The sequence below is a fragment of the Papilio xuthus genome, unplaced genomic scaffold (genome assembly GCF_000836235.2).
Source record: "Papilio xuthus unplaced genomic scaffold, Pxut_1.1 DF827461.1, whole genome shotgun sequence".
NCBI lineage: Eukaryota > Metazoa > Arthropoda > Insecta > Lepidoptera > Papilionidae > Papilio > Papilio xuthus.
Window position 1 is genome coordinate 1,173,920 of NW_013531188.1, and position 72,089 is coordinate 1,246,008.

At 33.6% G+C, this 72,089-nt stretch overlaps 5 protein-coding genes across 8 annotated transcripts in view; 1 reads left to right on the top strand and 4 right to left on the bottom strand.

Annotated features, from left to right (window-relative positions):
• Positions 1–10,374: 10,374 nt before the first annotated feature.
• nAChRbeta2 (nicotinic acetylcholine receptor beta2) lies at positions 10,375–24,117 on the bottom strand. Its single transcript, XM_013314549.1, has 11 exons — positions 24,066–24,117; positions 23,588–23,781; positions 22,794–22,922; positions 21,861–22,022; positions 21,362–21,518; positions 20,671–20,798; positions 18,570–18,745; positions 13,487–13,639; positions 11,579–11,694; positions 11,265–11,377; positions 10,375–10,651 (listed from the first exon to the last, which is right to left on the bottom strand). The coding sequence occupies exons 1-11, from the start codon at positions 24,115–24,117 to the stop codon at positions 10,433–10,435; spliced, it is 1,599 nt and encodes a 532-aa protein (XP_013170003.1). The 3' UTR covers positions 10,375–10,432.
• An 8,245-nt stretch (positions 24,118–32,362) lies between these two features.
• On the bottom strand, positions 32,363–34,820 carry RpL17 (ribosomal protein L17). Its single transcript, NM_001312220.1, is given in 4 exon segments — positions 32,363–32,604; positions 33,751–34,023; positions 34,486–34,574; positions 34,777–34,820. Coding segments are annotated over 3 exon segments (564 nt in total). The 5' UTR covers positions 34,567–34,574; positions 34,777–34,820; the 3' UTR covers positions 32,363–32,394.
• Positions 34,821–44,286: 9,466 nt separating this feature from the next.
• fuss (SKI family transcriptional corepressor fussel) lies at positions 44,287–47,362 on the bottom strand. Its single transcript, XM_013314181.1, has 8 exons — positions 47,270–47,362; positions 46,805–47,030; positions 45,995–46,136; positions 45,593–45,847; positions 45,221–45,381; positions 45,013–45,136; positions 44,617–44,791; positions 44,287–44,334 (listed from the first exon to the last, which is right to left on the bottom strand). Exons 1-8 carry the CDS (start codon positions 47,360–47,362, stop codon positions 44,287–44,289), a joined length of 1,224 nt encoding a protein of 407 aa, XP_013169635.1.
• A 15,770-nt stretch (positions 47,363–63,132) lies between these two features.
• LOC106119353 (uncharacterized) lies at positions 63,133–65,004 on the top strand. 2 transcript variants are annotated; one of them, XM_013314279.1, is made up of 3 exons: positions 63,133–63,326; positions 63,545–63,773; positions 64,337–65,004. In XM_013314279.1, the coding sequence occupies exons 2-3, from the start codon at positions 63,553–63,555 to the stop codon at positions 64,812–64,814; spliced, it is 699 nt and encodes a 232-aa protein (XP_013169733.1). In that variant the 5' UTR covers positions 63,133–63,326; positions 63,545–63,552; the 3' UTR covers positions 64,815–65,004. The 2 variants fall into 2 exon arrangements, with proteins under 2 accessions (XP_013169733.1, XP_013169732.1); XM_013314278.1 differs by having other exon boundaries at positions 63,133–63,282.
• A 751-nt stretch (positions 65,005–65,755) lies between these two features.
• Positions 65,756–72,089, bottom strand: part of LOC106119436 (protein fem-1 homolog CG6966) — a 56,367-nt gene continuing 50,033 nt past the window's right edge. For 2 of the 3 annotated variants that reach the window (XM_013314411.1, XM_013314412.1), the window contains exons 3-10: positions 72,079–72,089; positions 71,389–71,607; positions 71,088–71,280; positions 70,387–70,553; positions 69,825–70,043; positions 68,975–69,240; positions 68,347–68,547; positions 65,757–68,096 (exon numbers count right to left, since the gene is read on the bottom strand). The exon at positions 72,079–72,089 is cut by the window's right edge and continues 190 nt beyond it. In XM_013314411.1, coding sequence (XP_013169865.1) covers positions 67,848–68,096; positions 68,347–68,547; positions 68,975–69,240; positions 69,825–70,043; positions 70,387–70,553; positions 71,088–71,280; positions 71,389–71,607; positions 72,079–72,089 — 1,525 coding nt within the window. In that variant the 3' untranslated portion in view covers positions 65,757–67,847. Of the gene's footprint in view, positions 68,097–68,346; positions 68,548–68,974; positions 69,241–69,824; positions 70,044–70,386; positions 70,554–71,087; positions 71,281–71,388; positions 71,608–72,078 lie in introns of all 3 variants that reach the window. The other variant, XM_013314410.1, reaches the window with a different exon arrangement.

Consider the following 72,089-nt stretch of genomic DNA (forward strand, 5'->3'; position numbering starts at 1 on the left):
AAACATTCTATATTTACGAAGCTAGATTTAAACAACTATTATAAATAAAACTTACAATCAATTTAATCTTAATAATATTATAAATGCGAATGTTTAGATGGATGAATGTTTGTTTCAAGGTATCTCCAGAACGGCTGAACATATCTCGATTAAATTTGACATGTATGTAGAAAATACTCTAGAAGAACACATAGGCTACTGAGTTTTATTAATTCTGCGCTCGGAGTCGCGAGCGACAGCTAGTGGTATATATTCAAATAAATTCAAGCTTGATCCCTTCCCGCGTTTTTGAGAAAAAGGGTCTTGACAGACAGATGGACGGACAACAAAGTGATCCTATAAGGGTTCCGTGTTTTTCCTATGAGGTACAGAACCCTAAAAAATATCAAGAAGAAGACTAACAATATGATTTATGTAAATACAAACGTAAACTTTACATAACAAATATAAATATATTTTATTACAAAACAACCTTTAAAATGCATTTGAAATATCATTGTGGTTATTGCACGGCTGGTAGCGTTACATTTAGAGGCATTACAAACTTGCAAACGCGACGCGATCCATTCCGATATTGAATCTCGACGAATAAAAGCACAAAGCTCGTAAAGTGCGAAGGAATGCTTGGAAAACCCACTTCAAAATGTGTGCATCTTTTTAAAAGGAAAAATTTCAATAAATTGTTAATACGGTTTTATTACGTCTTAAAATATTACATTTATACATTTTATACGATTTTTCGAGCGCCAGTAGTGCAGGGGTTAAGCACTAGGCCTATAACCTACAGATACTGATTCGATTCTCGGCGCATATCAATGTTTTATTTGTCGAATTTTCATATATACCTTTACTCGTTCTTCATAATCATCAGCTCACTATACCTCTCCACTGAAGGACTCAAAGCCTACCCTAAGTTAGGGGTAACTAGGCTATCAACCACGCTGGCCCAGTGCGGGTTGGTTGACTTCACACATATCTTTGAATTTCTTCTCAGATATGTGCAGGTTGCATCACAACGTTTTCCTTCACCGTTAGATTGTATAAAATATATCCGTCCTTACAGTATAGGAATAAAATCTAAGATGTGAGTGAACTTACCTAATCTGTACTAGCCAGTGTTTCACTATAGACTAGACTATTCATTTGTACATACTTAATGTATCGTACAGAAAATACTTATCAAAAAGTTTTTAATAACCAACCTCTTTGGTAGAAGATATCATAGACAATAAGAAACAAACAGCTTCTAAGACTGCATCGGAATACTTTTATATAAATTTTGACCATTCGTACACCCTTTAAATAGAATTAAAAAAAAATTGAGAAAAATAAAGAAGGCTCTAAGACCTTTCTTGTGAGACAACGTTCGGATATTGAATTTCAATCTCGTCTTCGCCGCCTGTGTAGTACTCAGTACAAGAAACCCTTTGAATCGAAGAAATGAAAAAGTAAAATATGCAATAAATTCCATCAAATTCCACTTTCATATATCGCTTTACAAGTTTAATAAAACACGTTTCAAATATTTTAAGTATTACTATTGAATTTGAAAAGATTGAACTTTGAAAATCTTACGTCAGTTTTTCCTATAATTTATGAGATACTGTTACCAACTATCAAAAAATAATATCAATAAGTTCCTTTTGATAAAATATTAAATGTACGAAACCTTATATCTTTTATATTCACACATATCTTATATTCAAAGATATGTGTAAAGTCAAACAACCCGCACTTGGCCAGCGTGGTTGACTATAGCCTAATCACCCTTAACTTAGGGTAGGCTCCGAGCTCCTCGGTGGAGAGGTATAGTGAGCTGATGATGATATCTCAGTGTTTGTCCCCTAATATTACAAACCCAAATAAAATCATATTTAATAACCTAAAATTATATAATATTTTAAACATATATAATAACATAACATAAGTAGGATTCCGAAATACCATCTTGACAAATAAATAACAAAGTACTTATACCGAAAGCCTATTTATACATATTTAAGGGTAAAACATACTTTTATAACCCCGTTGACGCCCCTAATCTATCAACGGCTGTCAAAGGGTTAAAACACGTGTTACCTAAACAGTGTAACTATATTTTAGGAGTAAATAAAGCTAGAAGCATTTCTTCGATTCATTAAGTAATATATTTAAGTTGCAAATTCCAAGAATAAGTTACATTCAACTGAGATCCTGTGCACGTGACTTGAATTCTAATACTCGCCTCGCAAACTACCTTAAGGGACGGTACATTCGAATAATTACGAATTAGCTTAAATATATACCCCTTTTATAATATTCCGCTATGAAAGTCTTTAACTTTGATTAAATTTATGTCATTTTCAGTACAGTTTTAACGAGTTTAATTGGCCGTTTGTGATAAAATTATCAAACGCCTAATAATACCACTTATAGAGTTTTAAAATATTGTAAGAACAAAATATATTAACTCATTTTATTAAACTTAATGTTAAGTATGATTAAATAAAATATTACTTCTTAATAAAGGCCTTATCGCCTTGCTTTGGCTTGTTAGTTATACAACGGACGTCCGTCCTCACTGCCGGTTCGAATGCTACTGACTCATGACTGATAATGATGAGTCCGTTCTCCCCACCATTCCTCATGCGCATCCAATGAAGTGTGGCCAATATAAGCTACATTTTTACAGGCCTTTATAAAGTGTAGACATAAATATTATACCTTTTTTTTTAATTTATTCAATCTATACATATAAATAAAATTGGAGTGTCTGTTAGTGTTAAAATAACCGTTTTTTAATACATGTATATGAATATATATACGGTACTGTCTGTTTGTTTCGGCTAATCTCTAAAATGGCTGTATCGATTTTGACGAGACTTTTATTAGCAGGTAGCTGATGTAATAAGAGCGTCGGTGGCTCAGTGGTCAAGAACTTGACTTGCAATCTGCAGGTCCTGGGTTCGAATCCCGACATGTACCAATGTGTTTTTCGATTTCTTGTTTACATATGTAAATTTATCCGACGTTCTTACGGTGAAGGTAAACATCGTGATGCAACCTGCACATATCTGAGAAGTAATTCAAAGATATGTGTGAAGTCAACCAACCCGCCTTGGCCAGCGTGGTTGACAATGGCCTAATCACCCTTTACTTAGGGTAGGCTCCGAGCCCCTCGGTGGGGAAGTATAGTGAGCTGATGATGATGATGATGTAATAAGGAATAACGTAGGCTACATTTATTTAAAAACATTTAATTTTATAGAAAAATTAGACAAACAAACAAAGCATTTTAAGTAAACTAAGTCGCTGGCAAAGTCAGTTTGAATTACGTAACATATATATTTTAAAAAATATCTCTACAAATGTAAAAACTTTTAAACAAACTAAAACCTACACGATGCAACTCTATGCGAGTTAGTTAAAAAAAATCCAATACAGCCCGGCAAAAGTTACAACTCAAACACTGTTTCGCATCAAAACTACTCAGTACTAAAACATTCCAGGATGCGCTTTGGTAGCCTTTTATTAAATCATTTACGTCCTATAGTCTAAAGACTTGATAGTATTAAAATTTAGCTTAATAAGTAAGATTAGTTTTAAAAAATACCTAATACTTCCTACGTTCCACAGCAAATTTTTGATAATTACTAGCTAAGACCCGCGACTCCGTCTGCGCGGGATTAATTGATGTTGGCCGATTCTCGGACCTACTCAATATGCTCACAAAATTTCATGAGAATCGGTGAAGCCGTTTCGGAGGAGTATCGGAACGAAAATTGTGACACGAGAATTTGATATATAAGATAATCAGAGGCTTATCAAGAATATTTGTTAGAAGATTTTCGTAACTTCATCGACAAAATTTGTATTAGACTTGTATAGACATCGACCGTAAAGTACATACATTACGAATACATATCTCATGCTTTGACGTATTTTGTTAACGACGAAAACGTAAATGGAAAATATTACTTATAGACCCTTAAAACAGTACATTGAAATAGTTAAATTGAATTCTAGCAAACCTTTCGATACGTAAATTCCCAAATAAGTAATAACCCATTCAAATTCGAAGTATCTGGACCGTATCCAAAAGTTCCCGAGGGAACTAAGATCGATGGGCAATGCGCACGACTTGCTGACTCTAACGTTTCTATCATGTTCATTTTATATAGAAGTGTGAACTTAATTCGATGGTATTTATAAATTTAAATGAAATTTAATCAACATTTGAGAACAGTATCGTTAAACACATTACAAAATACTGGGTTATGTAAACTATAGGATGTTAAATTATTCAAAGTTTCGTAAGACGTTATTATAAACTAATACATAAACGGCTAACCGTAGCTTTCTGTGACGAAAATCTCCGTTTAAATCATATCGTCATCCCTGTCATTATCTTTGACAAAACAGAGATAACAATATGTTTTTAAACGGAGATTTTGGTCTAATAGTAATTAATTTTAATTGAAAAATAAGAAATGCGTAATTATAAAAGAATGATATTTTTTATTATTTTTTCAAATACTTAAATCATAATAAAATAATAAACTTATCATAAAGTGAAACGTTTAGAACTTATACATTTTTAATTCAATCAGGAAAATCATGTCTATGGCTCTTTTAACATTAAAAGTGTTTCTGTATTCAAAGCGTTGTTGTTGACCAGAGACAAGACGGTATTAACCTATCACTTGGCGAAAGCTCAGTGGATTGGGGACTAATCTAATTACTTTCACTCGTTAGTTGTAACAAGATCAGCACATTTAAATTGATGCTGTTGGATCTAAGTCCCCGGGGTATTGTTTCATTAATGTAACGTCTTTAAGGATGTAAATCTTTGATTGTAAACTGCTTTGCTGTCAAACGTCTTAGTTTGTTCGTGTAACACAGTGGTTCCCAAACTTATTTTGTCTACTGCCCACTTTGAGAATAAATATTTTTTTTAGCGCCCCCATATTTTCACTCTTCTCCATCTCACACTTTCTAATTGTGATTAATTATTGTGACCTATATATGTATATTAACGGAGAATTCTAAACGAAACTTTTACTATAACCCGCAAGTTGAGACCTGCAACGCCCACAGGGGTGCGTTTTCGCCCACTTTGGGAAAGACTGGTTTAGATGGATGTGATGTGGATGGATGGATGTGTGGGCTACACTAATACACACACTAAGTTTTTTATATATCCACGCGGACGGAGTCTCAAGCGACTGCTAGTATGTTATAAAAATTGCTGTAAGGTTGTGCTTTATGGGTAACAAACTATGAGTAAATGTTTAGTTTATCACGTCCCGTCTGTTGGTACATAATATGGTGAATGTCTTTCAAATTTTTGTAACCATTGTCCGAAGGCGTGTCGTAATCATAGTACATTACTGTTAAAACAAGTATCCTTTACATTAGCACCTAAACTAACAGAGTTAAGACCAGATGTAATTATCTCTGATCGTCGTAGGGTCGGCTCGAATCAGCACAATTTAATTGATGGCATTCGATTCTCTATCCCACAGGAATTACTTTTATCCAACATGTTGAGTCACATTTATTGTAAAACTAGCTATCGCCCGCGACTCTATTAAAAAAAGAAATTAGTAGCTAATGTGGCCTTTCAGACTATGTTCTACATGTCTGCTAAATTTTAGAAATCCATGCAGATGTTTTGGAGAAACTTTCTTACAAACATCCATTCGTCTATCCATCCATTCATCTATCCAACCTTACGTCCATACATTCATATTTATAGTATACTAGGTGTCGCCCGCGACTCCGTCCGCGCGGGATTAAAAATAGATGTTGTCCGATACTCAGACCTACTTAATATGCTCACAAAATTTCATGAGAATCGGTCAAGCCGTTTCGGAGGAGTAAGGGAACGAAAATTGTGACACGAGAATTTTTTATATAAGATTAGTAAGATTTGTATTGCCGTAGAAGAATGATTTACTGATAAATGTGAGTGGTATAATGTATCTTACACATTATGTAAAGAAAGAATGAATAAATTTAACCCTTATGTTCATTTTGTATATACCATACATACGACTTTATAAAAATATACAATCACGATAAAATAATTTTTAACTTTGTTTTTGCTTTTTTTTTTAAAGAAATCTTGCCACAATAAGGGTTGATAAACAAATGCAGAATAGTTTCGTATAGTTTATTTGTTTCTCTTGAAAGTGTACACTGTAAGCTTTCTTAAGCGTAACATAGAAGTTTTAAACTAGAATTGAAAGGCTTTAGAAATTTGGATGGTATTATCAAGTGGTTAATAATTTGTTTCTCTTTAAGAAGCTGAAATTCAGGTGAGGCTTCATGAACTATTCACTATTATTCAGGACAAAAGATGTCATTGTTAACCAGAGCAAGTACAAAGTTTGTAAAACTCAAAGTTCGCTTTTCGCTAACAAGGCGCCCTTACTTTTCAAACTAAGGCGGAATATTATTTATTCACTTTAAGCTTGTGGAATGACTTTTAATATTATTCATTGAGTTTTTGTTTGTTATTTACTTTGCATTGTTTTATTTTAATTGAATTTATTGCAAACTAGCTGTCGCCCGCGACTCCGTCCTCGTGAATATATAAAAAAACTTAATTAGTGTAGCCCACCCATCCATCCATTCACATCACATCCATCTAAACATTCGCATTAATAATATTAGTAAGTTAAATAAAAAGCAGGTGTACAAGGCATAAATTCGAAAAAAAATGAATAAACAGTATCCTATGTTCGTCTCCTGGCTCTAAGCTACCTCCTTCACCAATTTTCAGCCATATCAGTTAAGCCGTTCTTGAGTTATAAATAGTATAACTAATACGACTTTCTTTTATATATATAGATTTATATATATAGATTAGAAATACACGAAATATACACAAGTAAGTGGATTCGGATCTATGTCAGTTTGTAATCTGACTGTAAACTACCGTTGGTTTCTATGACCAAAATCTCTGTATAAAACATGTGGACATCCCTCTCATTTTCTTTGATGGAACAGAGATAATGTAATTTAAATATAGACTAGTCTCAGAAACCCACGGTAAATGAATTATTGACAGGTGGTTAGGCCTAAATAAAATTTACTCATCCTGTATATACATTATTTATTAAATAACCACTCAAACAGACCGTAGGTATGGTTATGTGTTGTCAAAGATAATGAGAGAGATGACGATATGCTTTATACAGATATTTTGATCTCGGAAACCGACGGTAAGTCTGGCATTCAGAGAGGTATAGGTGTCTATCGATAAACTAAATCGTATTATTGAGTTCTACAAATTTCCTTATGAGAACGCTTGTGTTAAGTATCAATACGGTATTACAACTACTCTACAAATGTTATTTCAAAGCTTACAAAGGGTGGGAACAAATCGAAAGGTCCCGGGGCGATCGCCTCTTTCATACGTAAATAGAGATTTCCACTTGAAGTCCTTTGGGATAGTATTATAGTGTTACATTTGCGGTAGATTTCTCGCGCTTCTCGTATATTAACCACACCCGCCTGGGATTGCATGAAATATTATTTAGGGTCTATGTAAAAAGTAATCAACGTAAAAAATAATTTAAGCATTTCATTTATTCGGAGGGGATTTCGGAGCGTCGGTGGCTCAGTGGTCAAGCTATTGACTTGCAATCTGCAGGTCCTGGGTTCGAATCCCGCCATGTACCAATGTTTTTAAATTTCAGATTTACATATGTACATTTATCGGTTACGGTAAAGGAAAACATCGTGATGAAACCTGCATATATCTGAGAAGAAATTCAAAGATATGTGTGAAGTCAACTAACCGCACTTGGCCAGCGTGGTTCACTATGGTCTAATCACCCTTAACTTAGGGGAGGCTCCGAGCCCCTCGGTGGGGACGTACAGTGAGCTGATGATGATGATGATGATGATGATTTTATTTATAGATCATGTTTTCAGTGTTGACATACCTGTGTTAAACATTTGTGTCATCTCATTGTGCCGATATATCGGGAGGTCAAACAGCTTAGTCGTCTTAAGGTTAATTTCCACTAACGTAACTAAAACTTAACAAAAAGAACCTCTCATTTTCTTCGTAAAGTTTCGGCATTTATGACAATACGTATAAGAGAAGAGAGAATACGTTGGCTTTTTCCTGGTAATGTTTTGCTAAGATTTTTCCCTGTACTTTGATACTACGGATGCCTTGGCCAATATTTCACGTATTCAATTCTTTATCTGCCGTATTTTAAAATTCGTATGAGTCCATTTTTTCAACCTACTTTATTTAAAAACTTTGTCGAATCCTTTTGAATTTCATCAATCATAGACAAGGAGCATGCATGTCACCGAAAAAAAATATAAAAAGATTTAAACATTATTTTTTATCTGCTGTAGATCTTTGTTGTCTGCGGGTAAAAAGACGTACTTCTCTTTTACATTAACTTTTTATTACAAAGTACTAGAATCTTCCGTAAAAGCTACGTGTGCACTCAAAGTAAATTCTGACTAGTGCGGTCTTAAACTACAAATTTTAAACAATGTTCTCTTTGCTATTTATTAACTCTACTGGAGATAGGAAAAAGCATAGACGTTATTAGTACGAAAAGTCAGTGTTTCATTTGTTTAAATATAAAAAATAATTTAATAATACTTTTTATTTCACAAATAAAATAAAAGAACAATTTTCTTCTACAAAACTCTTATGAAATTATTTTTCTCCTTTAAATACTATAAAGAAATTAATCATATTTTTCCTCATATTATTTTAAATTCATAAACCGAACTCCTAAAACACAAGACTTTAGTCCTAAGATCATATATCAGTTAAGTATACTTACTTAAAACAAACCTGAGGAGTCTGTACTCAACACACATTCAGGATTCCCTCCGCGCATGCCTTCAAATACCTTAAATAGCTTAGAGCTTCACGACACAAAATTAGCATAGACTTAATGCGATCTTAACAATAATTTAGAGGCTTTAGTGAGCGACGTAAAATATCGCAACGTCATCTGAAGCCTCTTGAATATTTAATAAGGAATTTTCCTTGAGAAACATATTTATGACTTGCTTATCACATGATATAATCATCACTTAATGATACACTTAATGTTCTTACAGTGAAGGAAAACATCGTGAGGCAATCTGCAAATATCTGCGAAGAAATTAAAAGATATGTGTGAAGTCAACCAACCCGCACTTGGCCAGCGTAATTGATTATGGCTTAGTCACCCTTAAAACGTAGGTTAGGCTCCAAGCCCCTCCGTGGGGACGTATAGCTGATGATGATGATACTTAGTGCCTTTAATATCATCTATAATTATATAAGTAACAATGGAAGAGACCCTGGCATTATTGACTACTGCAAAGAAGTTGGCAAGAAGTTGAAATATGTTCGTTTCGTCTTATGATTGTATGCCGGTGTCCATTCTAGTCCCCCTCGTCTTTCCGCTCTTTTCTAAATACAGGATGGGAATAGGAAGTGTATATGGCAGGGAAGGAGACGTATGCGAAAAGAAAATTTCTTTTTCTTTAACATGCCTCGTCCTTGAAAATAATCGTGAGGGTTTCGACAGTGAAATCTTACTGTTAGGAAGCGTAAAATACATAAAAACATATTAATTTTAAGGCATTTTTTTTATTAATTATTAATATTTATTTAACATAGGATAATCAATACGCTAAGATTATTTAAAGTTTTAAATGATTTTTCACAGCCGTTTTAATATTATAAGAAGAATCTTTAACATTATCTAATTTATCGTAAATATTTTTAACATACACATAAACAAACAATGTAAAAACATAACAAACCTTAATTACAACAAATTATTGCTAAACAAAAACCTATTTGCAAAAACAACATAATTAAATTTTTCGTGTTTTTATAACTTTTAAGAAGAAAATTATCTATGTATCTAACTTACATCTAACGTGAAATCTGGAAATATCTTTTACTGCTGACTTAAATCGATTTAATAATCGATTACTTAATACCTTAATAAACTATCGTGTATGATAAAATCGATGATTTTCAACTTCTTTCTGTATTTTAATTATGTTCAAGCCTAATTTATCATAAGAAACATATTCGTTTGCTCCTACGTAAATAATTGCGTCTTACATTTACATTTGTGCAATTTTAAAATATTAAATATATATAATAAATAACTAGTTGTCGCCCGCGACTCCGTCCGCGCGGAATGAAACAAAAAATAGTAGACTACATGTCCTTATTTATAAACATCCATCCATCCAGCTAATCAATCGCATTTATATTAGTAAGAAAGTAAGATTAAGTGACAACTGAATTGATATATAAATAGGTTTATATTTTTTCAAAAAAAAATAAATGAATATGACAAAATGTACCAATTATCTCATGCCTATTGAATTTACCGTAGTAATATTAAAAGTGCTGTCTTCTGCATACGATTATTTATGTAGGAAACAATAAATGTCTAATTTAACTTATAATTCCGATAGTTTCAACATCTGCGGGATAGTAAAAGTTATTTTTCTTCATTGGTATAGAAGATAATTGTTGATCGACCGGCATTCGAGTATCATATAGCGATGGAGACTGGAAGATGATACCAAAAGTACCCACGAAGCAAGCGATGGTAAACAACCAGAGGAAAAACCGATCCAGGACCATAGACATGAATTTCCAATCTTCAACGACCTGCGAAATAAAATATATTAGCACACTTTTTCACTAGCACAGCTGGCTAGGATGTTTTTGAAGTTACAGAATTGTTTTTACTTTTTTTTCTTCTACTACGCGGCGTCGCTTTACCAGCCAGTACAGTTACAACCTCTGCCGTGCTACCAAGAAGGTTTAATGACTATTTATACGCGTTCTACAGATACAAAATTTGTATGTTTATAAGTAATAATAAAAACATACAGTACGAAAAATGTGCTATGATTTCCAGAGTCATTCGCACTCTGTAGAAAATACTACGTCACGCGCTCATCATTACCTTCACATAAGGATCATGACACCGGCAATATTGTACAAATAAGTGTGCGTGAATAAGCAGATATGATGTTTTTATTAATAGATTAATAGAGGAAGGTATTAATTATACGACACATTAGCATCATATAAAAGTATAATTGCATTTGTTAAGTTAATAAGCTTTACTTCCATCTATATTTCAGTGTTGAATGATGAAGGAGCGACTACTAAAATGAATAAAAGCAAATTCAAATTGTTGGCTTTAATAGTTGTCTCCAGGCAGAGCTTCGACGTTTACCACGTATTTGCATAGAGTGGAATCAGTTGTTCTCACCTCGTTATCCTTATCAGCGTCTTTGATGTGTTGAGCAATGAAGCGTACGCTCTGCAACGCTGCGGCCACCTCAGGAGACAGGTGACGAGGTAGCATGTTCTCTGATTCTGTTACTATAAAAAACAAACATATCTAGGTGATGGTGCATATTGAAATGATGGCTACGGCCACACTGTCTAGTATATCAATGCTATTTGAGCCACCGACAAGAGTAGACATCTCTGCGAATAGCACGTGTGGTTCGAACAGTATACCAACAACATAAACTTTAATGGGCATAATGTTAAAGATACAGTCTGATAATTATCACTTACCAGAAGGCCGCTGGTGAGCGCTCGCGCCCAAAATATCGTCTTCTGGTCCAGGAGACTTGCGGTAATCACCGTTGTCAATCTTACTATCTCCAAACGCATCCGTCAGGCTGTCCCTGCTGAAGAAAAGAATTAGTTTGATTTCAGTTATTACATAAGTTCAAAATGGAAAGTCCTTATTTCGAAATTTAAAAAACAACGGGTTTGCGGTTCTATCATAAGGTGCAATAGACTCACATGCAATCTGAATTATTAGAGGTTGAGATCTTATATCTGTTCACCTTATTATAGTTCAAATGATAGAATTTTGTTATCACGAAACTTTAGAGTTTCTTTAACCCTTTCCACTTACCTATAAGGTAGTCAAAAAGCAATCGAATAGTTGAAAACACGACTACCAGCTCATTTTAATTCTTTTTAAAAATGTTAAATGCCGTAACATTCCTTTTTTGACATCTACATGGTCCGATGCACGCCGTTCACTGAGTACACACGGAAAACTCATTTCAACATTCGATTTCGTTTATTCTTTCCAATTGGATAATCTCTTTATTCCATTTTTATTTCGTGCTTCGTTTTTTTACATTTATAACATGTCTATGATTATCGATACAATATTGTTTTTATTCTTTCTCCATTATTTTCTATTATTATGTGTTCTTTCGTCGTTATCATGTCGTTAATGTACACCTTGCCTATCAACCTACTAATTTTACTCAGTCTTTTTTTGCACCTGTATTCTCACTCTTATTTTCTTCTCAAATCACCGAAGCAGGCCATTCTCAATGATGTAAAACTCATAAAAATATTTACAAAAGACCCGTAACTTATAAAAATGGTCCATAAAAACGGCATCATTTAATAGCTTTTATACAAACGCTACAATAATAAATAGCTTCACATCCATTCGAGTCAATTTAATTTATGTGCCGTAACGTAGTACGGGGGACATAATTTTATTTATCGTAAAGCGTGTTTTAGGGCCCGATATGAACGCAAAATATTTTACGAGCCAACTGAAAAGTTATTTGTAAAACAGTTAACAATTACCACTCTAAAGATAATTGGCAAACGATCAATATTAGATCTTTTAAATCTTTATGTTTCTTTTATCTATACTAACATTATAAAGAAGACTTAGTTGTACGTTTGCATCAACAAAGCTCCCAAACTACTGAATCGATTTGAAAAATTCTTACACTGTTGGCAAGCTAAACTATCCTTTAATTCGCGCAGATGAAGTCACGTTAATTGCTAGTGGATAATAACCTTTATAGTAAGTATCGGGGATAAAAAAATATTATTACTGAATTTTCGAATAAACTTTTCTATTGAGAACTTATGACTGTTTTATCCTGGGTGTCATAAAAGCATCTTCCAAGTAGAGCGTTTGCATTTCCAAGAATGAGTCAGCTGTTAAGACACTCCGAGTATCTTATATTTTCCTATATTTCGTATCCTAAACCGCTGTATACACTAAAATCAACCTTACTCAAAGATAATAAGATTGATTCTCCGAAGACGTGTACACGAGAATTTTCGGCAACAGACTTTTGAAGACTCATACATGATTCAACAGATTTTATCGTCTTAAGATCACTCGCTTGTGGTATTTAGTAACAAGGATATGAGGTTAGGAACTTTCCGCATATTTAGAATGGATTAAAATCTCTGAACAGCGACTTTATGATGTACACAATTTATTTTAATAATTCAACGAGGAAAGCTGTCGCCATTACTTAGTCGCATAATTACAAAAACAAACAAGAAAAGCTTAACCAGAAAATACAAAAAAAAAAGAAGTCAACCATCAAAATTAATCAAGATGAGGTTACAAGACTTCGTAATAGAACTCTCAAAGGTATCTTACAGTTGGGGAAAATGTAAAGATATATAGTGCAGCTTCCTTACCTCATCTCCAACTCATTGGTGTATCCATTAGAAACAAAGGTGTCATCGTAGTCAGGCAATGAGTACTTGGTACGCCTCATCATCAGCAGCTTCGGCATCAGCTGGAGGAAAAGCTTCTTCATCCATGGTGACATCGTGTGCGTTGATGGAGACCTGTTTAATTTACACTAGTTACTATAGTTACCATTGTTATTATGGTTACCATATTCACTGTAGTTACTAAAGTAACGATGATTACCACAGTAGTCATAGTTACGACTGTAACCGTAGTTATCATAGTTAGCACGATTGTCGTAATTACCATGGTTACCAGGGTTACCATTCATTTTATATAAATGGGAAAACCTATCTCTGTTGAAGAACACACATGATAGGGGTTAGACAACGTGCATTCGCTCCGAAGCTATTCCATAGCGAACTTCAAAAATTAGTGGAACTGAGATAAGTTACGTGATTGTCGTGCGTCAGTTTCATACAATTTTGGAGTTCGCTACGGAATCGCTTCGAAGCGAATGCACTTTGTCTAACCCCGCTGTCGTTTCAAAATCTTTAGTTACATTGCAATAGAACATATATTTAGCAATAATTATTTTCCTTCTTAAAATATAATAACACTCTTTTAAACTATACCTTCCTTTTATCCTTAGACCTAATTAACTACTACGTAAATCGAAAATATTTATATTATAAATAACAATAGTACGCAAACAAATACGCTATTATAATTAAATTGAATACACTGTAATATTTAATTGGAATTGCGATTAATTTTCCCATTTCAATACTTTAGGATTTGCATAATCAATGTATTTAATTTCGCGTATTTATGTATAAATTCACATCAGAAAATACAATCGACCTAAATAAGCTAGAGTTCAGTCGTAAACGATCTTTGTAAACGCAAAACTCGGGTACGAGAGAAACCTTTACAAGCGAGAAAAATGTCGTGGTACCTTAGACTCTCGCTTATCCAGCCAGTAATTTCAAACACAGTTTAAACTAAAATGATCTTAATTTTTATGTTTTCGTTTTTTTTTCATTAAAATGTAATTGTTTTTCATTTTAATAATATAAGTGTCTTCATTTTCTCACTTCAACATTGTAGAGATGAAGATAAAAATAATTATCTTACTAATATTATAAATGTGAAAGTTTAGATGGATGACTGGAAGTTTTTTAGAAGATATCTTACGAACGGCTGAATGGATCTTGATGATATTCGCCACAGATGTAGAACATAGTCTGGAAGAACACATATGCTAATAACTTTTTAATTCCGCGGGGACGTAGTCGCGGCTACAGCTAGTAAGATCATATGAATTAAAGTTTCAACAGAAATAAACGTCACATTAATAACTAAACGCGAGTAGCATATTCAAATAGCAGTTTTGAATAGCGTTTGTGAATTTTAAGCGACATAACAGCAGTGCTAATTGCTATTATGGCAATAATTCAGGCCGCAACGTTCTATTACAATAATAACGTTTTAACAATGAAACTGTGTAATTTATGTCGCAGATATTTGTGCGGCGAATGCTCGTAAATGATCATATGTGAAAACAATTTAATTAAGATTATAGATGATTTTCAGTTTAAACTAGCTGTAGCCCGAGACTCCGTCCGCGTGGATATATAAAAAAAAATAATCAGTTTAGCCCACCCATTTATCTATCCACATCACATTCATCTAAACATTCGCATTTATAATATTAGTAAGTTAAATAAAAAGAAGCTCTTCAAGGCATAAATTCGAAAAAAATGAATAAATAGTATCCTATGTCCGTCTCCTGGCTCTAAGCTACCTCCTCACCAATTTTCAACCATATCGGTAAAGCCGTTCTTGAATTATAAATAGTGCAACTAACACGACTTTCTTTTATATATTATATATAGATTATGCAATATATTTACCTTTTAAGTCGATATTTCCCTAATATCAACGTGTCTAGATCATATGAAAGAAAACAAGTTAAAGCGTAGGCACTTATGTTTTTAAATAACAATGTCGCGGGAGAAATCTAATTTGGCTGTAAAATTCTCGCACTGATATTTTCAATAAGTATAATATAAAGTTTGCTACACATTTTCGAATAAGGAATTACAAAACGTCATAACATTTAAGCACCGAAAGGTCTGTGCAAAGATCAATTACATTAGTGTAATTTTTTAAACAGAAGGCGAAGAGAAGGGTGTGTGGAAACCCTTAATTCACGATAAAGTTGTATCAAAAATTCTGGAATATCTTCATAAAATAACATATTATTTTATTTCCCTAAATACCATTATATTGTTCTTTTAATTAAATCAATTGGAATATGCACACTATTATAATTAATTGATTTAATGAAATTCGATTGTACTTAATCACAGTTCTGTTAATTAATGTTCAGTTTGGCTTAAGTCAATTAGTGAACGCACACACGGTCATAATAGGGAATTATTCTGTTATAACAATGTCTGCCGTGTTAAATAAATAAAAAAAAACATTTTGTATGTATATTTAGACATACAATAGAAACCATAAAAAATAACCTAAAGAAACACTCTTGACAGACCTATACGGATCGGCCTACTGACCAATCGGCCTACTGAACAATCGGCCCAGTGAGATACTTTTTCTCATCGGCCGATTGGATCAAACGGACCAATCGAAATTTTTTATTCCTATATTGACCCAATAGGATAATTGATCCGTTAGTCAGAAACTATTTTTTTTCTAATTACAGTACTATTTGAAATACCGATAACGGCTGACAGATGTAAAAGAGCCGATTAACGTAGAAACAGCAAACGCTAAACAGACTGCCAATATGTCTTGAGCAAAAATTCTATTTTGCTTAAAATGTTATTTTTAAATAAAATTCATTGTCGCTTTTTGAATTATTTTAACTTCTATTTTAAAACATTTATTCTATCAATATTACACGATTTTAATATGAAAAAAATTACCGATCAAAAAGTCATTTCCAGTTAGTTAATGATGACGTAAAGGCTTTCACGGGACCAATTAACGAATAAGGTTCGTTAAATTTAATAGTCCTACTATAAAAAGGTACTTAATTTTTAAATAAAATATATACTTTTGTAACGTAATCATTTGTAACATTTCTCTTACTAATTTGGTCTTTATAGTTATAAAATTTCTGTATATTTTCTCTACTTGTATTCATTTTAATACTCCAGGTCAGGAACATTCTATTTTTTTCCTATCATAATTAGTTTCATAAATTTCATTTATGCACATTGGACTAAAGGAAATAGACATTAGTAGTTGATTTTTCTATTGCTTTTGACTTAGTCGACAATCATATTTTCCAGTCAATCATTTCCTAATTCAAATTTAACATAAGACTTGGGGAAGGGTTAACATTGTACGTCTAAGAACGTCAGCAGCCCCGTTTTTACCACAAATTATCAAATTTAAATAATATTAATTTAGGCGTCCCACAGGGTAGCATGCTATGCCCTCAACATGTCTTGACGTGAAGTTTATGTTATATCTAAAAATCCCAATGACGTTGTTATGAAATGTTCGTTTAATTTATATATGCTGACCGTACCTGATTTTAGTGGAATCGGAATATCTCATCTAGTGATTAAACTGGAGAATCAATTTATAGCGTACTCACGTCGTATTAGAAGCAGGACCTCACTCTCAATGACTTTACTTATCTCAGACGATGCATAATCAATTTCTTTCATGAGCCTGATCAATCATAAACATATCTTTGATGTTTTACGCACTTCGTGCAAGACTCAACAGTAGAGTGGAAAATGCTCTTCGATTTCCTTATTATAAATTCACTGCAAACACATTGGTTATAGAATTGTATTACTTTTGCTTCAGCCTCTTTCAGTCTCTTTTGGCTTGATAATTTCTGATCCAAAGATCTTTCTTCTTAATCGTCATTTGGATTTTAATCGTGCTTGACATTTTATTCTTACTTTGAAATTTATATACAGCTGTATTTCTTAAGTACAAATCGCATGTGTATTTAATTTTTATACAGATTAAATAAAAGAATAGAAAGTTAATAATGCTCTTACAAATAATCTACTTTTGCATTTCGTCATATACCGTTATGACTCAAAAAAGAGTCACTTTTCATGCAGTTTATAAAATAGGGGCATCAATTGAGTGCGTTGTAATATTCATCTTTATCTAAATTGTGCGTGGAGTTGCTCAACAGAAGTGTACTTAATCATTTTAACTTGTAACCTAAGTTATGGTACAAATTAGTATCATCCCCTAAACTACAGTACTGCAGTACTACTTATATTAAAATATGAATTTATCCCTTAATACCTGTGTAAACACTTTTTGAAACGTGCTGTGTAAACCATGCTTAATCTACTTAAATATTATACATGTTTTCGGAAAAATTTAGATAAATTTGTATTTTGACGGTCCGTAGGGTTTTCGAATAGATTATTCTTGTGTTACTTATCGTAATTTTTTTTCCTACTTTAATTAATCTTAGCCAATATCAATCTAAGAGACATAATCCCTTAAGTAATAAAATTTAGTAATTAATATTAAGAGTCCTTAAATTTAAACCAATGTTCCAATTCGTTTTTATTTGCGTTCTCATAGATCCTGCCGTTATTCGTATACTAAGCTTTTTTTTTACACTACAGAAGCAAAACGTAAACAAAAATCACTCAGGATCATGTGTTGACTAATCCCAATCCTGGATTTGGTGTTGAAAAAAGTTCCTTGAAAATCATACCTTTCCATGCACGAGCAATAATTTAAAATTAACTTTTAACATACGTGATTGAACACTAAAATATTCTGATATTATTCAAACTATTAACTCAAGTCATAAAAATACGCAAGAGAAAGTAAAAGAACGCAAACTAATTAATCCTCACTCACCTAAAATGCACGTTTAGTACCAACACGGTCATCCACACGCTTAACGATACCAATATCATTGTGAAGAGTAAATATTTCCCTAACAAGGGTATCGCCAGTGATGTGGGCGGTATTATCTCAGCCATCAACAGGAAGAACACAGTCAGTGATACCAGTATCGAGATGCTTAATGATATCTACGAAAGAGAAAAAGATAATGATTACCTGAAATGGACGTTTACTATGCAAACAGTGACCCATACGCTGAGCGACACGAGTATCATGGTGAACAGTAGATACTTCCCAAGCAAAGGGATCGCCAGGGACGTTGGCGGGATTATCTCCGCCAGACCAAGGAAGAACACAGTGAGGGACACCAGGATGGAGATGCAGAGCGAAATCTAAGGGAGAGAAGTCCTTTTTGAGTTACACGCTACTCACAAATCGCCAGTTGTCTTTCCACGCTTTATTATTAATATCAACAAAATGGCGACTGTTATTTATTTTGACTTCTAGATACTAGGTACTAGAATACTTCTAGATACTAGAATTTAGGCACTAGAATTTTACGTATTTGTAACTATTCATCAATTATGTTTACCTTTATTGCAAAACAAAAATTTACGTTAATAGCATTAAAATCTGTAGCTAAATTACACATTGAGTTTGATTTTAAACAAAGATTTACATACGATTAAAATATGTTGCCAAACTATACAGTAGTTTGATGACTGAGTTTAAAAGTCGCCAATTTGTGAAAATATAAATTAACAAAATTAATTAGATATTTTCATTAAGACATTTAGTATTTATTAAAACGAAAAGAAATGTAAACCAGAGATTGAGTCTTTATCCATTCTCAATTTAGTTTAATTTAAGCGTTAAAAGACTTTTTTAATTTCTTAAATGTTTTTAGAAAAGTGACAATTTGTGAAAGTTTATATTTTTTTTGCAGTTATAGTATTTTAATGTCTGATATTAATTGCCAAAGAACTTCCATTGTACTCTGTCCCATAGGAAGTATTTAAAATGATCGTAGGATCGATATTAAAGATCGTTTATCGGGTTTGGTCGTTAGTCCGACACGTCGCAAGACATTATTCAATCTCTACGTAGTTATATTTATTCAAATAAAAAAATTAGATATGAAACAAAGTCTCATCTCTGATTTAAATTTCATGATAAAATTAGATAAAGCAAATTTATCAAAACAATAACAAAAGATGCATGCTAAAATCGCGCAGCCAATTTTCAAACACAAGGGAGTGAAATAAAAATAGGAAAAATATTTTTTTTTTTGGAAAATATCATTTGTAAAAATTTTGTATAGCGGAAATAAAATGGCAATGTTCCAAATTATTTTGAAATTGGAACACATTTATACTTTTTTTTTGTGAAGCATTAAACTGCGTTATATCATTTAAAAAAATAACGTGTTTTTTAACAAATATAATTTTTCTTTAGTATTAGTTTAGACGTTATCTTCATATTTAAGACAATTTTAACAAAAAAAAGATCTTGTAAAATCTTTAGTAATTTTAAGATATATAATTTTATTTGTTGTGGAAAGACAAAAGATAATGATGGGCAAAATAATTTTGTGTTCACTACCACAATCACAATAGCCAATGATTCAAAAAAGACTAACACTTTATACGGACAAGACGACTCACATGGAACATGGACGAACGGATTGAAGGATGGAAATGAGCATGCCCTCACATAAATTCATCAAGAGAAACATCGATATTTTAACTAATACATAAATTTCATCATCATCAACATCATCAGCTCACTATACGTCCCTACTCAAGCTAACTACACTAAGTCATAAGCCTAACTTAACCACGCTGACGCTTTGCTTGTAGAGTACATACAATTATTTGAAATAATTTACTATTTTTATAAGAGTTGCCTTACTTAAGTGATTTTTTATGGTGTAAAATATTCGTAAAGTTTTATGCATTTTGCTAATATTTCTGTTAACCATACAAAAGCTCTGGGCTTATAGGATAATAACGAAATGTCGGAAATATCGGATAGTGCGATGCGATACAATGTCCGCGTGATATCCGTATCCTAATCATGTGGATATTGTATCCAAATATTTGACAAAGTATCTTAATTCGAAAAACAATAGATAGCTTAATAAGTTTAATTTAAAATTTAATAATTATTTCTAATACATTTTAAAATATCAATGTTTCAAAACATTATAAAAATCACAATACACACATTTATATACAAAACGCAATAATTCAATAAGAAATAAAAAAAGTTCTCGTGTAACACGTATATTTACTTACATCTGAATCAAATATTTTACCTTTTCTCCGGAATCTGAGGGCAAGTAAAATACCAATACTGTTAGGAACGTGAGACCAACACACGGTATTATAAGATTTACCGTGTAGAACAAAGTCTTTCTGCGCATCGTCAGCTTGAATGTTATGTCTGAAACAATGTTTATAATAATCCTTTTAGTTACAAACTCCTGCGCAGTGATAGGGGCGCCACTGTCGCGGTGATTTCTGTCAAAATAATGCACATATATTATAATATTTTTAGGCATAGTCTTACACTCTATAGAACAGGTAAAAGTCGACAAAGATAATGAGTTAATGTAAGTTTGACTTATAGTCACCAGATCATGTGTTCGTCTACACAGTCCGACAAGGATTTTGTACACTTTTATGACACTGGCATGAGGGCGTTAGTGTGCTATTGTATTTTAATTTTACTTTTACCCCTGGGTCAGATAACGTCGCATTTACTTCAGCCTTTTATAGATCAAATTCAGCATTATCTAAATTCATCGTACTAATCTTTCTAATATTTTAAATGCGAAAGCTTAGATGTTTGTCAAAACGTATCTCCGGAACGGCTCAATGAATCTTGCTAAAATTTGGCTCAGATGAAGAGCATAGTCTAGAAGAATACATAGTTTACTTATTAAGTTTTTATTTTTAATTTAGATGGAGTCGCGAGAGACAGCTAATGTTTTTATAAAATCTCACCAGAGAAAGGTTCAGGGCAGCAAGGATAATACTCCTCGTTCCTAGTCGCGGGTACTTCCAGTATGTCCCACTCAACTGACAAGTAAAATTCACTCAGATCAATACCAACGTGGACGAGACTGCTGCCAGGTGACTGATCCATATGTTTTAAATCTACCTATAAAACAAACAGATTTATTATTATAATAAACTCATCTAACATTACTTAAAACGTAACCTTTACATAAAGCATTTAACATTTAGAACTCTTAACGAACAATTAGTGTTTCTTTCAACCACACAAAGCCATCTCTGTTTTTGTCATAGACGATGAGAGAGAGGGAAATAATGTCCTAATAGGTGTTAAAACAATGGAGATTCATAGTCGTGTCAATTGAATTTGACAGTTTCGAGATTTTCAAATCCAATTAAAATTGACCTCAAATTCCTTGAATCATTCATATGAAATAAAGTTCAAATTAGCTTGGTATTTTGTGTCATATTCTGAACTCTAGAATACCTGAGCTCCATTGTACGTCCAAGATCCAAACTTCATGAAGCAAGTCTGCTCGTCAAATGGAAAGTATTCTACGTTGATTTCACACGAAGACTTATAAATAGCTGGGGGCTTCCAGTTGACTTCTCCCGTGTATTTTAATGTCGCTTTCGTCATTAAAGTCACCTAAAATAAGATATACAACATATATTGTGTTAGGAAGAAAATCCGACACTGCTCCGGTGTACTGGGACAACACTAGTCTTACTAAAATGTCGATATTTATGTCCCCTCACTAATGATTCTGACACTGGACTTTGTAACGAAAGCTCGCCATTCGCGCCAAAGGATTCTAATGAATAATGTCTAAAAATTGATACAAGTATGTGTTTATAAACATGTTAATTGGTCACTAAGTATGAGATAACTACACTTAAGTACAGTTCACAATGCCTAAGTAATTCCAGAATAAGTGGTCGATGGCGTTTCACAATATTTATGACATGTGAATCGCAAACTATTTGACTTGAAGAATTAAGTGTCCGTTAATTTATTTGTTAGTAATTCAGCACTTTACTTGAACATTGTAGAACAAGCAGCAGTAACTAAGAGAGATTAGCAGACGATTGTGAGTAGGAGTTTAGATTATAAATTAATTATTTCAGTTAATTCCAGCAAATGCAATCGACTTCATCCGCGAGGAATTAAACAAACTCTAGTAATAAATATAGTCTTTTTTACTCTGTGATATAGCTTTTAAATGGCGAAAGAATTTTTGAAATCGGTCCAGTAGTTTTTGAGTTTATTAGTTACATACAAGAATAAAAATATCTCTCTTATAATATTAGTCATCATCAGCTCGCTATACGTCCCCACCGAGGGGCTCGGAGCCTACCCTTAGTTAAGGGTATTATAGATAACATTAGTACAGATAGAATATTTATAATGTTTACTTGCCTCGTAATTACCATCCCAATTATTATAAAGCACGATGTCGGGAAGCCAAATATGTTCTGACGGTACGTAAAGCATTTCCACTCCTCCATAGTCTTCTGGATTCCATTGTAGCTTGTAGTCGAACCATTTCTGAAATTATAAATTAAAATGTTTTAATAAACATTACTTTATTACTAACCGTTAATTTCTAAGACCAAAATCCTCATTTGAAACATATTTTTATCTCTGTTTTGACATATGTCACGAATGACAATTTTTTATACAGAGATTTTGGTCTAAAAAAACCTATGTTAAGACATGTTAGAATCCAATAAAAGTAGATTGCATAAGTATTAAGCGAAACTGATATAAAACGGCTAAACACTCACGTATATACGTCCGGTCGCGGCCCGTCGCTCACTGAGCGACGAGCCGCATCCACGAAACAATACCAGGACCAGTAATCCTGATGAAGGGCCCCCGATGGGCTCGAAACTAGTCGGTGCCGCCACCGGACGTATATACGTGAGTGTTTAGTTTAGTAGTTTTTATATCAGTTTAGTTTGTCTCACGAAAGTTTGAATAATTTAGTATTAAACGACTTCAGAATTTTATGTCGTTTGGAACGTTCTCGAAAAGAAAAGATAAATTAAAAGTAATGCATCATCTTAATCAATTGCTATTGTGATTCTAACGTTCACTTATATTCCTAGCGAATTGTTTACCTTTTTTATATTAAATTAGATAAGAAAAAATGGTCAGATAAAAAAAATATTTCTTTAAAGTTTCAAGTATTAATGTATAAAAAGAATTACCTGTTCCACCCACAAATTAGTTGTCATAACTTGATTCTTCAAATTAACTTCCATCAATTGCGATAGCTTTAAACCTAGCCTGACTGTCAGTATGTCACTTACATTAGTGACAGGTCGAATCAAGCGATTGTAATTACTTAACAAATCATCATATAACCTTTTTACATCTGGATTCGCTTCAAGCAGTCTTACACCTGGAAAACAATAATGTTAGGGTAGAAAAACATCTAATAAATTGTTGTTTTCAAGAGAATTACTAGAATTTTTAAGCACAAATTTAAACTGAATATTATAAAATATTTTATTAGTATCAAAATATTTAAAGAATTAAATCGCTGTGGCAATTTCTATCTTAACTCTGATATCTGAACACAGTCGAGACAAATTATAAGATTTCTAGCTATATTTACAATGTTACTGCAGTAAAATTAAAGCAAATTTTTTTTTAAAGAGAAATTAACAAAATGAAAACACTTACCAACACTGCTTTTTATATAAATGAAAATTAACCAAATAAATTCCAACTTCATCGTGCTTCAATCTTAAAATTAATTTTATTTGTCAATATGTTTACAAATTTCTGCTTCTGCTCGTACCTCGCCCAAGTAAATCTGGGATGCTGTGCGCAGGCGAAATCAATACTTTAGGAAACGCCTGAAGCGCTTGTGTTGGAAACGGAAAATAAGAGAATTATTCGATTCTTCTATACAACAACAGATGGCGTTAGTTACTACAATTAATTTCGAGTTTAAGTTTGTTTCTTTTTAGTTTGTCGCATTTATTTAAACTTATTAACGTTAAATTAATATTATTAGTAAAACCAATTTACCAAAAACGTAGATCATCAAGTATTGATTTAGGATTATTCTACATGCGGTGGTAAATAGCCAAATTCAATATTTTTGGTGATTCTATCGCTGACTAGATGGCGTTAAATGGTATTGTTTAGGTTATGGAAAGTAAAATCAAATTAGATATCAATTTTATTATCAAATCTTTATTTCATTATATTACAAAAATAGTCCAATTTAAATAAATTTTATCACAAAATAATATTTATAAACTACATTTATCCAAATACAGACTAAAAATAGAACAATTCCCATTTTTTTTTTTATATACCAATTAAGTTCAGAATTTTGTCATACAACTAAGTTAAAATAAAAATAGAATTTGTATAATTTTATCTTTTCTTATATGTCATGTGAACTTCTAGACTTCTTCTGTACTTCTGGTCAGATTCTTCTCTATCTGTAACCAAAGAAATGTTTAATTTTTAATTACTAATTACTTTTAGTATAAAGATCGAATTTAAGGCAAATACACGAACATTGATTTTTTATTTATACAAAGCGTCACAATTATGGACTTGACTTATTTAAATTGTGGTTAAAGGTGTTCTTAGATATAAACAAATATTTTTTTTTTATATATAAGATTGTAATCACTCATGTAATATGTTGGCTTCCTATTATAAATAAATAAATAAATTATGAACTTGGATTATTTAAATTATGTACTTATGCATTGTTTAGGACACGTGACCGGGAATCAGTATTAAGCTATTGGCGCTTCAACGAACTTAATTAATCCCAAAATAAGTATATTCATATTAAAATATTAATTACCTCTATTAGGATATCTCGGCAAAGGCCAAAGACTGAATGGATAAAAGTAAGCAATAGGCATCCTTCTCACGGCAATCGTCTGGTCTTGTATAACTTTAGATTCTGAAACAAATGAAGAAAACATCATTACGAAGACTCTAGTTCCGATGTAAATGACCTTGAAATCTTTATTATACAAGACTTTAAAAATTATAAACATTAAATACGCCATACGCAATGCCGTGTTTCTATCCTCTTTGTATAAATAGAAAGAAAAGAACAAAGATGTAAAAAGAAAAGAAAAGCAAAACAAAAGAGTAATGTTCACACATTGAATATAAACAAATCTACGGCTGCTTACTGTTTATATAGAACACAGAATATGATGAAACATACAGAAATTCCCTATAAAATACGTATATACAACACTTTATTTTAAATAGAATATGACAGGTGCCAGCAATAGCGGAATTAATTTAACAGTTGCGGAATCAGTGACTACATTTTTTATGTTATGACTTCGGCATTGAACCCTGCAGTCTTCCTAGGAAGCGTATTATTTACTGCGGAGTGCAAACTAGTCCCTTCCTCGTTTAAGGGACTTTGTTCTTATTGTATACTGTCAAATGATTCATACATAACGTGGAACATTTTATGATAATAAAGCTGTCGCCCGCGAATCCCGCCATGCGGAATTTCAATGACATACATGCAGCCGTTCTGGAGATACTTTATAACAGACTTCCATACATCCAAACATTCTCATTTATAATATTAGTAAGATAGTAATGTATCGTGAAAAATGTCGCCTTTTGGATTACTTTCTAATAATGCAATTAAATAATACGAGTTAATATCAGTCTTTTTAATAAAATATCTATGGTTCAATTAAAAATATAGAATGATAGAGCCGGTGCTTTAGTTCTTGTATCAATCTTAACGACTGTGTGTAGCAGACTTTATAGTTCAACACTCACGTCTATTCACCGGTCACACCCGCCATTCCGGTCGCAGGAAGCTGCGTGTCGTAATATTTGTGAATGATTGACTTTGATTAATGTAGCCATTGCAGCTCACAATGCTAAATGCATTCTGTTTACATTTGAAATGGAACAGTAACTATGACAAACGGATTTATCAACGCTACATTTTTTTAATTCTTGAATAAATGATGAAATATGCGTTAAATTTTACTTTTTTTTATTTACTTATATAAACAAGGAACAATATTAAAATTTGCAATAAAAGTGTCTATAAACCCATTGCGTGTTTTTCCAGACACTTTGGTACTACTCTATGAAATGAAACAGTGGGTATTTTTTTTGTTTACAGCAAATAAGTGAGCTCGCTCATACCATTATATACAGGGTGCACAAACGCGTTATAATTTTATTCGACTTAGGATTTTAGATAATGATTTTTAAGTATGTTTTTTATGTTTTTGTTATTTATATTATTTTTAATATCCATAGGTAAATTATTTATTTATGTTTGAATTATATGTATAAAACGAAGAGGTTTTAAATGACCTTGTACCAACATTTAATTTAATAACCCTTTATTTTTACAACAGCCGAAGTACAACAAAACAAATGACACCTTATTTTTGAAAATTGAGTCTTATATATTTACTATAGAAGGAACAATTTAATCATTGTTATACTCAGGTACACAGGTAAAAGAAGGCATAAAACTGTCGTATGGAAACTAATTACTTAAACAGTCACTTAGTGAACTATTTCCACGTTATATCAACACTTAGGAATGCCTGTACTGGTCATTTTAAAGACTCTAAGGATAATTATGGCTGTTAGGAAAATAATGGTTAAGCAAGGCGGGTTAGTGTAAACGTGATAACTCGTAGCGATTTACTCGTGAACTGCGTATTAAAATCGTAATTGGACTTCGAGAAGACGCAACAAACGTCGCATAACATGTTCCATAATCAAATGTGTACAATTGTCCTATCCCGAGCGATTACTTCCCGGTGGAGCGGTGTGAAACCGCCATTTGTCACTTAAGATCCATTTATTGTTAGTGACGCGCACGTGTTAGTGGACCCTTATGTTTTTATTCCGATCAGTTACATTGTAAGATGAGCTTATGTAAGCAAGTTGCAAGCAATTCAAGAACAACCGACCTGTATTGGTCTCTGATTGAAGATAATAACACAAAGATAAGTACCTATATATACCTCGAGCAAAACGATTTATATTTGCTACAATCAAGCAGCGTCGGTGGCTCAGCGGTCAAGCACTCGACTTGCAATCTGCAGGTCCTGGGTTCGAATCCCGCCATGTACCAATGTGTTTTGTCGATTTCCGATTTACATACGAGTATGTACATTTATCCGATGTTCTTACGGTGAAGGAAAACATCGTGATGCAACCTGCACATATCTGAGAAGAAATTCAAAGATATGTGTGAAGTCAACCAACCCGCACTTGGCCAGCGTGGTTGACAATGGCCTAATCACCCTTAACTTAGGGTACGCTCCGAGCCCCTCGGTGGGGACGTATAGTGAGCTGATGATGATGACAATGAAGCAGCCTGTTATGAGATTTACAATTGACGACTTGAATATTGACTGGGTACTACGTCTGACTGACAGGTGTCAAATGATCACTAAAACCCCATACAAAATAAATTCCAACTTAATACCTCCAAGCGTTCCTAAGAAGAAGAGTCTTGACAGAGAGACTGACAACAAAGTGATCCTATAAGGGTTCCTTTTTTTCCTTTCGAGGTACAGAACTTTAAATACATAAATTATATTAACTGTCAATTCACCAAAAGAGAAGTTTTATAAATCTGTATTTATTTAAAAAAAAACAATACGTTAATCATTTCATCGTCCTCGAACTTGTGGCAGTTGACGTAACAGCGCGCCAAAAACACGACTACAGATAATAAAAAACAATGTCCGCCATTGCAAGGAAGCGAATTACAATTGGCCACTTGACTGAGATCGACATGTATCATGTCCTGACACTGACCGTCGAGAATATGAATTATTCAGAAGGTTCTCAACTACAAGAATTTAAACCATCTCAAAGAAGGTTATACGCTTTTATTATTTCCGTTGTATTCCCAACTATTGTTTGAGTCTATTTCGCACTTTCTGTTTTCACTCCCTAAGCTTTTTCATATTACGTTTCTTACATATTTTTTTAATTCTCTAACAAACTCATGTCCTCGTGTGTTTCTTAGTTTTTTTTTTCTGAAATTATTACTACTCGTCACTTTTGCCCAATGATAAGTTTATCGCACTGTCTATAATTTTTGTTTAAATTATTTTTTAACACTAGCTATCTTCCGCGACTCCGTCCGTGCGGGATTACAATAAAGTTAATTAGTAGCCTATGTGTTCTTTCAGACTATGTTCTACGTCGATGCCAAATGTCAGCGAGATCCATGCAGTCGTTCTAGACGTATATTCTAACAAACATCTACCCATCCAAAAATGCGTATTTATAATATTAGTAAGATTGCTACTTCCATTATTTTCGACGTTAGCCTACAACCACAAGATTTGTGAACGTGGTTTATATCTGGGGTCAGTTTTGCCAATCATTGCCACACATTCAAGATCAGAAGTAACGATCCATCTTTATTGTGCTACTGTAGCAAATCGTAAAACAAATTACATGATACATCTCTATGACTTGACCTATGACAATGACCTGACAGAACGAACTTGAGGACGGTCAAGTAAGAATTACAACGAGTTTACGAAACGTTCATGAATAAAAATGTACTAAAACTTTATTTTTCAAACAAAATAAGGAAATCTACGATTAGGAAATGAAAATCAACCTATTTTGTCATTTTCCATGACTGTACTATATTTTGTACTTGAACGAATGTTTAATGTGTGATTTCAATTTGAACGTAGTAATAAAGATCGCCTTTCTTTCTTTTTGATTCAACCCCTCAAACAATTTGTCTTGTAAAAGAGGGACACTGTAATTGTGTTAAAGTTGAGTCCAAGGTTCTTTGAGATTGAGAGAAAGTTACTAAGAGAAATGTTCTTTTTACGACGTTAGAAGTTGGAACGTTTGTCCAACGTGTTTCCAAAGAGATTTTAAATCTCTATAGGCCTGGTTTTACCATTGCAATGGGCTGACTGATCTTTAGTTCGTCTCTAAGAAAGAAATCCAAAAATAAAATCCAACAGTTACTAGCATCCGTTGGCGGTAATGTGGGTCAATCGGTGTGGATCAAAGGCGCCGCGCTCACCGCTGTTTCGGTGTCAACGATCCTCACGGTACGAATTACATGCTTGACAGACTGAGAGTTATCGTGGGTTTACATTACCTACAAATCAATATTAAGCAAACGGTCGTATTTGATATTTATTCTATACATAGTAATGTATGCAAAATTCTGCAAAGCGTTACTTTTGCGTTACGTTTTACCTAATTAGTTGATTAGTTCGGATGGAGCATTAGCAACTTAACAACATTTTAAAGAATTTTCGAAAGTAAATGGAATATAACGGCGTAAATTATAGCTGTTGTTTTGAATTTAAAATTAATTTTTATGATCCTAATGAATAATATGATCCTGTATTAACTAAAGAAAAAATGGATGTGTATCACGGATGCTATTCATATTAAGAAATTTACTTTTTTTTTTAATTTCACTTTACAATGTTGCCAACCGAAATGACGAACGAACGCCCTGCGATGGCACAGTGCTCGTACCAATGACCTCATTTGCTGACCGTTTATTTTATTGAAGTTTAAACGTGCGAATGAGTTTTCATGCGATAATCCCGCGAGAGAATTGTGTCGCGGAATGATGATATAGGTCAAGAATGTAATACGTTAATATTAATTGGCAAAAAATTTAATAAATCAATTACAGCAAACGCAACCTAGCTCTTTGTAACGTAACCACTCTCTCTCAAATTCCTGGAGTGACAGACATGTCTTTTATATCCGCAATTAAAACTTTATTATGAAAGAGTTACTAAGTAAAGTTTATGACATCAAACATAACTAGCAAAAGTTTTTCACAATTAATTTACATGTTAAATATAGGACGTCATCATCTGATCAAAAAATATATTAAAAATTATTATAGTACTATTATAATAATAAAAAAAATTAACCAACTGGCCATCGATAAAAACAATATTAAGCAAAAAGGTTTGTTTACCTTTGATATCGGACCTCCTAGGTGGCGCGGGCTCTGCGGCTGCGCTGACAAGCGCGCAAGCGCAGAGAACAGCTAGCGCCCGACCGTGCGACATGCGTGCGGGTTACTTTGCAACTAAATAACTAAGGGGAAAGATGATCGCAAATTATTACGCGGACCCCTTTATTGTTTTGTAGCTTTTGCCCGCGACTTTGTCCGCGCTGAATAAAAAAAATAATTTTAGAATTAAAAAATAATTCTAGTCATAAAAATAGCCTGTCAGTCAGTGATGATTTAATTTTCTAAAGGCAAAAGAATTTTTGATATTATACTAAACATTTTTCAGTTTATTCGTTACAAACATAAACACAATTTTTTCTTCTTTACAATATTAGTTTAAGTGTATGCGTAGATATGTATAATCTTTTACGTCTACTTTTTTATTGCTTTCATTGGACCTTTCTTACTGTATTAGCTTTTTAGTGTTTGCTTATGAATTCATGTCAATAAGTCTGCGCGTTTTAACTGCCTTACTCAGAGTCGTTAAGACCGCTGTTATTGAAGATTTCTTGCACTAAATGTGCACTAAAGGACTGATTAAGTAACCACATTATGCCTCTGAGTTGTAAGTTCATGGCGGTGCCTTTTTCCATATAACTTTATAAATAATTCGCACTTAACGTGAACTTGTGGAAACCATACTTACAAATAATTACATATTTTACTCTGCATAATGCTAGTACGAAATATGTGTATTCTGCCTACGCATTTTAATATTTTCTTCTTATTGTTGCGTAAAATGTGACCTATATGTATGCTTTAGTCATAGGTTTCATCCACAATATTAAAAAAATAATATTGACAGTGACATTGACATTTGTCATACATAACATACAATTTGGAAATGATTTGGAAAGAATGAAAATTGAAAAGTGTTTTATGACGTAAAATGAAATCAAGACAAAAATTACAAAATTATTTTAATTTTTCGGAAGTAAAAAGTCAAGTTAGGCCTGATTTCAATAAACTGGTTGAAGAGAATAAAAGATTGAGAAAGGAGTTGATTGCAGCTGTCAATAAGCAGCATCAAGAGATGTCAAGAGCTATCCACCTGAAGAATATCAATTTGGACTTGAAACGAGAAGTACACGACGCGAAACAAGAAGCCTGTCTTTTACAAGAATCTTACAAGAACCTAGTAAATTCACTTCATGCGTAAAAATGTCCAGTGTTTGGAGAAAACATTTGCAAAACGAAAACAATTATTTGAGACAAGAAATCGAACAATCGAAATTAAAACGCATTGAAGCAAGCAATGAAGCAGAAAAATTGGCGGAGGAAAATTATAATTTAAGAAAATGTCTCTGTAACGTTAATTTTGAGGTTTACAATTTGAAACGTGAATATCAAAGTTTACTGGATATGTATAAATAGAATAAGGGTGCGTTCAGTAGATCTGCGAACGGGTTAAGAATTGTGCATTCGCTAAATCTGAACGCACCCCAATCTTAGAAAATGTGCTACTGATTTATATTGTTTTCATGTATTTTACTTTTAAAAAAAATCTGTAAACTAGAGGTATATGCCTCGCTGTTGCGTGCGACGTTTATTTAATAATTACAAAAATATATTTTGGGTACGAAGCAAGTATATTTTATTTTTAAGTTTTTGCGCATCAACGAAAAATCAATAATTTAGCAGGACAAGCTAACGCCATCTAGTGGAGGATAGCAAAAACTAATACGAGCCTAAGCTGGCCCAGGTTCCAAGAGTATAGTTCATCATGCTAGATTTTAATTTATAAAGAGCACTGGATTTTGACATTTTTAAGGGCATTTTGAAATAGTAAAAGCTCGTAATTCAATATTTCATTTTTGACATATCGAATTACATTACAACACAAAACCGTGGGTTCTCACTGCCGAATTCACACGAATTTATATCCCTTCTCTACTTTTGAATCTAGATAATGTTTTTTTGGTAATCCTTAATAACATTAGGCAAATGTTTATAAAAACACATATAGTAGTTGTAAAATCTTTTATTTAACCGCTTATTCTACTCTCTCATCATCTTCTCCTTCTGGCGAGCGAGCTTCTTTTTGGAGAGTTTCTTCTTGGCGGGCGCGTCATCGGTAGGCGCGGCGCGGGCCACGGCGTCCTCACGCTCGCTCAGGCACACCTCGATGTGGCAAGGCGACGACATGTACGGGTTGATGCGACCATGCGCACGGTATGTACGCCTACGTAAGCAAGGTGCCCTGTTCACCTGGAAAGAAACAATGTTATGTTACTAATCTTACCAATATTATAAATGCTAATGTTTAGATGGATGTCTGTTTCAAGGTATCTCCAGAACTGCTGCATGGATATAGCTGAAATTTGACATAGATGTAGAACATCCAGGAAGAACACAAAGGCTACTTAAGTTTTATTTTTTCTGCGCAGACGGAGTGGCGGGCGACAGCAAGTAAGGCAATAAATACAGAAACCACTGACACAGTCTTTGGATTCTCAGGTGGAGTTGTAGCTTCTAGATTGATAAAATGCTCTAGGTATTAAGAGCAACCAAAATCATGTGCGAAGATGTATGAGGTCAATATTTTTTTTGCAATTCTCTTGACGAGATTCTACTTTAATAGTTTGACATTTAAAATGTTTGTAACAAATCAATAGAAAAAAACTAATTGTATTCTTCAAATTAAATCATGTTACAATATGCTTTATGCCTTTAGAAAACAGAAGTACAATGGATATACTATGTCAAGCATAAAGGCATGTGTCCTAACAATTTAGAAATTCTAGCTTGATGTAATAAGAATACTATGACTTAAAATATATTAAGACAAGTATTCACATGTATATTGTATGTCATTTCAACATTTAAATTATTATAGATGTCGCGCACAACTCCATCTCTGTGTTATAAGCTATATTCTACATCTTTGACAAATTTCAGTGACATTTATACCATTGTTTTGGAGATATATTCTAACATCCATCTAACATTGCCATTTACAAGAAGTAAGATAAACTGAGCAATGTAAAATTTCTGTTATGACTGTATGTTTTATAAATATCAAAAACTACTAAAGCGAAGCAATACAAACATACAAGACAAAGTTCTAGTACGAGGCCATCCTAGTCTTAATTACTTTAGCAAAAAATGGCAGATGAATTTGTCAAAATAATATCTCAAACATTTTCTGCCTTATCAATCTCCCTGTATCTTGTAAACACTGCCCGGCAATATCCGACAACAGCTTAATGCATACTGGCTAACCAAGATCCACAGAACACCAGCAACATAAAGGGTTTCTGCTGAGGTTCTTTGGGGATCTGGGTAAGCTTGATTTGCAGAAACTGTATCCCCTACTACAACTACTATGATCATAAAATAAATACTGTTACATACCTGAATATGATCAATAACCAGCCTATCAACATCTAAGCCTTTGTAATCAGCGTTGGATTCTGCATTCCTGAGGAGCTGCAGTAAGAATTCTGCAGATTTCTTTGGCCAGCGACCCTGTGTTGTGCCGAACTGCTTGGCCTGTGCGCAACGACCAACACCACCATTGAAGCGACGGAAGGGAATGCATTCTTTCTTGTCAACAACGTTCTTAAGGTAGCGGACAGCACGACGTAGGGGAAGCTTTCTTATGGCCATTGCTGTCTCATATGTGTTCTGAAAATAAGAATACATTTTGATATTTATTTGAACTTACGATTTCATTAATGATTTATTAATTTTGTAGATTAATCATGACTGAAAACTTCAATTTAATACATGGTTTAGAGCACTTTAATTTTACACTAAAAAAGATGTATAAAAAGTATGTAATAATTTCTTTAAATTTGGTTAAGATTGAAATTTATAATACAAACATAACTAACCTGTAATTTTTTGGTTGATGCTTATTTGAAAAACTTTTATTTATAACTAGTAACGCTAAGTTTAAATAAAAAGGTTAGCATCAAACAAGAAATTACTTTAATACTGACACAAGCGACTAAAATCAAAGGTAATGTAATATTTTTTTTGTTTTTATCGGTAATTCGAGACTAATACAAAAATTATATTGGCCCAAACGTAACATGTGGACCAACAGCATAAGCCCAAATTATTTTGATGTTATATTTATCATACCTTGAAGTGAACACGGAGGTTGGAGCCACGCGCCTTGCATGACTTGGCTGGATTATCAGGTTCCCGAGAATAACGACCCATTTCTGTTACTGAAAAACAGAGCGGCTTTATGTCACTGATGGTACACACAAACAGAGGTTATTATTTATGTTACAACTAATTTTAATAAATTCCTTTAAATAAAGGTTTCCACGGCAACAGAACACTGAATTAAGAAATGCCATAGTAGATTTCAACATAAAAATTTGTACTTTTTGTGATTAAAACAGATTTTAAAAACACGAAACCAACCTCTCTAGGATATATTTTAGCAGGAAAAGAACATAGACAAAACTTTTGACATTTATGAATAGTGACGTTTGAATTTTAGTGTTACCATATAAAAAGAGCACAGCACACTGCTTTTACCAGCTTCTACTTGACGTTTATGACTCTATGGATTGTTTTAACTTCCTTTTTATAACATTCAGAAAATGTTACGTATGTCGTTTAATTAATTTAAACTTGTTTTATTACAACATTTATCTATTTAGTAAAAAAGGAATCGTATCTCGTTAGTACAGACCGTGCGCTTTATATGTCATTTTGTCCGGTGAGTCGTAGCTCGCAGCTCGAAACGACGTTTAAAACACTATTTTGGTAACAATTCAGCTAAGCTATAAATTGTCTCACTGATCACACATAGGTAAACCGTGAGCTGATACGCAGGTCATTAACATATTAAGTTTAGTTAAGTTAACATGAATAGTACAAAATATGAATGTCTATCCATTATCGCTGATTTTAAAATAAGTCATATCATTCAGTAACACGGCGCCTGGACTTTATTATGTTTTTTTTATCATGTCGTTAAGGTTTTCATTGAAAAAAAATGAGAAGTCAAATAATAGGTCATGTGAAATGAAACCCAGTGTAACTATGTTACTTTTGCTTTAATTTTTAATGCAGCTACATATTTATATTTATTTATACATTCAAGTATTTCAATTAACTTTTGATATGTATTACACACTTATATTAATGTTTCTTTTGTGAAACTTTTGACATAGCGACTAAATACAAGTAAACAATATTTCTAAAGTGTCCATAAATTATTATCAATAACTATTTAAACTACTTTAAGTTTGTATATTTACATAAGCCTCAACTACACTAGAGCCTCAATAAATACAGTATTTCCTAAAAGACTAGAAAAATGGACTAAACTACGATATTTATAATTTTATAGCGCAATAAAAATATTTACAACTTATAGAAATTAAATTAGTGAATTAAATTCATTTTCGTATTAAATTGTTTCTTTAAATAGTAACAACACTACATGCATTTAAGAATTTGGTTTTTACAAAGGTAAATATTCGTAAACTACTGAACATACAGGTTTTTGGTATTTATTTTGACAAAATAAAGCATTTTTAGTTGAATTACAAATTAAAGCAGCTATATTTAACATGGATTGGAAAATATAGCTGCTAAAATATGGATTACAGTATGATTTAGTATAATTCTAAGATGCTTTTCAATTTAATTTAACCAACAATTTCAAAACAAAATAGATCAGACAATGTTAAACTTTTAATTTGTGTTACAAATATCGTTTGTTGTTTAATAAATTTTGGCAGTGGCAACACTAAGTAACGACTAAAACTAGTAAAAACAAGATATTTATATGCGCGCCATCTATCGAATGTTATTAAAATTTATTGCTTCGTGCCTAATTATAATTCAAAAAGATCTATTTTATTGACAGAAACAGAAGCTAATGCGGCGCCGGTGCTGGTGGAGGAAGTAGAGGCAAAGGTCCAACACATGCGGCGCAACTATCTCCATCTATAACATACATAAAAAAGTTTAGTTTAACTAATTGACCAAATAAAAATGTTTTAAGGACATGGTTATAACAGTGAAACAGATAATATGTTATTAAGGTTTGTAATAAATATGACAGTGGCAGCACCAGTATATTAACTAATTTACTAAATTTGGAAGATTTATCTCACCCCTGTCATGCAAGTAATGTAAAGGTGGCCGCAGGTCCGGCAGCCGCCAAGGCTCGAGCCGCAACTCGTCATCACGTTCCAGCTTGGGCACCACGCTGTTCCAGCACGTCTCTTCGGAACGCGGCGTAGGCACACTGCGACACGGCCAATGACAAGCCTGGAATATAAAATTAATAAGTATTACTCGACTTTTACTGTTCTGATAATAATCGGTATAAAACTTAACTGATGCACTCAGGGACGTTAATCTTTACTTACGGAGACCTGTATTGTGATTTCACATACTAAATAATCTAAATTAGTAACAGAGACCACTTGCTGTCTCGAAGTTGTTCAACATTTTCATAGGTAATTTTATTTTTTTACAATTATGTTCTTTTTAGGTTGCTATTTCATGCGGAGGTTGGCAGTCTTTTATAATAATTATATTTGTCAATAGTAATCGTTTTTAAATCGTCGCCAGTTCTAGCAAAAACTTTACTGTGTAAAGTGTATCCGAACTCATTGAATTAAAAATGAGTTGGAAATTTTCGTTGGGAAAATAGAACAATGTTTACTGGCAACTATTAAAGTGTATTCGATTACCGACACGAGAGGCTTTTTTATCTGTGACGAGTTATCAGATGTGTCACGCGCGACGACAATTACTTAAATAACGCGGCACAACGCTATCACTTAACTAATAACAACCCTAATGCAATAACTGCGATTTACAAGCGGCTCTCAAACTTTCGTCTAATTTTTAATTCTTTTGCGATCGATGATTTTCTTGACTTTTTGTTTATGGATTATTTATATTTGACATCACTTTGACTTCTGATTGAGTACCCATAATTTTAAAAATGTATTTTCAAAGATTTTCAAGATTTAGTGCAAAATGGTTGAAACATAATTCTTATAAGTCAGTAAACTTTGTATTTACTGTAATGTGAAATGTTTAATTATTTTAAAAAAAAAATTATGCAATTAAAATAATTAATAAAGTTTTCGTTACGAATTAAGACTTTATAAAAGGCAAATAAAAATTGTAATCTACGATTGGTATTAATCTGTGGTTTCGCGCGCTTCACTGCAATTCCCGCCAAACGCGGTCATAAACAATTCACCGGGACTGGCGTACACAGCCAATAATAATTGTTTACGTAACGCGACTTTGTCGCACACATAATGCCCATGATAATTTATTCAACTACAAATCCTGTGTGCTGTACGATTAAAACAAAAAGTTCCAATACCTCACACGCAAGCTAACGTTAGCAAAAAAGCTCAAAATGTTACATTTATTATATGACACGAACTTTTTCTTGTATATTCTGCACTAGCTGTCACCCACGACTCAGTCCGCGCGGAATGAAAAAAAAACATAATTAGTAACCTATGTGTTCTTCCAGACTATGTTCTACATGTCAAATTTCAGCGAGATCCATGCAGCTCTTCTGGAGTTACCTTAAACAAACATCCATCCATCCAAACAATCGCATTTATAATATTAGTGAGATTGAAACCCATTCTTGATAATTTAGCTCTTCTTTATCCTGAAATAAATTAGGCCATTGCCGCAAAAACCGTGTAAGCAATATTAATGTTAGCAAATTATTCCTTCTTTTTCAACTTATGGACGAATACAATCGTAAATATTCGTCTAACAATGCAAGCAACATAATGTCCATTGTTAGAAAGCGACACCATTATTCCGAATAGCAAAATTAATGTTCCGCACACTCTGCTCCCAATAAAAACGCCGGGCGAAATGCCATCTCCCAAATGAGGTAAATAAAAAAAGTAAATGTCACATTGACATTTCGTTAACCAAACTTATACTCAAAGTTTGCTTGGTTTGGTTTTATTTTTTTGTCATTATTATAAAAATCTAATTGCTTTATTCTGTTAAGTATTAAGAGTATAATTCTTAAGTATGTCTTTATTAGTTTATATTTGGCCGATTTTGCCGGAAAATTTGATAAAGTTGAGCCAAGGTCATATTTGACCTTCTTAAAAACATCGATTGATGAAAAAATAGATTGAAAAAGTCGATACGGATTTCAAACATATTATAAGTATTCGGTTATTATATAATACAAAGTTGATGTTTTTAGTTTGATTTTTTTTAACATTCTTAGTGTTCAAAAAGAAAGAGAATTTACTGACGAAATCTTTTTATGACGTTCGATAGTCATTATAATAACAAAAATTTTTAAAAAAATTGTGCCGTTCTAACGTAAAATATTATGCCCGTCGTAACAAGATCACGGTGTAGGATTTAGATGAAGTGTTTAATGAGACTTTTTTGAATTGATACAACTATTATTGTATTTACAAGGAAAACATAAAGCATTAGAAAATCCGAAATTATAGATTCAAGTTTTATAGATTAAAAAAATTATAATTTTTTTAAAAACCCTTGTCACATACACAAACATTATAACAAAAGTTTTTTTTTGTTACTTTTATATTCTGTGGATTTAATATAAAGCGATAGGATCGCTTCATTCACTAATATCCTATTGGTAATTTGATTGTTGTTTTGTTTGAATGTCAATGAATTATTGATAAGAGGGTTGACTGATTACGATCGCTTTTTGTTTTAATAAACGACACAAAATGTAATTCACTCAATAACCCACATTCGTATTCTTTTTAAGCGTAGGTTTTCACAGTGGACACACACAGAAGACAGTTGTGTAGTGGAAGCAATTCCGCGTTTCGTCTGAGTGTGCGTCCCGGAGGCCAAATTTAGTCCTGTTTCTTTCTTGCCCTTTTTCTTATAAGGATGGGAAGTGTAAGTGGACTTTCCGGGTAAGAGGATGCCTGGGAAGGAAAAATATTTTCTCTCTGTGCATCCTCTCCTCCGACGATTAAAGGCATCGCATATGCAATTGCGTATGTCTATGGGCAACGGTCACTTCGCTATTTCAGGTAGCCGCTCGTTCGTTTGCCACCTTATAAAAAATATTATAAGGAACGAAAATAAATAAAAGATAATTGTCTATGTATAGATTTTAAATTAAAGAAAGAAAAGAAAGAAAAAGAAATATAAACATCTAAATGTTCTTGCTGGTGAAATACAATGTTATTATACGATTTAATGTTTGTTTGTATGAAAATGCAAAGAAAATATAAACAATGCTCATTGCGTTTCGAGCTTTTCCATTGTGTTAAGTTTGACGGACATATAGCGAAAATATACAATGTTGGCATATGGTCGACGGATACATGAATAGAGCAAATATTTTCTTGTTCATATTCCACTTCGTTATAAAACAGCTTTTATTCCATTTTCAAATGGCAACATTAAAAATTTATAAACCAAAAATATGAATGTTGCCTAATTATGATATTCTATTGATTTCTCAAATCTAGTTTTTAATTAATTTGAAGAAATACTTCTTCATTTTTCCAGAAAAATACAGACTGGAAATGTCTAACTCCAGTTTAAAAATCGAACATTTTAGAAAAAGCTTACAGCATATAATAATAATTTTAAACTTGATTGTTGTTAGAATCTTTTGTTGTTTATTGAATAGTTAATTAAATGAGCAAACTATTCGCATATAAATGATACGCGCCTGACCCCCAGGGACCTGTCCCGCTGGGGCGTGAGACGCGCAGTTAATTACACGCTCCACATACGGACAATCCGATGAATTCTATATTAATACAGAACAATGCATCTAGACATTATTGTAAGCATTCATTTGTGACAATTTACATTCTCTCTTCTATATGAGAATTAATCATTATATAATGTAACCTTCCAATTCTAATCCAGTCTAAAAGTGCCTACTTAAATTACCCAAAAAATAATGCTGAATTTATTGCTGTTGCTTATTATATTGTCAACCCTTTCATTATCTTTATATTAGAACGGGACAAACTAATACTTCACATGTTTTGGTTTCTTAATTATATGCCAGTATTTTTTATAACATCGTTTATTATTTATTTATCTAAACACAATCTTAATAAGATAAAATAAATGACATAATCGTCTAATAGCATTTGTAAACTTTTTTAAACAAGCCCCATAAACGTAATGTTGTACGTGACGGAGGAATGTTCGGTGCTCAGTCGTCCACTGATTTATACCAACATCAAGACATACAATTGAATCGCTTGCTTGGGATACGCTCAAAGTATCTATTATCTACGTGAGTCGCGTGCAAAGACAGATTTATACAAGGGTAACCAGATTGCTGCCATTTGTAAAGACAATCCTGTTTGCTTCCGATTGATCTCATTTTACTGTGCAAATTAAAGCTGGTACTTTTACATTTGCTTTATGATTATATTTTATACGTCATCCAAACCATAAAAAAAAACAATTTCCTACCCGACTAAACAATAGTTTAAATATATTATTAAGTACATTAAAAACACTGAAGTCATTCTTTATTAACTAATTTTGCGCATAAAGCTTTCAGCCGGGATCTACCTTTTTCGTCGCCATTATCCTTGTGTTGTATTAAGCGGTTTCTTCTGTACTCACAAATTATTGTCACCCTATCGTGGTAGCAAAGTAGAGAAGTATTTACGACGTGTCGTTGCGGCGTGTATTCCTTTAATGTTCGTCTAGAGGATTACGTCGATTTGTCTTAGTGATTGGGCGGGGCGGTAAGGCCACATTTCTCTAAAATTTTGGTTAAATGTCCTTAAAAATGTTGTATTATCGTGTATACACTTACTATGGGTTGCCTCTCCCAAAAAATCGCAGAAAAACATATTAACTATCACATTTTCTTATAGAATGACAGAAGAAATAATAAGTTAACTTTAAATACATTGTAAGTTTAAATGTTGCTGGCAGTCAAACGTACTGGCCGCTAAAAAAGATGTGATTAAAAAAGTGATTTTTTTAATCTATATTCAAAATTCAAATGTGTAGTTAAAAGCGATTGGTCAAATGCGTCATAATTTAAATAGTTCAGTAATATTTTTCTGGGAAAAAGTTTTTAAACAATTAAAGATTATTTGTAAAAGTGTTCAAAAGATCCGTAACAATGTTTTTACGTTCACAGAATATAATGGATTAAAAAGATGGTTGTACATTGAACAATATATAATGAAGTGAACTTTTAATTTTGTAAATAAGATTTACTTAACCGAATTGGTGCCGCGTGCCTTCGTTTGGTTAGGACACGTGTATTTGGAGGACTATCCCGTAATCACTTTAATGGTGAAGTAAACATTACTTTAGTGCTTTGAGGTTAGTATACTTTATTTTTTTATTCTGTTTCCATTCGTAACATGTTTGTAACTAAAAATACATAGTGTTAAAAGTATCAAAAAATACTTTTTGAGGTTTTATCATTTTATATCTACTAGCTGTCGCCGGCGACTCCGTCCGCGCGGAATTTAAAATAATAACTTAATAACCCAATGTTACCCAGTAGCTCATATGTTCTTCCAGACTATGTTCTATGCCAATTTTCATCGTGATCCGTGAAGCCGTTGTAGAGTTACGTTGAAACAAATATCCATCCATCTAAACATTCCCATTTATAATATTAGTAAGAAGAAAGATGATTAATCCATCCTTGAAATTGGAACGAAGAATTAACGATTAACCGTAGGATTCTATTAGCTTGAAAACATTTAACATCATTGAGTATTGTAGAGTTTTAGGCGAATAGGGTTTGTTAACTTATATGAGAATAACACACTATGTCTTTATCGTGTCGTGTGTTCGTAAATATTATGGGAAGGCTAGAAATCAAAACAGTACTGCAATATGCTGATGGCACCCGAGGCATCGTAAGCGGCTTTAAATCTAGACTGGCCGCTGGCGTCGCGCTTCGATCCGATTTGTACGTTGCAATTTTAATCTCCTAAACGATTGTAGTGCCCAGATATAAATCCTAATCTTTCATAGACAATTCAGAAATGCGATGACTGATTAATTAATATGATAAATGCATTTATTATTACTATGTACGCAAAAGTCATTTCTTTTAATCAAATATTTTATTCCATTTAAAACTATTCTATTCTAAAAAACGAACTGAAATTAAATGTAATATTATCATTCTTTTCAGTCATTTTCGCTATAGAACGAGACCACCAAATCTAAAATAGTTGGGATAAACAAGAGACAAAAATTGCTAATATAAATTTCTATCAGTTAAAGCGAATAATTTACCGTGGTTTTCCGAGACCAGAATCCCTGTTTAAAACTCATCATCAATGTCATTATTGACATTTTGTCACTCATGATTTTAGTCTCAGAAACCCATGATTAAACAAACTTGTCTCGGATATATAAAGTTAAACAGAAGCTCAATTAGTAAAATTAATTAAAAAAGTAGTATTGTTACTGCATGTAATTAAATTTTAAAATTTAACTTCGCGTTGACAACCCTAACTGTTCCTTTGAAGGGATTAAATTGAAAGCCCTAGAGGCGCGTTAATTACTACCGGCTGCGTCAATCATTAGAGAGGCTCTGTCGCCTCTGTATTTACAACGTAATGCCCCTTTGGTATTGGTTCTTAAAGGCAGCCTGTTAATAAACCTATAAATATAATTCAGATACTAATAATATGATTATAACACAACTGCTAGTTATAATTTTAAATTTTTTAAGCAGATTTCCCAGATTGTTATTTCGTAAAACTTGCAACCTGATTGCACTCAATTTGGAAAAATTGCATGGCGTCTGATTGGGTCTAGTATTAGCCATATATTGGGAATACTCTATCCTTAGCGCTTCTAAATAGTTTCGACTTAGGGGTCCCTAAGAAACGAGCGTACACCTTAAACGGCGGTAACGCATCTGCGGTTCCTATGGAGTTGCAGCGGATCAAATATTATTAGGTGATCCACTGCTCGTTTCCCTTTTTCTGCTACAGAAATATACAGAGTCACATCCAAATATAATAATAAAAAATCACAGCAGTCCGGACAAAAAATACATTTTATCTCCGTAATATCTTATATTATTTATAACAAAGAAAATACAATTGTTATAACAACTAAACGGATTAATTTTTGATATTATTTTCACGTATTTGTCCATAACAAAACATCGTATGAAGTCAACAACGATTAATAAGGTAACATGATCGAAGTCCTTCAATGAACAGCGGTGTAGCGAAAAAACCGAAAAAAAAACATCAAAACAGCTTATTCAATAGAACTTAAAGGAGGGCAAATACGTGTAAACCGCATACAACAAACCGTAAAGTCCAATCGTAGCGTTCAGCACGAACGCGGAATGGAAATCCCCAATTAATTGGTCCCCGGGAATCGGATCGGTAGTAAATTAAACATTTTCTCTTATTTAAAATCGAAATGAAGTCCATTTGAATTCACGCCGGCAGTAATTACAGAGTTTACGACGTGCCAAAGCGTTCGGCGAACGATTTCCACAAAATGGCGGCGCGGCGCGGAATCGGGAGAAACGTCTTTGTACTTACAACAAGGAAAATTTATTGTTTTATTTTTATGTGAATTATAATCTTTAGTTAGTGGCATAAAATTACTGTTTTTAATGGATAATATTCATATGAGTTGCATAAGAAAGTGGATTGATAGAGATGTATGGAGGAATAGTACACACTGTGCCGACCCTCCGTAGGGATAAGGGTAGGTTGATGATGTTGATGAAAAATCAGAACATCTTGCTTTATGATTGAACAATTATATTTATCCCTTGCTCGGATATTACTTCCTACATCTTGGTAATTATGTTGTAAGAAAAAAAGATAAAGTATCGAATGTTTCGCTACAGAGGTTGTGATTGGATTTTTTTCTTAGCAACTTTGTAAATTGGATTCAACTGAGCACCGCTTATCCTGAATACGAAGTTTACTTCGCCACTGGATAATACGATCCACTCATTGCTAAGCTATTGACCTGCATTTGGAAAACGTTTACGTGGTTTGGATTAGATTTTGTTATATTTTCGCAAAGGAAGACATTTTACTACTACACATATTTCCTAGTTTCATTCAACCGTAAATATTGATATACGTGTATATAATTCCAAAGTATTTTTGCTTCACTGTTCAAAATATTTTTAGTACAAAAAAATCAAAATTTAATATGTAAGAACATATTTTTGACAGCCCTATTAATCCACTTCAAGTTTCTCTTCGTTCCATCTTAACGTTAGAAAAGGATAGACAATAAACTTACTGCGTCTTTCGCGTGATCCTCTTCAGTAGTTTCGATGTCTACGCTTTCATCGCTGTCTCTGTCGCTCTTGGACGACCTGGCGGGCGACGAGCATATAGGCGAGCGGAGCGGGGAGCGTGGTGGTGAGCGAAGCGGGGAGCGGCTTCGTCTGGGCGATGATGTTGCTAATGGAGACCTATCGGATAGTGAAAATGGCTGTTACTGTTCGTATAACAACCATAATATACTTATTATTTTAATCAAGGTTATTTAATACAGCTAATGCTGCCAATATTTTCATTAAAATATGTCCCTGTAATTTTAAACAACGCATCTGTTCAATTACTTACTACAGTGCGCAAGAAATGTGACAAAAAACAAGGTAACTCAAGATAGATAAGATAAGAGATACTATACCTAGCAGGTGAACGTTGTGGCGATGTTGGAGAAAGCTGTGGTGATTCTAAACGATGTGAGCGAACTGGACGAAAGGCACGCGGCTCTTCCAATGCACCAACACCACTCAGAGCTGTTAACGCACCTGTTAAAGCATAATAATTACACAAAAGTTCACAAAATGACGTGAAGACGTGATTATCTTCGGAAGTATTGTAAGTTACGATACCAGGAGTCCATAACGTGGGTTTGAGCCAAGGTATATAGGGCAACGGAAGACGCGCTCCCCATACGTAGTCGGCGAGGCGCGGCACGGGCGCGGCGCTGGGCGGGCTGGCCGGCGCCCGCTTTGCCTCTACCTCGGGCTCCGGTCTGCGAACAGGTAACCTTCTGAAGCACGATTAAAGCTGAACTCATTGTAGCGATTTAGAAATTAACACTCGTATGACCTAACTCGTGAAGAACTAATAAGGATCCAAAAGAAAAAATCTGTAGTTAAAAATCATTTTTTTTAAATTTCGCAAAATAATAATTTGCTATTACAATTTGTTTATTCCCACTCCACTCCTTGAACTATATCAGGTATAATTTTGTTAATTACCTAGCAGCAGACAGCATCCTCTTCCGAGTCCCACCGTTGAACATTGCCTTGACGTCTTCCCACGCGTGGACCACTTCATCAGGCGGGCTGCCACTGAGCTTCATGTGTCGACGCCACGAGTTGAAGTTAGCGGCGTCGGGCTGAACGTACTTATCGCCGGGGCCCACGCGGTGCGAGTGGAAGATGAACTTGTTGGGAGAGAAGAACAGGCCGCAGTAGGCACACTTGATGCATTTAGCCCGTGATGAGTTGTATCTAGATATACAAGGATATAAAGATAACAGAGTATCCTAGATTATATGTATATAATTTGACAGATTGCTAATATGCAGATTGAGAGATTGAGCAACGATTAAGAAATTTTGTACCAAGTTATGCAATGAACAATATTTTTCAACGTACCTGGCGGGTAAAAAAGCACCCCTACAGCCCCACGCACACTCGTGGTGAACAGCAAACGCAAAATCATCAGGTAACCTAGGCGGAGCATTGTCTCCGAGGAAGGATTTGCAGAGACGTTCCGCCTCCCGTCGTGTTATCATTCCTGTTACACACAGGAGGATAAAGGAGACATTATTTAACAACTAACAGGATATCTGTGTCTGTTTTGTCAAAAATAATGTATTTGCAAATAAGTATAATGCCGCCCTTGCTTTGTAAATTAGTTAATTGTCTTTTTTTACGAGTATGTACTATGATAGCATTAAGAGTTAATAAATAAATAAATATAAGTCGTAATCTATTGTATTATATTGTACTTCGTTCTAATGTCCTCTTTCCCTTCCCACCCTTTTTCTTGTAAGGAAAGGATAAGAAGTGGAAGTGGACTTTCCGGATGGGAGGATGCATGGGAAGGGAAGATATTTCCTTTCTGTGCATCCTCTCTTCCATCGATTAAAGATAGGCAGCGCATATGCAATTGCGTATGTCTATGGGCAACGGTCAATTCGCTATTTCAGCGATTTCAGGTGGCCTCTCGCTCGTTTGCCACATTATGATATAAAAAAAAATGAGTTGAACTATCAGACCCAACTTTAACACCTAAGTGATGGGAGGTATGTTATGCAATAGGTATTTCTTATTATGTATATACCATTGTGTTATCTCCTAGGCCAAATTACTCCACCGATTTTGAAGTCCAAAGTATAAATCGATTATAATACTCATAGGTATAATGTCGATGTTTCTTTATTAATAGTCTTAGTGACGTACCACATCGTCGCGATGACACTGGCATGGCTCCAGCTCTTCGCAGTATCTCCAGTTGTACTGGAGTACACTGCACGCATGTGATACCGAGTGCGACGCGGCGGTTATGTATCTCGTTGTATGAGAACTGCTTTAGTAGGGTGTTAGAGATCTGTGCGAGACACAGTCGCTCCACACCTTCGATAACTAAGGAGACGATAGGTACGCCGTATAGTAGTACTGTTCCAACCTGTTGGAAAAGGAATATCGTTGTTTTATTCAGGAGCAGACTGAAGTATTAGAAAAAGAAAAAATTGGCAGTGAAACTGATGTAAAATGTTGAGTCAATTAAACTGTATGAACCCAGCAACATAATTAAAGAGAGTTTCTGCCCTAAAAGGACAAATTAAAGGGCCGCTTTCACTTGTTTTTGTATGGAACTATAACAATAAAAATCATTTTAATTCTCGTATGTGTTGTGTTACTTACTTGGTTAGGTTTGGCACTTAATTGTAATCCCTTATTTTCTGAACGAGACTTAAGAGATTCCCGCGGCGGCAGAGCTAGATTTGTAGCCTCCATACTGCAACGGATTAAATTACCGAAATGTTAAACTATAATATAGAAACCACACTTCTAATTGACATTTACAAGTATACATTCATCAGACATAGACTTACAAGAAATCATCAAAAATTGGAATGCATAACACCATTACGAAAATGACAGTCACGCCAACCATTTGGCAAACGTTTGCCGAATTGTGTAAAGAGTGAGTAAAATAGGCAATTATTATGAAAAAGCTTCATTGACTTGTGGCAATAAAATCACAAAGCGAAAATGAGAACAAAAGCGATCATTTGTGTACAAATAAAGTACGCGTGTGAATTTGGTGTATCGAATATCAATTGGGTGAATTGGGGACGAAGGGCGATGTAATGTATGGACTGACGCCCTAAAAGTAGGGCTGGCAGGTTGTTCGAATATTAATTTTTGAATTTACTACATAAAAAAGGAATTATTAAAAAAACTCAGAAGGCTACTGATATTTATATTTTTTTTAATATTCATTATTTTCTTATTATAACTTTTAATATGTTTCCCAGTATTTATAATGGATTTAACGTAATTAAATTTGGTATAATTTTGAGTTTCGATTTTTAAAAATATGCTTCTTAAGTTAATACCTACTATATAATGACAAAGATTGGCAACTCTGTACTTTTGAAAAGCATTTGAACTACAAAAAGAACAAGTATCAAAAATAAATAAAAGGGTTGACGATTTTTATAAAAAAATAATTTAGAACTACTGTAAACTAATAAATCACCACTTGAAAAGTCATACCCCTAATGCTTTAAAACAACATGGGGTCGCCACTAAATTCGTGGCGACATTTCCAACAGATTGTTAGTGGTGTACAATGACGAGATTAATGTGTCGATAAAATATTAATAAAAGAAAAATAAAACATGCAAGAAACTAAATAATACCTCTAAAAATCTTTTTAATCTAAACTTAGACATATCATTCACAGATGTTTTCTTTATGTGTTTATCTGTCGGCAGTGGATACACACAGTGATATGCTATTTTTCATTTTTTTCATTTATTTATCTAGATTAGAAAGAAAACAAAACTTTACAGTACAAGTCATCTGGTAATCGTTAAATCCCAGTTTAACTTACGGTTACGTCGTTTCGGCTGTGTATCATACAGTTCGATAGGGTCACATCACTAGTGATCGAGATAGGGCGCGATTGGTCAAACCTCTAACCCTCAGCAGGGCGCGCCGTCAAATTGATTACGTTAAATGATGTAACATTATCGTAATGATTGCATATGTCTCGTCTCTTAGGGATGTCTTTTATCGATAAATCATCAATTATCTTAAAGAATAGGGCATTGCAACCGATAATTAAAATAATGATATAATTATGTTTCGAAACATTTGCCCGACTTCGCACCTTTTTCTTTTCCATCATCATTTTTATTTATAATATTAGTTGCCCGCGACTTCTTCCGCGCGAGATTAAAAAATTGATAATTGCCGATTCTCGGACCTACTAAATATGTGAATAAAAATCGGTCACACCGTTTCGGATGAGGAGGAAGAGGGCAGGAAATGACACGAGAATTTTAATATTATTTAGTTTTATGGTATTTTATGTTCTCAAGAAATAACAAAAGAATAATTACGTTTAAAAAAAGTTGATAAAAAATACGCAAATAAATCTATTCAAGTGCATACTTTAATCCCTTTACAAAAAAAGATTCTGGCAATTAATTATATATTTCACGCTTGGTCTGTCAACAATTCTGTGTGTTATATTTTATAATATTCAGTCGTAATTATATCTCCCTTACAAGGGCCATATGGTGTCTATCCCCGGGCGGGGGTGAGGTAGAGGGGCATAGGGATTCTCCGTAGGGATATGATAGCCGCATATGCAACACTTGTTTCGGAACTAATCGTTGTTTAGAGACAATCTGGATGATATGGTAACACCACTTTAGTTTAATTGTATCTAAGTGTACGGTTTAAAATAAAAATACTGAAATATTGAATTATTACAAATGCATCTTTTCAATTACGCGCGAATTACATAAAATAACTTTATAAATAGACTATGTTCTTTATCTATGCCTCATGTTGCTGTTCTGGACATACTTTCATGAAACATTCGCATTTATAATATTAGTAATATATGAGTGTTTAAGGACACTCCACTTACAATAAAATAGAATTAATAGTAAATACTATACAGGTTTGAACATTCCTCTATTCACGAAACAGTTTCCTAAATCGATGTAACGCCGATACAACATCGCATTGACAGCATGTTGTGCACTACACCGGATAATCCGTAACTAAAGGGGACTTGTAGTTTGGGTCAAACTTAGGGTAGACTAGGGTGCCCTTGATTTTTATCGAGTGTGGATAATCTTTGTTTGATTTATACTTGTTATTTGATTGTTTCTTTATCTGATATGTTTCAAAGAACCAAATGTTCAGTTATAAAAATATGAATTTCGATTACATAGAGAATTTTTTCATTAATATTTTGCACTCATATTTATCAAATTAAAGTTTAAGGCATACTTTTGGGTGTGAGATAATGTCTGCCAAAATATTTGTTGTTGTATGATTGATTAAAAAAAATTAAACACGATTGACTACAGCCCTATAACACTACGGCAAAGTACGAATCGGCCGCGTAATTTTTAAAATAAAGCCGAGCTGTGAATGCTACAAAAGTCTTCACAAAACTGATATACTTATAATCTAATTCAATGGAAATTAGAACTGATAAACTTATCTAAACAGTTTTTCCTTAATAAGTAAGAGCGTACGAGACAGAGATGCGTAAGCCATCAATTTAAACATAGAAACATTACAAAGGAATGTAAATATATTTTACCATTGAGTTTGAAGATATACAGAATCATAATTATTGAGTAATTATTGTTAAATTTTGATCATAAATATTCAACAAGAATTCTGTTTTGTGCTGAATAATACGAATTATTTTCTTTATTATCCTGTCATAAAGCTGGTCACCCGACAAATATCAGATCCGTCCTCGAGCATTCAATACAAGTGTTCCTTTGAGGACCGGCACAGAATGCTATTTAATCTGTATAAGGTACCAGTTGGCGGCCTCTTGTAATATACGATACACGATTGTTATGCTTGGCTGTATCAAGAAAAGTTTGGGGCGCAATAATTTTATTCTGTGGTCATCATTTTTAAATGTGGAACCAAGACTTATTATAATAGATTTTTGGATTAACTGTAATAAATCTCTGTATCTCGTGGTTCAGAAATAATATTTGATAGTATTCTTCTGCCAGTTTGTTTTCTTTGAATATTACTTGAGCTGTAAACTTAAAAACTGCAAATATTCTTTCTTTTCTCTTTAATAAATATTATTAGTATTGCCCCTATAGTAGTTTATTTATATTTTGTATTAGTTGGCTGAAAATATATTTTTTCTTTCTTACCAGGGAAAATATATCTTACTAATTTATAAAAGGAAATGTTTACATGAGTACTAAATAATTTTATTTTTAATTCCTTGCGGACAGAATCGAGGGCGACAACTAGTAAAGTTATAAACACGCTTGATACATCAATTAGACGACAAAAGGAGATAAAAATCAGATAATTGGAATCACGAGAATACGAGTAATATTTAATTAATTAATACAACTAAGTCGCGCAAATCCGGCAACCTTTAAACAAACTGCGCCTTAAAATTCCGTAACGCTGCTACAAAATTAATCGGTGAAGTCTGGCGTTATTTACTTTGTTACTTTGTGCGCTTAATTGGTGTCGACGGCTGAAGACATGGAGTTAATTCGTCGGTTAATATTTAATCGCCATTTTGAACGCCCCCGAGTCCCGGGCGAGCGCGAAACGGGAATCTCGATTTGACTATATAAGCTTCTAGAATAAACATCTCTTCATAGTGTCTTTCCATTTCATTTTATTCTGAAAATTTATTGGATCATATTTTTATTGTGTAGATATTTAAATTATGTCGTTCTCATTTAAACAATTAATTCCAAATCAAGTTATCATATTTAAATCTAAAAATATGAAAATTTACAGAGACAAAACAGATACGTTGTTTGCAATAAATTCATATTCAAAATAAAGTTAACCTTTATAATAACTCGTAAAAAATTAATTACAATTATACTGTAAAACATTTTCATGTTAAAAAACTTAACCAAAACCAATTAAAAAACAATCCAGTATGAACCGGTCTCTACGTAGTCCATGTTGACACACGGGCTCTCGCTACGGGGATTTTTCGCACAATTGAATTCGTAACTAATCTCTCCCTATTGTTAGTTTTACAATTTAATTCGTTTTGAATTTTAAACGATACGTTGAATGTTATTTTATTTGATATAATTTATTTATTTAATTCTATTAAGATTAAGTAAAACAATCTATCTATATCATCATCATCATCATCAGCTCACTATACCTCCCCACCGAGGGGCTCGGAGCCTACCCTATGTTAAGGGTGATTAGGCCATAGTTAACCACGCTGGCCAAGTATCTATCTATATAATCAATTCAATTTGACTGTCTGTAATGCTGTAAAAAAATTGCGAACATGATGTGTTTGCGTTGCTTATAACGTAAACACAATGTTTGTCTGTTTGTTCGTAAGTCTACATTTTTTCCGGTTTATAATTATAAAGTCTTTATAAATAATCTATACATATAAAAGAAAGTCGTGTTAGTTACACTATTTATAACTCAAGAACAGCTTTACTGATATGCCTGAAAATAGGTGAGGAGGTAGCTTAGAGCAAGGAGACAGGCATAGGATACTATTTATTATCGAATTTGGATGGGTGTTTGGAGATATCTCTAGAACGGCAGAACGGATCTCGATTAAATTTGGCATACCTATAGAACATAGTCTGAAAGAACACATAGGCTACACTAATTAATTTTTTTTATATATCCTCGCGGACGGAGACGCGGGCGACAGCCAGTTCTATATAAAGTCCAAAAAATAATTTGCATAATCCAATTTAAGGCATTGTTTTAATAAATAGCGAAAAGTTAAACATAACAACGTTGGCTTCATAATAAAATAATCATAAACATGCAAATTGTCTCCGAATTTACTTACAAAAGTAATTGAATAGGCCGCGTCTACGAAATGACATCTGCCATGTTGATTCGATGAAAATGACTTCGCGCGCCGCTCCTCCATCTTATATTAACTTTCCCTCCAAAAATTAGCTTGGGGTGAATTCGATAAAAAGAGCACGCAGTCTATTAATTTGTTATTTCGAGTTATTTATTAAAATATGAGAGAAAAATAAAGAATAAGAAAATTTATTGTAATATTCATCATCATCATCAGCTATCATCACTAAACGTCCCCACCGAGGGGCTCGGAGCCTAAGTTAAGGGTGATTAGGCCATAGTCAACCACGCTGGCCAAGTGCGTAGTTGGTTGACTTCACACATATCTTTGAATTACTTCTCAGATATGTGCAGGTTGCATCACGATGTTTTCCTTCACCGTAAGAACGTCGGATAAATGTACATATGTAAATCGGAAATCGAAAAACACATTGGTACATGGCGGGATTCGAACCCAAGACCTGCAGATTGCAAGTCAAGTGCTTGACCCCTGAGCCGACGCTCGTAACAAATGTAATATTACGAAAAAACTAAAAAGTGCCATAAATGGTGTTTAAAAAAACATTTAAAAAGTGTTATTTTATATATTAATATGTCTAAGTTTATTGTTTTATAATTAATATTATGTTAGTATGAATCTAATTAATAAATACATGAAGTAGAATAGAGGAAATTGTGTTTATAACCCAACTTTATTTTATCTTCGCGTCTCTCTTTACCGCAAAATATTGCTTTGAAATTCAATTTGCCAAAACCATCGATTTACTATATTGACGATAAGCGTGTAAAAAGGCAATTTACAAGATACAAGATAAAATATTTATCTATCTGTTATTACTAGCTATCACCCGTGACTGTGTCACTCGAAGTTAGGAAAAAATTATTAGTAGCGTTCTTCCAGACTATGTTCTACAGATAAGCCAAATTTTAGCGATATCGGTGCAGCTGTTTTAAAGATATCTTCTAACCAAAATTCATCTATTCATCCAAACATGCGCATTTATATTATTAGTAAGATCTATCAAAGTTTTTGTATCTAATTTCGGAAAAGAAATCAAAGATTATACAAATTATTATATTGTTAACGTCAGAGACTGGCAAAATCTATCATTAGAAAGTTCAAGTCATTACAAGATTTTTTTTTAAATTTATACCAGGCCATTGTTTATAAGACGCTATTAAACATCGTCGCCGGAGTGACATGTTAACTTAAACTCGACAGATTATAACCTGAACCTCTGGAGCGGAATAAACTTAATGTGAAAATAATGAATTCGCCGTGAATCGTCCGTCCCTTGTTTGTCTTTCAATTAGGGGTTCCTACCCCCCTCCGCGCGTACCCCTCACCACCCCGCACCACTCCTGTTTAAACACAAAGTAACAAAAGACGTATTTATATTTAAATAGGAACCGAAATTAAATCTCACGCGCGTTTCCTCCTCGGCTGTTATTTTAAGATGCAGTAATTTATCAAAAGTACACTTCTGTGTTTATATTTTCTATGTAAAATACTCGTATGTCTTATATTAAGTATAAAAGCTAATTTTTTCATGGAAATACAAATTAGTATGAGATTCTTTGAAAATTGCAATCTTCTGTAGCCGAAACACCGTGACATATAATAGGTGTAATTCAATTCTTATTCTTGCACAGAATATCACAAAATAGAAGTTTGTGCCGAATTTAATGTGCCAAAATTTACTCTGTAGAATAATTCAGAGTAAGCATAAAATTGAATATTAATGGACCCTCTGTAAATGAGACAGATATTTATTTATACCTGTATATCTGAGACACTGGGTAAGTGGAATACCTCTATAAGTGAAACGACATTGCAGGTCCATTGATGTCTCACTTAACCAGGTTTCACTGTATTACAGAAACTCAGTTTAAAAGATAAACGTGATAACTTGGGCTAGTAATCTAACGGGAAATTGTAAATGTATCTGTAAATCTAAAGAGCTGAAATACTCAAATATATAAATAAAATCTTTATATGAGACAAAAGAATAAAAGTTCAATTTATCACTTTACACAATTAACTGGCCGATATTAAAATAAATTAAAGTTTTATTACCAAGTTGTTAGCTTTTAAAGCAGGAATACACTAGCTTGATAAATACTAAATTAACTATTTTTAGCTCTAATTTTTAAATTGCAATTATAAATGACCATAGTAATTACTCATTTACTTATTTATTCCATTCTTATTTAATTCCAATCAAAACTAATATAAAAATGATAAAATTGTCTTTAACTAAGATATTTTATGAATGCCTGCAGTTTGTTATAAATCTATTTAAACGAAGAAGCTCCCAAATAAGCCGAACCCATCAATATCCATATGAAGTTATGTAGTTTGTTTTTTTTATTTTTATCCATTTTTTGGCTTGAATTATAGATTACTTAACATTATAAAATATTTAGAAAAGCTAAGAAAAGATACGGTATTGTGTAACATGAATAAAGACGACGGAAAAAACGGTTGGATTAGGATGAATTTTGGAATATCATATAATAAAAGATAAAATGAATATACCGCAGCGATTTGGGGTCGATTTTTTATATTATTTAGTTTTATTTTTAGTTTGGTTTAGTTTTAGTATATAGTTTATAGTATTATTTTGGTAGTTTAATTAATTAGTTTTATTAAATAATTTATTATAGTTAAATAATGTTGAAAAATGAATATATAAAATAGAATTATGAAAATAAAGAGAAAAGCACGCACTGTTAGAGGATATATTTACAGCAAGGAAGAAAAAACATATGAAGTTCCAAATACAAAAATATAACAATTATGAATAAAAAACGTGTAAAGAGGTTCCGTATCTGTCGGCAATAATGATCTAATAAAATTATTAGCTTTGTAGCTCTTTCGTAGCATCATCGTAGCCTTTCCGTAGCGTTCCTAGCAGAATGTCTGTTTTTAGCGAAGCCATTCATTTATACGGATTGATAAATATTTTTCTATTTTTAATTGGTCATAAACAGTGTAGTTATTATGTATTATTGTAATAAAAGGTAATTTATTTACTAGATCGCTTTTTTTTATACAAATAAGATTTTGAGGATTTTTTTTTCTTTTAGAATAAAATGTTTGCACATAAAAATAAAACTTTAAAAAAATTCAGAGACAATGAAGAGTTCTTCTTAGTTCCTAAAAAAAACCTACTTGCCTTCAAGTATGTCGTGACATAATAATTAAAAAACTTACAACTTAACCATTTAAACAAATTCAAGCAGTTAAAAATATAAAATAAAATAATTATGTCAAGTAGAGTATTCACTTACCTTTGTCCTGTTTAAGTCACCTGACAAAAAAAAATCACAACAAAATCAAAATAGGGACACGAACATGTCAATACCGATTAAAGATACCCGGGCGGACGACGAACCGTCACTGACGTAGTGAAAACCGGTTATGCCCGTCCGCCAATCGCAACCCCGCCCTTCCAACATTTTCCCGCCTCCAACAACCGTACAACGTCCAATCGTATTCCCGCCAAAACCTTATTTACCGGTAACAGCCGCCCTCCCTCGTCCTCCCGACATATCGATTGGACGATGCCGGGGACTTATTTAAACCGGGCGAACTGGTTGAATTAATTTTGTGATTGAAATTACAAGCATTATTGTATTAAGTTGTTCGCGCCCGAATCATTCGATTAAAACGAGCGGCTATCGTGCGGTCGACGGCATGTTTTGTGTATTTGACGCCATATTTGTTTTTAATGCGGTCAGAAATTAAACGATACCGTTTTTGTTTTGGTTATATTGTGCCACCGTTAACAATGGAAACGATTTAACGGAATAAGGAAAAATGGAGGGCCCAATTTAATAAATTTGAGAAATAATATTTACACATTTCAGCGGCAGATATTGTCAATTTTAGGAAATTTTAGGGTTTAACTTTATAGAAACATGTCTGATTTTAATAAGTCTATGATTATTAGTCTATGGTATAATATATTAAAATTGTTTAGAGATGTTTGTTTTAATTTTTCATTTCCGTTGAATTCGATCTTACAAAAGGAATATGATCTACCTTAAAAATGAATGTTAATTATTACTCGAAGCGCATTTTTGAAAAATTTATTAAAAGGTTTACCGATTTTTTGCAGTATTTTAGACGCAGTGAAAATTACAATACAACGCCTCCCGACGCTGCCGCCGTCGCGTTTTATGGTATTCAATATTTTATATCACAAGTAACAAATTAGAATTAGTAATATACCAGTTTTATCTACTATTAGGGTTGTATAGATAAAGCGTAGTACACAAATGACAAATTTCGACAAATAATATTCAAATAAAAACACAATTGATAAAACCCTATATTTAGTTGAAAAAAAGACACGTGTGTAATAAACATAAATTTCTTAGTTTGACCTTTGCTTTTATTTTCTAAAATTTAATTTAAAAAAATATAAAAAAAAAATCTAAATAAATTGCGAAGTCATAAATGTTATGGTGATAAGATCGAACCCCCGTTGCTATATCGATGTTACTAGCTGGTGGTATTGCAGTCTCGGTGTAATAAACGAGTGGGCTGTCTGCGCTGAGCTTTAGCCCTCAATTATAAAATTAAGCCGCGCTGAAGGGTTACCGGCTCTTGTTGTGACGATTTAACATCTAGTGTTGTGCTATTTTATCGATAAGTTCACTTATTTTATTATCAGTTTCTACAACTAAAAATAAATCATTGTTACGAAAATGTGAACTTAAAATTGTAATAACACATTCAAATCAAAGTATGAAAACGAAATTTAATAACTGATAATAAAAGTTTTATATTCTGCTATTTCGGGTTATATTTTTTGTAAATGGATTTTAATAGCCCATAAAACTATTGTCACAGATTTATCGATTTTGAAGATAGGTATATCGATATGCGATTCGTATCCAATTCCGTAGTATCATACAGTTATAGTCGTATTTTTTTTAATTATTTTGTTGTATTGTCGACAATGCGTCACATCACTAGTCGTTTGAATGCTCAATACTGATATAATGAAGTGTCGTCACGCCGCACGCGCCGTGCCTCACGCCATTATCCACGGCCGATGTTGTGTGCAATGACCCTTTTGCTTACAATCGCTAACAGATTGTGTACACGCTCCCTTATTATGCTCCGCAAAAAAATAACAGCTGTAATGTCGTTTTCAGTAAAACATAAAGTTCAGTTAAATTTAGTCTTCAAAAGTGGAAAAAAACAATTGAAGACGAGATTTATTTCCAATTTCTTTTTTACGCGTGCAATCATTATAGTGAATTATTGAGTAGTTTTAATTTTAAAAAAAGTTTTGTTCAAACTTTTTATTACTGGCCACTTTTTTAAATGATCCGATCCGCTTATGAATCTATTATTTGCCGTTATCGTTATTTCAAAATGCAATAGATCACAAAGACTTAAACCAAAATCATTAGGTGCACTTAGCGTTGTCACTTCACTGCCTTTTCAAACTGTAATTGCATGTTATTTTATATCCCCTCGATTTAAAGCAGCCAATTAGCCAGCCAGTCGCCAATACGTTATAATTCTATGCCCATTCAAAGGTGAATCATTAAAAAGTAAACGCGGAAAGAAATCCCTCATTAGTTGGTGGTCCGTAAAGATTAAATACAGCGAACATAAACATTTGTGAATGGAATAAAAGCTACTGTGTTATGAAGCTATACCGAATTTTAAGCTTAAAAATTTGTCTGTACTATGCATAAAATAATATTAAATATTACATTTTTATGACTAAGAAACAACTATTATACAGATGTTATATATTTTTTTTTTATAACAGAAGGGGGCAAACGAGCAGCGGGAACACCGAAGTGTTCAACGACGCCCATGGACATCAGCAATACCAGAGGAACCGCAGATGCGTTGCCGGCCTTTGAGGTGGTGATATGCTCGCTTCTTGAAGGACCCTAAGTCGTATTGGTTTGGAAATACCGCCGAGGACAGACCGTTCCACAACGCGGCTGTGCGAGGCAAGAAGTTGCGCGAGAATCGCACCGTTGTGGAATTCCAGCCATCCAGGTGGTGTGGATGGAACCTGGTGTGGATGGAAATTTTGTGTATGTACGTCATTATGTAGTTATCTATTCAAGGGTATAATCTTACTTCTTACTAATATTATAAATGCGAATGTTTGGATGGTTGGATGGATGTCTGTTTGAAGGTATCTCCAGAATGTATGCATGGATCTCGCTGATAATTAGCTGGATGTAGAACATAGACTATTAATAAAGTTTTTTTTTAATAATAGATTAAAAACAAATAATCAAAGTTAATAAAAATAGATATAACTTAATAAATGTATAATAATTTGAAAATGATTAAAATTTGATATAAAAAATTTGCAAAAATTTATGTTTTTATTATACATTTTTAATCTAGTTGAGTTTATACATGTTTTTCGATAATGGAAACCGACCGTGAGCCATTGTTTAACTTTCCTCTTTACATACTTGTGAATAAATGATAAAGATTATAATGGTGTTAAATAAAAAAGTTACCTGTCAACTATATACAGTGACATTAATTACTTTGGGGGCGCGAAGCTCGAAGCGCAACCCGAAACCGTCGGGTTAGACCGCGTCATTAACTAATCTGTTAGCTAACAAAAACCTAATATCACTCAGGTCAATTTAAAATATTATTAGTAAATTAGGAAAGATTACAAAAGTTCCGTAGACAATAATTCTATAAAATATTATTCTTGTCTTTGTTTCTAAAGTGTAGAATTGTCTTTACATGATTAAAATACATCGGTATAGATTAATCGTTTGTCTTACAACTTACTAACAAGAAATAAGTCTGTTCGTTCAACAAACAATCGGCTGCCACATAACAAGCAACAAACAGGGAAAATTGCTTTCAGAGCGGCGGCGGCGTTCCAGCCTAACGTTGTCAGACATAACTAAAAGTGCGAAGGCACTACAACGGGCCTCTAGTTAATTGAATACCGCAACACTAATAATGGTTCTCGAAAATATTCTGACTTAAAGTCGATTGGTTCGAGTTCGAGTGATAAACTGCGATAATGAAAGATTTTGCACAATTTTCACACTCGTAATGTGTAATATGTTCACTTAGAACAAATTAGATATGTATGAACGTAAACTTTATAGACCTTTGTATGAAAATCTATCTGTCTGTCAAGATCCTTTTTCTCAGTAAGTCATAGAGGTATAAGGTTGGAATTTATTACAAATGCTCGAGTCTACTGTCCCTTGTAACTCTGTCAAAATAGGTTTATTTCGTTGTTCCGATATTTTACCTATTAATTTCGAGTGGACAATGGTAGAAGTTATCGAGGTGGTAGCATCGGCGCGGAAAGTTAAAACGAGATGCCTCTCCCCGTTCCGCCGCGGCGCACGCCCACACCTCATCCCCTACCTATCCCTCCTCAGCCCACCAGCTCAGACAATGTGGGGAATGAGAATTTTGCCGGAATTAATTAAGCTACGGCATATTTCCTTGTTTAAACGATTCTTATAGTAAACGTTATTATCAAGATTTCTACGGAATATAATTCAATTAAGTAAAGTTGTTAGTTTTAAGAACTTACAAATCTATGGTACACATACAAAGACGATTTCATCATAATATTTATGGTCTAGATCTGCCCGTTATTTGTGAAAGTAATTACCACGTAAGTCGTTTTCGTAAACGTTTTTTAACAGTCCAAAAAGCTTTTCTAGTTTAAACTACCATATTATGGGACAAAAATTTCTAGCAATAATTTGAGCTATTAGGTAACCATAGGTATCTACACATCTTGATACATTTAGTTGCAAAGTACAATTCTCTTTTGTCTTACGTTTGAGTGCAGGGTCAGAAGCGAAGGGCGGGAGGGGGACTGTTGGTCGTTTGTCAAAATTACCGTTGGCGCGGAATAACAGGGGAGCGTAAACAAGACGGCTCTTGTTAGATGCCCATTCCCTATGCCTCATGCATTTTTATGACACCTCTATTTTACACATCCATGTCTTGCTTAACTGTCTTAAAGATACGAGTATCTTGTTACATAAAATGTTATCCGACTAGGCTTAAGTGACTTTAAGGTTAGGAAAAATTTTATCTTTTTGTTCTCAAAAACACAGAAATTTTACAAATTATATATATTTTTCCACCATTTTTTCTACGAATAACGTAAGAGTATCCGATTTATTGATGAATTGTTTAAAGTAAATCATCTTACTAATATTATAAATGGCAATGTTTGGATGTACGGATGATTAAATGTTATCTCCAAAACAATGGATAAAATTTGGCATAGATGTAGAACATAGTCTGGGAGAACACATAGGCTAGTAATTATATTTTTAACACCATGCGGACGGAGTCGCTTGCGACAGCTAATACAGTAAATGTAGATACTCGATAGAGGTACATTGTGTAAGATTTTAGTAATTAGTTAACTACCTATTTTGTCATCAAATTGTATTGTTCATTATGTTATTAATTTAATTTCGAAATGACAATAATCACAAATAAAAGTTTAACTCTCTCTGACCAAGGTATTGTTCGAAAGGGCACAACGTTAGAAAGACTATTAAACAGAAAAAGCATTGTGAAACAGACGATTGTACAAATATGTCCGATTCGCGGAATATGAAGGGAGTCGCTTATAATTTGCGGAAAAAATATTGCGCCCCATTGAACCCGCCCGTTGATAGGGTTATGTCTAGTTGATAATATCTCGATTACATAACAATGTCAGTTGATTGCAGTTTTATATCAAAAAGTTCTAAATTGATTTTTTAATTGGCATAATACTTCGTACAGCTGTCTCTATTTTTGCATGAACACACTTTTTTATTCATGTCATAGCGTATGCGTATTTATAAGTAACTAGCTGCCAACCGAAACTCCGCACGCCCGGAATAAAAAAAAAACTTAATTTGTAGTCTTCAGCCTATGTTCTGCATCTGTGCCATGCAGACATCCATCCATCCAACGATCTAAACTTTAGCATTTATAATTAAAAATACATTAGTAAGATAACCAACAAATAAGTATCAAATTTTAAGTTTTAAATTTTGGATTGTAAAATTTTTGTCAACCCTAAATTGTCCGTTGTTATTAATAATGGCAGCGTATTACAATTCAATTTGTGCGGCCCGGCGGCGTCCGTAATCCCCGAACGTAATCCGTACAACAGATAAACCACCTACAATTATATTAAAAGAGAACACGAATTTTCAACAAATCACTCTCCGACAATCGCCTTTTAAATCTTTCCCCCCTTTTTACGATTCAGCTTGTTCTGTAATGAATCGGTTTAACTCGATTTATATCTTCGAATAATATCAAATAATAGAAAATCTGTTGCGTTATTTTATTGTTGTCTGATATTATAATAAATAATTACTAAGGCTAAACTTTATGAATCATGTAAAACCTTTTCGCTAGCTGTTTTCATTCTCCGCGACTCCATCCTCACAGAATTAAATAAACTTAATTAGTAGCCAATGTTTTTCCAGACTATGTTTAACTTCTATGACAAATTTCGTCGAGATCGGATGAGTTGTTCTGGAGATATCTTCTAACAAACATATGACACATCCAAACATTAGCAATACACAAATTATTATACGTGTAAATTTATTTCATCATCATCAGCCTATACTAGTCAACTGCTGGACATAGGCCTCTCCCATGGCACGCCACTGAGCACGATCCTAGGCCACTCTCCCCCAGCTATTATCAATTTATTTGTGATAGTATAATTATATAATAAAGTTCGTTTTAATCGGATTATCAAGTAAAGCTTGTTGCTCGAGTAAATCTCTCCAGCTACACTCAGACGTAATTACAGCAACGATTTCGTAACGAACACGAAAACCTCTTGAAAGAGGTCCGCCCTATATCACAGATGGCTAATCGTTTCATTTCTCTCTCGTCTGATTTATGTGTTTAAGTTTTCCCATTTTGCTGCACAAAATAGGTACATGTTATATACAAATTGGAATATATTTAAAAAAATCCAATACTCTGTGCTAATATCGTAGTTCAAACTACATTAGTAATTATGTAATAAAAGTTCGTCGGTCTGCTTCACATTGATGAAATGAGTCATTCATCTATCAATGAATCGCTTGTATGAAATGTATTTTATATACAGACTAGCTGTCTCGCACCACTGCGTCCGCACGGAATTAAAAAAAAAAACGTAATAAGTTCCCTGTGTGTTCTTCCAAACTGTTCTATATGTATGCCAAATTTCTTCGAGTTCCATTCAGCCGTTCCCACGATACCTTCAAACAATCATCCACTCATCCCCATCCATCTAAACACTCGCATTTATAATATTAATAAGAAAGAATTAAAACGTGCAGAACGAAGTTAACAGAGTAACCAGCTTTTACTAGCAAGTGGCGACATCTGTTTGAAAATGCGTATCTTTTTAAATTGTTTACTGTTCCTTTGGATACAGATGTCGCTTTAGCAAAATTGTTTGTACTTTTAATATTTCAAAATAAATTTAATTTTGGATTCTTATTCCTTTCATATTAGTATATTTTTAATTTTATCTTTCGAAAAAATGTTGCTTAATTTTTAAACATTTTAAATTTAAACTTGTAACTGGCAACAATAGTTGGGAATTCCCCTTTTGTTTTTTTTCCTTTTGTGTTGTGATTTTAATAACGTCAGTCCATCAGTCGCTGTTAGTCAACGCTTCACCACAGTGTATTGTTTTGTAATCTTATATTTAATGGGTCATTTGGTTACGTTGTTTGTAACTTTCTATTTTTTCTACTATATTCTTTGAAAAAATTTTTGTTGAGTGCATCTCAAGTGACAAGTGAATACAAAGGTAAGGTTAATTGATCAAGCTGTAAAAGGAGACTCAGTAAACAGTTGACAATAATAAAATTTTACTATCATATCACTAAGCTAAGTAATTTTAATCACTTGTTTATCTTTCTTAACGGCTAATTAAATGTTTATTTACTTACTAGTATACTGTTGTGTTATCTGTGCTATTAAGTAACTATTTAGTTAAATTATTTTTTTATTTAAACGCTTACATACAAGATGTATTTTAAAGCTACTATGATATATTCATTTTGTTACAGATTTAAATATGGAGACTTTTAAATTTTCTTCAACAAGTAAACCAACTCAACGAGATATTGTTCATTTTTCTGGTCGAATCTTCTACGGAGTTTACAAGAACTCGGAATTTCTTCGTCATAGTAACAACATAGAGACAATTCTGTCGAAAGGCTATGAACTACGAAAAAAATTGAAGAGTGTCGCTCCCGGCCAAGTTGTCATGGTTGATGGAGTGGAGTTGGAGAAAAAGTAAGTGTGTGTTCATTAAAATTGGTCTATATTAAAGCCTACATTTTAAACTTTTAATACAGCCTACTTATTATAAGTTGTAAACTGCATGACATTTTAATCGTATCCGTAATATACAATTTCAATCCATTAATTATTTTCGACAAAAAAAATATAATAATGTAGTGGTCGCTAAGTATTGATATTAACTTATTTATTAGTACCTTGAAGTATTTTTTTTTTAATTGTGTTTTTTGGAAATTACATTTAAGTACGAATTACTAATAAAATGATGAAATATGAATAATATTTTTCGATCTTACCGATACAAAAAGTTAAGTTTATGTTTAAGTTGATTATCGATAAAACTCGAATAAAATGACATTTTCTAAAAATGATTCCTAGCTAGATCGATTTATCGCCCCCGAAACCCCTATATGCTAAATTTTATGAAAATCGTTGGAGCCGATTCCGAGATTCCAAATATAAATATATATACAAGAATTGCTCATTTAAAGATATAAGATAAGAGACATTTACTATAACAATAATGTTTTGACGTAAAGTTTACAATTTCCTTTTAGTACACCATTACTCGTGAAAAGGACAGGAGATAAAGTGAATATTGAAAACTACGAATTTACTATGAACCGTCTAAGTGGCTTGGTAGCAGCGTATACTTTCGACAATCGCAAAAGATTTCCCGCAGTGCAGTCTAGCGAAGCCCTCGCGTTAGGATTAAAATGGGATAATGGCAGCACTGAAAAATGCAAACTCTATCTGTCAGCTGTCAGTGGGACTGAACATTTTTACGATCAATTCGAATACTGGCCTTTGATATGCGCATTGAGGAAATTGCAAAAGAAAAAAATCACACAAGAACTGGTAATAAAAATTGCGAAGATTAAAAATAATAATAATGTGACATTAGGAAAGGATTTAATGAATAACCAGGCGAGGTTGTTCCACCTTTGGATGGAATTTCCCGGCGCATCTAAGGATGATTTAAAAGAGTTTCTGAAAACAGTTCCAGATGACTTAAAAATATGTTTCCAATTTTGAATGTAAGTAATACTTCTAAAGTTAAAATAACACCTTTAGTGCCACAGTGCGTCTAAAATGGTTACTGGTAGTTAGTTGCCCGCAACTTCGTGTGCGCGAAGTGAAAAACATCTGCCTATGTTACCTGTGGATTTTTTTATATATCATAAGGTGGCAAACGAGCGAGCGGCCACCTGAAATCGTTGAAATAGCGAAATGACCGTTGCTCATAGACATACGCAATTGCTAAGCGTTGCCTACCTTTAATCGACGGAGGAGAGATGCACAGAAAGAAAATATTTTCCCTTCCCATGCATCCTCTCATCCGGAAAGTCCACTTCCACTTCCCATCCCTTTCTTATAAGAAAATGGGTGGGAAGGGAAAGAGGACTAAATTAGGCCTCCGGGACGCACACTCATCAAACGAAACGCGGAACTGCTTCCACTTCACGCCTGTCTTCTGTGTGGTCGTGGTATTTCACCGGGCAAGCCGGGCCAATTCGTGCAAAGATGTTAAAGCGGGCTCTACTACTGTTACGTAAATCGCGGTGCGTGAAACTTCGCAACAGTGAAAGAATTTTTCAATCAGTTAAGTAGTTTCAGATCATGTTCAATGTAAACAATCAAATATTTCCTCTTGATAATATTACAGTGTACTTGTTAGAGTAGATTAGCGACTTCCCTAATTGCTATTTAATTGCTAAGATTCCGATATAGTTGTTTTTAATTTTAAATACATTTTGTATTTTTGTGACCAAATTATGTATTCACTTTTACTTGATGATTTTTTTTGTAACCTAAATTATAAAAATAAATACAATTTATTAAATCCTGTGTTTTAATTAACTTTAATTCTATTAATTTGCTTAGAAATAACCATGAAAAGATATGAATTTATTTTTCATCTAATATAAATGGGGAAGTAAAAGTAAAACTCCATTATATTTTAAAGCATTTTTTATTAATTTCAAAAATATCTAATATATAAGCACGCAGCGCTACTAAATTCAAAATATACTATGACAAAAATACACAAGACATCCGATAGCGAAATGCAAGTGGACATTTATTTATATTTCATTGTACAATGCAATAACTTTGTAATTTATACTAATTAACTATAGCATTTTATTCAAATATAACCCTTTATTATTCTATTTATCTAACTACTTATAAACTAATATTTTTACAATGATATACGTATGGACAGTTTTTCCGCTCTTTACACTATTACAGAATTTAATTTATTTAATTACAACGTTAAAAATTAATCGATTTTATTATGGCGCATCAAATCGTTTAGATTGTATTTACTCAAAATTTATACAGTTTGATAAAGTTTTGTGATTTCTAAATTCCTTTCAGAGTTTTTCAACTTTATATTAAGTCCATAGGGAGAGAAAATCTTTGTTTTTATCAAAATTTAATCTTGGAACCTCATTTGTTAGATTAATTGCATTGAAATAATATTATTATAAAATAAAATAATACAATACAAAATATCAAAATAAAATTAAAAATTAGACGCTATAATATTCAAGAAATACAATTTTGGATATGAACACATTTAATATTATACCATGAATTTGACTAAAGTGGACTTAAGAATTTAAAATGTTTACTTTTGTCTGTTCAGAGTAATACAATCCAAATCGATTCAAAAAAATAAATCACTTCAAAAACATCAAATCATCTTGAACCACATAGTCACAGTTGATATTGTTCAACCAAGCCCGGCTCGACTGAAAATAGATCATCCAAAAACATAAAAAAAAACATCAAAATCACAGACAAAAATCAGTGTAACGGGCGGAATTCACACAAATCAACGTCATACATTTATTATAAAATCATAGACAGTAAATGTTAATAAAAAAAATCCCAGAATACACTAAAACAAAGACTAGTCATTGATATTTTATGCAACAATATTAATATGTCAAATTAAATTCACTAAAAAGGATATGAACTTACGAATAGACTACATTGTTTTGCAAAGTAGAACTCCACTGCGGTGAAACTTATATTCATTTTCGTTTCTGTTTTCTCTAAATAAATGAGAGGGATGACGATATGTGTTGAAACGATTCTCAGTGCAGTAAAATACGACGGCCAATGACTTCAATTCATATATTCTGTGGTAAAAGCCATTTATTTATCTTTCTTCTTCTTCACTGTTTTAAGACATTTAAAATTAAGTAGCTTTTATCAACAAAAATTATTTTATTTATTTAAAAAAGACCTTGCATTCAAATAAACAAACAATACTTTTATATCAAAGATTTAAAAATGTCAAATGTATGAAATTAAGAAACTACGTAACTTTGTGCATGTTACGAAAAGCTAATGATATTTTTAAATAATTATAAAGTTCGAAGTGTAAGTAAAAACACTACGCTATGCAAACTACTTATGACAATTGACAAGTTTTGACAGGTGTCAAATATGGCGCCAAATCCAAATGTCATTGGTCGTCGGTTATTTTTTGCGTATAAAAATATTTATCTGTCATTTGAAGCAATTCGTTACATTATCAAATATTTAAAAGGACGAAATCATTTCTTAGTAATGTCGTTATTGATGTATTCTGTTCACAAATTTAGACTAAATTTAAGTAATTTTTTTCTCGCTTGCTGTTGACAAGAAAAGACGTATGCAGTAAAATTAAACATTGTTCCAATCTTATAAGGCTTAATTTTATTTGCGATAAAATAATCTGTCCTGCCCCGTTCTGTCTGAATGGACCCTGAGGAATTAAATGTCAAAAAATAATGCTTAGGACTAGAGTTGCAATATTTAAGATATTTAATAATTAAAAACATGCTGTGTATTTAATTTGACAATTGGCCAGTCGGAATAAACAAAAAACCATAGACAGACAACAGAACCACAGAGTTTAAAAAATTTATTAGGGAAAGGAGTTTTCGGTCATCTGGATTCGCCGAAATAGCGAAATATGCTTCCCATAGACATCCGCAACTACAGATGGGTTGCCTATTTTTTACAGTTTATTTTTAAATGGCAAGGTTCTTTTTTAAAGTTTTTTTTTTAATGTCAATGCGTTATGATAGTGGAGTGTAGGCATTGTGGGACGACATGTCTGTAGGGCAGCTTGTAGTTCTTGACTGTGCGAGCGGCGAGGCACTTCAGAGATGTGTACTGTAAAGGATTCACTATAGAGGAGAGACTCTGTTGACTCGCTTTCAGGATCTCTTCGGGCGTCTCTCCTTCGTAGTTGACTGTGTCGATGTGCGCGCCGTGCGCTAGGAGTGCACGTACTACGCCCTTTGGACACGGGTTGAGCTGTAATACATTAATCACATGAATGAAATTTTTTTATATTATTAGAGCAATTTTTTACATTATTAGGTCACCTTAAATCGCCAAAATGGCGCAATAATAACTGCCCAGACATCCACAATTGCAAATGCCTTGCCTGCCGTTGATAAGACTCCCAGTAAGATAACTTACAAATCTGTCAAACATCTATGTGTAGGAACAGACTAAAAAAAAATTCATCTGTATACAGCGTGTTTGTATAGTAGGGCGTTACCTTGCAGGCTAAATGCAGTGGCGTGTTGCCGTCAGCGTCACGTGCGTCGGGCGCGGCGCCCAGACGCAACATGAGTGCGACGAGGGCGCCGCAGCAGGGCTGAGCGTCGCCGGGCGCCGGCAGCCAGGCGCCGGAGCCGCCGCGCGACCTGGCGCCCTCCGCGGAACACGCTATGTGCAGCGCGGAACGACCTTGACGTACCTATACGTAACATTCTCATGTCAGAGGATGGAAATTATAAATGTATCTCCTATAAAACCTATCCATATCAAAATAACATTGATAATGTTTACATAGAACTACAAACCGACAAGGATATCTGAGCCGGTGGTAAATCAAACTAAATTATGATAGCACACTAGCGCCCCTCTGTCAATGTCAAAAAAGTGTCCCGAGGTCCTTTTTCATACTACAGCTGTAATGTTATTTTTTTCTTTTATGTAAAGCTCGGTTTTACATATTTTCTTACAGACCTGCGGTAGTAGCGCCTCTCTCATCGGGTCAGATTTGTCTAAATTGCAGACGACGAAACAAAAATGAAAGTTCCTACTTGTTGAATCCTAAGTATCGTACAAGAGTCACTTTCTACTTATCAATATAAGCCTGGCGTGTTATCGTGTGCACTCACCTTAATATCTAACTTAACAAGTGAGTAGACAGCCTTTTCAATGTTCCTCCTATCGTGTTCGGAGCAGTCATTGTGGTCGAGCAGACGCGCGCAGAGAGCGGCGAGGTGCAGCGAGATGACGAGCACGCGCTGCAGCGTGCCGAGCGTCTGCTCGCGGTCGAGGCTGAGCCGCGACTGAAGCAGCGCACTGCCGCGCTCTATCTCACTCAGCGTCTTCTTGAACACCGGCTCGATGTCCTCGAACAACACCGGCGGAACTATACGACCTGAAATACACAAATATTAATTTACTATATTTTTCATTTTTAGGGTTCCGTACCAAGAAAGGATAAAAACGGATCCCTTATAGGATCTCTTTGTTGTCCGTCTGTCTGTCAAGACTCTTTTTCTCAGGGATCCGTGAATAAAATGAAATGAAATCGAGCTGGAATTTATTTTACTTTTCATCCTTTTAAGTAGTGCTGGCGACATCCAACCGGCCAAAACATTAAGGTTTTATAAATCTTTGTGCCGACCATAGGTAAGTCTTAATCCACTTACCCCATGGAGATGATGACTATATATTTTACATACTAACTCTACACTAAGAGAGACCAAGTAACTTTAAAGTAAGAGAATAATTGCAAGCTAATTGGACAGAGGACGAGACGCATAGGAAGGGGATATATCGTTTTAGGGTTCCATACTTCGAACGGAAAAAGATGAAACCCTGATAGAATCACATTTTTGTGTGTCCCCTGCTCCGTCGATTAAAACTGGACAACGCATCTTCATATAAGTGTCCAATTGCGTTTGCCACCTTATAACATCAAACAAAAGATGAAGTGGAACAGACTGAGACTTATCTGACCTCGTAGCGGGGGTCTGGCGCGCTCAGCCAGCATGTAGGAGAATAGTTCAGCGAAGCTGTAGAGGCTGGACTGCGTGAGGGGTGAGAGCGGCGGCAGCACGGCGCGCTGCATGTCGAGCGCGTGGTGCCACAGCTGGCGGCAGCGCGCGAACCTGCCCGCGTCCGCGTACACCGCGCCCCGGTACCGCACGTAGTACGATGTGTCGGGGTGCGCCGGACCTGACGTTACCACGCAATACTTATGTTACGCTACTCTTATTTTTCAAATATCTTGAAGGCTCAAGGTCATCTGCACTACGCAGTACCTTCAATTAAAATTGTTATCAGCGCAGCGGTATGTACAAAATTCCGAGCAGCTTAGATATTTGAAATATAGTATACATTATAGTCACACAAACTCATAAATCTTGATGCAAGTGGCTTTTGTTTTTTTTTTTCACAAAATCAGATACGAGTAACTTTATGAAGAGAAAAATGATCTTTTCTTCCTTACACAATGCAAGGACAACGGCACAAATTTTCACACAATATCCTTTATTCAAACATTTAAATAGCCACTGACCTAATATTCGTTCTCTAATGACTAAAGCCTGCATCCTCATAGCGTCAGGATCTGCGAGGATCTCCTCCAGCTGCTGTGCATCGCTCGGCTCCACTGCGTAGTCGTATGCTTCAATGCGCGGTATATCCTTCGGCTTTGGTATCGGATCGCTACCGTCCGCTGGGAATCTGAAAACAATTTCAAACAGATTAAATAACTAATCAAAGACATTTGATATATTTCTAACAAATAAAAAAAAATCTTTTTAATAAAAAAAATAGTTTAAAAAAAACCGACTTCAAAAATAAGGAAGTTATCAATTCGTCCGTATTTTTTTACATCATTAATATGAATGTATTAATTATGTTTAAATTTAACGTATTTATAAGCAAAAAAGTAATGAGATTGAATGTGGATGGCTTCAAAGGTAGAGGATGGCTAAAAAAAGTATGGAATTACTGTGTGAAAGAGGATATACGTAAGAAGGGGGTAGACTCGGATATGACGGCTAATAGAGATGTATGGAGGAGTAGTACATACTGTGCCGATCCTCAATAGGGCAGGTTGATGATGATGTATTTAAAGGTCATAATAATAATAGAAAAACATGATCAACTGTTTAGAAGAGGATGGAAATCTGATCTATCTTAAGGAACCAATAGTGTAAACTTGACACCAGAACTGTCTTGATGATTGCGTACTATTTTCCAATAAACACACACCTATCATCCATAGCTCGTTTCCACAACGCCAGTGCTCCGACCATGTCTCGTTTCTTATCCACATATGTAGCTCCGAGCAGCTCGAGGGCATCTATCCTCTGCTGCCGACTGACCAGGCCCTGCTCAGCACTGATCAGGTGTTCCACTATGTGTGTGTGCCCCGTTACTGACGCGGCAAGCAAAGGTGTCATACCTACGAGGTGAAAGCAACATTTATGGTCAGTTAAAAATTAAATTCTATAAGTTTGCAAAAGAAATATGCATTATCCTGCATTGAATCATAGCTTTTAAATTAACTTACCATAAGAGTCAACGTCCATTGTAGCTCCGTGTCCAAGTAACATTTTGAGTATATGCAACGAGCCGCTCTCCGCGCAGTCGTGCAGCGCAGTATTTCCTTTCACACTCTTTCTGTTCACATCCGCATTCAGAGAGAGTAAATACTTGGCGATTCTGATGTGTCCCTTGTAGCAGGCGATCATCAGACACGTGTGGCCGTGGCGATTCGCTATTTCTATGTCTGAAATGAAATACAATACAGTTTGTTAAAGTTAGACGTATCACTATGCCATATTCGGTGTGGTCCATTACTGGGTAATTCACCTCTCTATTACACGTGATTTCTAAAATTACAATCCTAAGGTTTTTATGCGATTATTGATACATCTATTGTGATATCGTGGTACTTTAAACAATCAACAAAAATAGCACAAATAACATTAATGGTTGGCACTGCTTCGGATCTCTAGTAATGTAGACAACTTACATTTGACGTCAATATCAGATCTTCTCCTATCTATATTTTTGTAGTATGGGGGATCTTCGAAAGATACCCTGCCTTCTGGGGGGAACACATTGTTAAATGGTGTTTGATCCACTAAGACCCTCTCGGTGGCCAACCTTTAGTAGATCTCCGAGGAACGCACCGGAATCCATAGTGTTAAGGCACCGTAACCACGCTATCTACAACTTAATATGAAGTAGTACTAACCAGCACCATTC

Bases quoted from the DNA above. Each gene is read 5' to 3' on its own strand.
- nAChRbeta2 (XM_013314549.1), bottom strand. From the start codon at position 24,117: ATGAAGTTGGAATTTATTTGGTTAATTTTCATTTATATAAAAAGCAGT. The intron at 20,799-21,361 runs GTGAGATTTTAT...ACATTGTTTCAG, and splicing joins CTGCCCTGAACCTTTCTCTG to ACATAACATTCAAGCTGACG. The intron at 13,640-18,569 runs GTAATCATTATC...TAAATTAAACAG, and splicing joins ATAGTAAACGTCCATTTCAG to GTCTCCATCAACGCACACGA.
- LOC106119353 (XM_013314279.1), top strand. From the start codon at position 63,553: ATGGAGACTTTTAAATTTTCTTCAACAAGTAAACCAACTCAACGAGAT. The intron at 63,774-64,336 runs GTAAGTGTGTGT...ATTTCCTTTTAG, and splicing joins GGAGTGGAGTTGGAGAAAAA to TACACCATTACTCGTGAAAA.
- fuss (XM_013314181.1), bottom strand. From the start codon at position 47,362: ATGGAGGCTACAAATCTAGCTCTGCCGCCGCGGGAATCTCTTAAGTCT. The intron at 45,848-45,994 runs GTACGTTGAAAA...TTGTATATCTAG, and splicing joins GGTGCTTTTTTACCCGCCAG to ATACAACTCATCACGGGCTA. The intron at 45,382-45,592 runs GTAATTAACAAA...ATCGTGCTTCAG, and splicing joins AGGATGCTGTCTGCTGCTAG to AAGGTTACCTGTTCGCAGAC.